The 72,089-nt window shown below is 43.8% G+C and overlaps 1 protein-coding gene and 2 pseudogenes across 2 annotated transcripts; all 3 read left to right on the top strand.

Annotated features, from left to right (window-relative positions):
- Positions 1-26,039: 26,039 nt before the first annotated feature.
- Positions 26,040-29,225, top strand: LOC142442092 (FH1/FH2 domain-containing protein 1 pseudogene; annotated as a pseudogene).
- LOC142438099 (small nucleolar RNA U3) lies at positions 26,284-26,475 on the top strand (annotated as a pseudogene).
- Positions 29,226-47,961: 18,736 nt separating the features above from the next.
- Positions 47,962-64,902, top strand: TRIM38 (tripartite motif containing 38). 2 transcript variants are annotated; one of them, XM_075533222.1, is made up of 7 exons: positions 47,962-48,114; positions 49,604-50,160; positions 53,969-54,064; positions 57,584-57,814; positions 58,949-58,971; positions 59,064-59,176; positions 64,238-64,902. In XM_075533222.1, exons 2-7 carry the CDS (start codon positions 49,753-49,755, stop codon positions 64,759-64,761), a joined length of 1,395 nt encoding a protein of 464 aa, XP_075389337.1. In that variant the 5' UTR covers positions 47,962-48,114; positions 49,604-49,752; the 3' UTR covers positions 64,762-64,902. The 2 variants fall into 2 exon arrangements, with proteins under 2 accessions (XP_075389337.1, XP_075389340.1); XM_075533225.1 differs by having other exon boundaries at positions 47,964-48,110.
- The last annotated feature ends 7,187 nt before the right edge of the window (positions 64,903-72,089 follow it).

The following is a 72,089-nucleotide window of genomic DNA, read 5'->3' as shown; positions in this document are numbered from 1 at the left end:
CCCTTGGAAGGTGAAGGCACACTGTGTCCAAGAGGCTGTTGAAATAGGCACTGGAAAGACCATATTAGACAAATCGATATTACTAAAATGTCTATTGACTACTGTTTGGATGGAAGCAGTAATTTTAATAATAGTGATTATCAGATAAGGAGATTACAGCATTAAGGTTTCAGTAACCTACCATGAGGTCTAATTATCTCTCCTAGGTTTGAGAACAGACAAAATTCTGCCATTAAAATGGGAATAATCATCTCTCTTGTTCCTTAAAAACCAACCCAGTTGCCACAGAGTCAGTTCTGACTCTTGGCGATACATGTATTGCAGAGTAGAATTTTGCTTCATAAGGTGTTTCTTCTGAGACACCTCTGGGTAGACTTGAACTACCAACCTTTCAGTTTAGAAGTAGATCACTTGTTTGTACCACCAGGAGTGATGTAAAGTTAATTAAGTGCTATCTAATAATCATTGATGGCCTTGTTTTAAATTATACATGCCCAGATTATTTTTAACTGGGGGTTCATGGGTCCCATTTTGATAAACCAATTTGCAAGTGCCACAATACTCAATTTAATATCAATTTGGGACTCATGTTGAAATATTCATATCCACTCTGGGGTATAGAATAATTGATGCTATGACTATAGGAAATTTAGGCAAGTGAATAATTGTGATCACTAAGAAGAGGCACATTTATGTATGGTTTATTTCAATTCCATCACAAGAGTTCATTGTAGTTGTTAATTTCCCTAATTTTTCACTTGGAAACAAATACAGAAATTCAACTAACATCCTAACCCTTTCCTAAACAGAGGTTTTCCTGTGACACAGAAATGAAAATGATCGTTGTGAAATATTCACACAGGACCATATGAAAGAGTGAACTCTGAACACTGTGTGATTGATACGGAATTAGAGGCAGTGGAATCGACCTTAGCCCAATTGAAAGCAATGTAATCTCAAAAGATATTTCTGGAGATTGCTTTCAAACCCTTTTGAGCTGCCCTCCTCTGCCTTCCTAACTTAACAGCTACAACAATACTAGCAAAGGCTTTCCATTGAAGAGTGCAATGTATAAAATCATAACCTCAAGCCACAAGCACACATCGGGAAACTACATTGAAAGTAAACTGAAAGGCAAGGACAGGTTTTTAAATTGTTTTAAGATGCAATGTAGCCTTATTGTGTAGATAAAATATCAAGATAGACTACATGGTTGGTACATAAGCAAATGAACAGATGTTTCCCCTGTTTTTCTTAGTATAGAACTCATCCTTTAGTTGCGTGGTCTTGGTATTGCTTCTGATCCCTGATATTTAGCCTATCTTGCATCATCTCTGTTAGCCAAGACTCCCAGTTTACTCAGAGTAAATGTTACATGTAGTTGAAAGAGCATAAACCTGAAGTTCAAAGGGTATCTGGGGACTGAGTTCTGCTCTGTCATTCACAAACTGAGTAAACCCCAGTGGTTTCATAAACTCCCAGATTTTAATTGTTTCATAGATCTGAGGGGCCGACCTCAAGTCCAATGAGGATAAGTACTTCACCATGTCTTTATGAGCACAATTAGCAAATGTATGAAAAATGCCCAATAAATTGTTAACTGCTATGTATTTTTAAATGTTGCTGTTAGTATTGTCAACCGCAGCAGTAAATGGTCACAGTATTGTCCCTTTGGAGCGCTCACATCCATAAGTAATAAGAAGTTTCAAACATGTAATTCTTGGTAGTGGCCACGGAGTTGATTCTGATTCATCATAACTCTATGTGCAACAGAATGGAACACTTCCCAGTCCTGTGCCACCTCCACAATCATTGCGATGTTTGAGCCCATTGTTGCAACTACTATGGCAATCCAACTAATTGAAGGTATTCTCCTTCTTATTTTTATTTTGCTGACCCTCTATTATATCAAGCATGAGTCCCTTCTCCAATTTTATTTAATATTATACTGGAGGTCCTAGCTAAGAACATAAGACCAAGAAAAGGACATCAGACATATTCGTCTGGGGAAGGAAGAAGTGAAACTATCGTTATGTGCAGATGATATGATTTTATACATGGAAAATTCCAAAAGCTCTACAAGGGGAGTACTGGAAGCAATAGAGGACTTTGCCAGAGTGGCAGGATTAAAGATCAACAAACAGAAGTCCATCAGACTGCTATACACATCGGATAAGACCACAGAAGAGGAGATCAAAAAGGTGATACCTTTCCTAGTAGCCAAGCACAAACTGAAATATCTAGGGATATACTGGACTAAAAGAATAAAATATCTTTATGAGGAAAACTACAGAACACTGTTACAAGAAACCAAGAGTGACCTCAACAAATGGAAGAATATCCCATGCTTGTGGATTGGAAGACTCAATATAGTAAAGGTGTCAGTTCTGCCCAAGGCACTCTATAAGTTTAATGCAATCCTGATACAATTAGCATCATCTTTCTTCAAAGAAATGGAAGAACTGATTACCAACTTCATCTGGAGAGGGAAGAAGCCCTGAATTAGCAGAGAATTTCTCAAGAAGATGGACACAGTGGGAGGTCCTGCTTTACCTGGCTTGAGCACATATTATACAACCACAGTGATCAAACACGCATGGTATTTGTATAATGACAAATACTCAGACCAATGGAAAAGAACTGAAAACCCAGAAATAAAATCATCAACATAAAGACAACTGATCTTTGATAAGGGCCCAAAATATATCAAATGGTAAGCAGATGCCCTCTTCAACAAGTGCTGCTGGAAAAAATGGATATCTACCTGCAGAAAAATGAAGCAAGACCCTTATCTCACTCCATGCACAAGAACACACTCAAAGTGGATAACAGACCTCGAGGTAAATCCCCAAACTATTAGAGCTATCAATGAGGGAATTGGGACCAACCTGAAAACTTTGGCGCAGGGAATTCATGGTCTATCAGAAAGAGGGAAGGACACAAATACAGATGAGTCACAAATTGACAGGTAAGATGTACTGAAGATAAAACACCTGTGTACATTGAAAGAATTCATCAAGGGAGTAATAAGAGAGCCCACAGACTGGGAAAACATCTTCAGCAATAACACAGAAGACAAAGGTCTTATTAGTAAAATCTACAATACTCTGCTAGCTTCCAAAAATAATTCCAAAAATGAATTGCCCACTGAGGAGATCGACAAAGGACCTGAACAGAAGTTTCACCAGGGCAGAAATCTGAAATGGCCAATAAACATATGAGAAAATGTTCTGGATCATTAGCCATAAAAGATATGCAAATCAAAACAACAATGAGATACCACCTAACACCTCAAAGAAATCCCAATTCAAAAAAATCAGAAAGCAACAAGTGTTGGAGGGGCTGTGGTGAGATAGGAATTCTCATCCACTGCTGGTGGACCTGTAGGTATGTACAGTCACTTTGGAAATAGATTTGGCGATATCTAAAACAGATGGAAACTGAACTACCATACGACCCAGTAATCCCCCTACTAGGCATGTACCCTGAAGAGACAAGAAAAAAAACAAGGCCAGACATCTGTGCTCCAATGTTCACCACAGTACAGTTCACAATTGCAAGGAGTTGGAAGCAACCCAAAGTTCCATCAACAGACAAATAGATTTAAAAGCTGAGTACAATGGAGTATTATGCATCGCTAAAAAGCAGTGAGGAATGCATGAAGCACATCGACTCATGGAAAGAACTGGAGGAAATGATGCTAAGCGAAGTAAGCCAAGCACAAAAGGACAAGTACATGAGTCTGCTGAGGTAAACTTTAAAAAAGAAAACTTCAAAAGGGTCATAGGAAAAAAGCTACTATATGCAAACATTTCTGGGATGAGGTCCAGACAATATGGCAGGGGCCACACCAAATCCAAGCATACATATGGTAGCCAACTATAAAGGAGGGAGAAAAAAGAAAAAGAAATGGGTAGCAGGGGAACAAGGTAATAACCCACCCAAGGCGATGCTATTGTTTAGATCTACACAGGGAAAGAGGGACCACACTTGAACCCGGTGCTCCAAGATCTGAATGCAACACATAGTCATAAAGCAGGGAACGTAGACAGGTCTGAGGGGCCGGCCTCAAGTCCAATTATGTGGACAGCCTTCCCTCCCCCCAGAAGAATTTACTTCAGAGGACAGCACTGAAGCTACAGCTCAGGGAGAGGGACATGTCTGATCAGAGCTCATGGGAGCAAATGAGGGAGGAAGAAGAGAGAGTGGAGCACATTCTGGCTCACCAAATCTTGAAGGTGATATCCCTGCTCAGGGCAGCCAATACACAGAGAGGACCATATGGCTGGTCCCACTATGAGACACAACATCCCTCACTGACCCATAGCCCCACAGAGGACAACACTGCAGATACAGTGTGGGAATTCCACCCGATCTGATCCCACCACACTGAGGCAAAACACTAAGGGTGTGCAACAGAATAGCAAGAGGAGCAGAGCAAGGAAGCTCCAAGGGAGGACCAAAAATAGACTTTGGGGCCAGGGTGTGACACCCCATCAGACTTGACCAGAAAACACTCCTAAAGGCCAACAAACACACCTTGAACTGCATGCAGGTTTTTCTCCCTTTTTTGGCATTTTGTTGTTGTTGCATTGTTTTGCTCTGTCTTGTTTTTGTGCATATTATTATCTCTGCAGATCTATCGAGATAACATAGGTGGGATAAGCAATCTGGAGGAGACAAGAACAGGACTAATAGTTCCTGGGGGAACATGGGAGAGGTGAAGGTAGGAGAAAGGAAGTGGTGTTAACAAACCTAGGGACAAGGGAACAAGTGATCCAAAATCGGTGGTGAGGAGGGTGTAAGAGGCCTGGTAAGGCATGATTAAGGGCAATGTAACTGAGAGGAATTACTGAAACCCAAATGAAGGCTGAGCATGTTAGTGTGTTAGTGGGACAAGAGAAAAGAACTATGAGGCAAAGGGCATTTATAGAAGTCTCAATACAGGTGTGTACATATGTAAATATATTTATATATGATGATGGGGAAATAGATATATGTGCATATATTTATAGGTTTAGTATTAGGGTAGCAGATGGACATTGGGCCTCCACGCAAGTATTCCCTCAATGCAAGAACACTTAGTTCGATTAAACTGCCATTCCATGATGCTCACCTTCCTGACATGATCGCTGAAGACAAAGTGGGTACATAAGCAAATGCAGTGAAGAAAGCTGATTGTGCCAGACTAACAAAAGATATAGAGTCTGGGGTCTTAAAGACCTGAAGATAAACAAGTAGCCATCTAGCTGATAAGCAACAAAGGCTACCTGGAAGAAGCACACCAGCCATGTGATCGTGAGGTGTCCATGGGATCAGGAATCAGGCATCAAAGAACAAAAAAACTCATATCATTGTGAATGAGGAGAAGTGAGGAGTGGGGACCAAAAGCCCATTTGTAGGCAACTGGACATCCCCTTACTGAAGGGTTGCAGGGAGGAGGCGAGCCAGTCAGAGCGCATTATAGCAATGATGAAACATACAACTTTCCTCTAGTTCCTAAATGCTTCCCACCGGCCCCCTACTATCATGATCCCAATTCTACCTTCCAAATCTGGCTAGACCAGAGGATGGACACTGGTACAGGTAATCAAGGACAGATGATCTCTTCAGGACCAGTGGTGAGAGTGGTGATACCGGGAGGGTGGAGGGAGGGTGGGGGGAAAAGGGGAAATCAATTATAAGGATCTACATACAACCCCCTTCCCTGGGGGGTGAACAACAGAAAAGCTGGTGAAGGGAGACATCAGACAGTGTAAGATATGACAAAATAATAACAATCTATAAGCTATCAAGGGTTCATGAGGGAGGGGTTGTGGGAAGGGAGGTAGAAATGAGGAGCTGATACCAAGGGCTCAAGTAGAAAGCACATGTTTTGAGAGTGATGATGGCAACAAATGTACATATGTGCTTGACCCAATGGATGGATTATGATAAGAGTTGTACGAGCCCCCAATAAAATGATTTAAAGAAAAACAAAAAAGAAAATTAGATACCGAAAAAGTGAAAAAAGAAGAGTGTTCTTGTAGACTGGGGTCCACAAGATGAGTAGAGAGGGGAAGCATCTTTCTACAGATTTCAGAGGACATGCGAAGAAATCATTCCTTCTTCATCAAGAAAATGAAAGCTCCTTTCCTCACCCGCCTGCCTTTCTGAAGGTCTGCCAGTTCGAAGACAAAACTGGTTATTCTAGTAAAATGCTTCTGTTGTTCTCTTTATGCATTTGTAAGCTTCATTACCAAGGAGAAAGGAAAAGAAACGTGTACTCAGTAGCAAGGGTGGGCAATCTCCGAAGGCAACTTATATAAATCATGAGGAGCATGGCCAGTCGTCACATGCCTTGGATGAATCCCTTGCTCCTCTGCTCCAAACAAAAGCGCTGAGCTGTGTCTTTCAGGCCAACAGGAGACCTGCGGTGCTTTGAAATCAGGGTTTTCTCCTGGGCCTTTGGGGAGATGGCATCTCCACTGAGCCTTTTCCCTTCTGGCTTCTGGTCACTAAAGTTAGTTGCTATGGAGTCAATTTCAACTCATGAAAACCCCGTGTGTGCAGAAAAGACGTGCTCCATAGGACTGTCAAGGCTGTGACTTTTAGCAAGCAAATCACCAGGCCTAGCTTCCTGTGAGTGTCTTTGGGTATCGCCAACTTTGGGGCTACTAGTTGAGAGTTTAGCTTTTTGGCCCACCTTATGCTAATTCACTGCCAATGAATCATTTCTGACTCATAGTCACCCTATTGGACAGAGCTAAACTTTTCTTTGCTGAGACTTTAAATCTTTAAGGAGTTAAAAGCCTCATCTTTCTCCCACAGGCCAGTTGGTGTGTTCAAACCATTGACCTTGTGGTTAGAAGCTCAATGCATAACCCGCTACACAACCAAAGCTTCGGTGACTTAAAAACAGGTAGCCAGCATCTCTCTGAGTGTCTGTGCCCAGCCACGCAACAAGTGTAGCAAACCAGACGATCTCCACAAATGTACTTGCCCTTAGTCTCCATCATATTTTCCTTTGCTTGACAAACAATTATTTCAGGTAAAATTCAGATTTCCCATTGAGATCTAAAAAGATGCATTCGGCCCACTCCCCGGGCCGACTCCTTGCGGACTCAGATGCAATATTCTGTTCTACAGCCAAAAGCCACCATCCGCGGCTAGGCGGAACAGTGTATACTCACAGAGAAGTGATCATCGCCTGCCGTCTCCGTTGCTACTAGTGGCCTCTCCAGCCTCGCTTGACGGTCTTGATTGAATTGGTTCCCTTGTTTAAAAAGTGTTCTTTTTGTTTTGGAATCAGAGACCATTCCTAGGTGGAGATCCTGAGGATGATGTTAATATTTGCGTTCTCCCTTTCCCTAAAACTGTCCCCTCTCTTTAATGGATCAGAGGCTAGATTAGTCATGTACCTCCAAGCCCCAAAGGAGAAAAGACTTCTTTCCCTTCACCATTAAAGCAAGATGGAAAGTCTGGACTTTAGGCTAACGTGAAGAGGGGACAGTCCCTTTTTCTTTTTCCCTGTCAAAAAGTTCCGCCCAGCGTCACAGGGGTAAATACTAAGCCATGTGGTGGTCAGAGAACTTGACCCTACTTTTTCAGAGAGAGAGGTGGGGCCGGGCTTTGTGCTTAATTTTTAACTTCATTGTCCAGTTCTCACTGGTTGAGTGAGACTGCTCTAGGATATGCCACTGTATTTTTCGGCTTTGAACTCTGCATACAGTCATTTCATCAACAAGTCTTTTTCCTGGAAGGAAGACCGCAGCAAGGTTCCTGGGATTGAATAGACGGGGTCAACTGCACTTTGACTTCTAGTTTTTTGTGATCCTGGATAAGTACTTCATCTTTTTAAAATTGGCTTCTACATTAGTAAAAAGCAAGGGGTATAAAGCTCAGGTCATGGGGTTGTTGAACAAATTAAATGAAATATATGCGCTGAGATGTTCCCATGTTGAGTTAGTTATATTTCCCCGAAGTATTTAATATCCAGAGACTTATAAATGTGAACCTTGGTTACTGTGCTATCTTCCGATGAGGCTGTCCTGCACCCTGACTTCGTGTTGCTCCTCTGTGGGCTTCCATAGTCAGTTTGACTCCTAACTTCTTGATTGATGTCTTATTTGTGACTCTTATCTCTGAACTGTGGTTGTTCCCTGCTTTTCCTACTTTGACTCTCAACTCTCATTAAATGAGGCAGAAGTCTACCTACCCTTCCTGATTTTATCTGCTCCCAACATCTTGAGGGGATGTCCCCGGTGCTGTACAGTCTCACCAACCTCCCCAAAAGAACCTACTGGCGTCAGCACCTTGGCCTTGCCTCATGGCCTCCATATCAGTTTTCTATTAATTCTGTGACAAATTATCAATAATTTAATGGTTTACAAAATGATTATCTTAACGTTCTAGAAGTCAACATTTGAAATGGGTGTCTCATTAAGCCAAAATCAGGATGTCAGCACAACCCAGCTCCTTCCGGAGGCTCTGATGAGAGAATCTTATTTGCCTTTCCTAGAGAGCACTTGCCTTGAATACTTTCCTTGCCTTGTATACTTTCCACTCATCCCTAAAATCAGGAGCAAGGTATCTTCAAATGTCTGTCTGTCACTCTGATCTTCTGGCCTCTGATACAAATTCTTGTAACTACAGGGGGCCCATCTGGGTGATCTAGGAATATTTCTGTATCTAGAAAAAGTCATTTTTCTTCTATGAGGTAAAAGATTGAACAGTTTCAGAGATAAGTGCATGGACTGATTGGAAGCCTCATTCCGTCTGTCACAGCCCTCTTTTGTACGGTAGGAGAGCAGTATGAAAATGAGAACAATGGATCCTTGTTTTCAGTATAAATTCTGACTATTGACTTATCACAAAAGTATCGTGTATCATCAGCCCATAAAATAATTACGATTGGGACATTTGGGAATGTTCCGATGACTCTGCCCAACAAAAAGCATAATATTATCGAATCTGAACAAAGACATGGAACTAGTTGTCAGCAGCCATGATAGAGAAAGGAGCCAATAGTCTACCCCCAAGAAATAGCAAATATAAATGCTGCCTGCAGTTGGTTGAAGAGTTGCTATAATGCTATCGAGTTCAGAGTCTGGTGGATAATATTACACACACAATCAAGATGAAGAGAAATGAGCACAGAGAATTCAAGTGTGACCAGAATGCTAGGAGAAAACAAATAAAGGCCAATGCCAAATCAGGGGTCAAAAGAACGACTTCCCAGAGGAGGTGGAACTGTGGTCAGCCTTCATGCGCAGCACGAGTTTCCAGGCACTACAAAATCACAGAGGTGGGAAATTAGAATTGTCCAGCACAACTAAGGACTGAAGTTCAAGGCAAGAAGGGAAGAATTTGGCGAACTGATTGGAAAAATGTTTTTTTTTTCTTTTAATCTAGCTGGAAATGGAAAGAGAAGTCTTAGTGTTCCCTGACAAGACTGTAAATTTGGGGAGAATTGTTTGAGCAAGATCAGTATGACTCAAAGGAACAAAATAATAAAATTCTGTTAAGAGACATCAAGTGAGATCTGGGTAAACAAATGAGAAATTTTAATATCACAAAACCATTGATGCTCCCAAATTAGTAAACACATTCAGTGAAAATCTAACTAAAAGATCAAGAAACCTGAAAAGACAAACAGTCAGCAGTCTAAGTGCCTATCAATGGGATATTGAGTCGACACCTTATGAGGCATTTTCGTCATTGAAAATTAAGCCTCAGAATGAGTAGTACCTATACCATTTGATGAGGTGTTTTGTATAACGTACTGTAATTTTAAATTAAGAAAGTAGAGTATATACAATGATATTTTATTCTTATAAGAAAGCCTACATGCATGTATATTTGTCTAGGTAGGATTGTATGTTAATGGATAAAAAATGAGTTGGTAAAATATAAACATATTTAAACACACAGTAAATACAAGACAAGATGACCACAAAAGAATAAACACGTCTACCCCATGCATCTAAAACCATGTGTGCTTGTATCTGTGCATATGATGTGGATGTTCATATGTAAATTATAGTGTGTGTGATTGTAAACAGATAAGGAGAATGAAGAGGAGAGGATCTAAAGTATTTCAGGCGAATCTGATATTCTTCCATGGGTTTTCCTAAGGTTTAAGTTTGATAAGAAAAGTGTTCCTGGATGGTGTCAGTGATTGATGTGCTCAAACCAAAAGGTTGGATGTCTACTCCTTCAAAACACCCTCCCTCCAGTGGGACCCTGGGCATCAGCCCCTCTCCCCACCCCTCCCTCTCCCACCCTCAAATAGAATATTTTTTTAAACATTTTATTAGGGGCTCATACAACTCTTATCACAGTCCATACATATACATACATCAATTGTATAAAGCACATCTGTACATTCTTTGCCCTAATCGTTTTCTTTTTTTATCTCCTTTTTTCTTTTTTTTACATTTTATTAGGGATTCATACAACTCTTATCACAATCCATACATATACATACATCAATTGTATAGAGCACATCCATATATTCCCTGCCCCAATCATTCTCAAAGCATTTGCTCTCCACTTAAGCCCTTTGCATCAGGTCCTCTTTTTTTTTTCCCCTCCCTACCCGCTCCCCCCTCCCTCATGTGCCCTTGGTAATTTATACATTGTTATTTTGTCATATCTTGCCCTGTCCGGAGTCTCCCTTCCCCCCTCCTCTGCCCTCCATCTCCCAGGGAGGAGGTCACATGTGGATCCTTGTAATCAGTTCCCCCTTTCCAACCCACTCACCCTACACTCTCCCAGCATCGCCCCTCACACCCTTGGTCCTGATGGTATCGTCCACCCTGGATTCCCTGTGCCTCCAGCCCCCATATGCACCAGTGTACAACCTCTGCCCTATCCAGCCCTGCAAGGTAGAATTCGGATCATGGTAGTTGGGGGGAGGAAGCATCCGGGATCCGGGGGAAAGCTGTGTTCTTCATCGGTACTACCTCGCACCCTACCTGACCCATCTCCTCTCCTAAACCCCTCTATGAGGGGATCTCCATTGGCCAACACTTGGGCCTTGGGTCCCCACTCTGCACTTCCCCCTTCATTCAATATGGTATATACACACACACACACACACACACACACATATATATATACATATAGCTATTTTTTAAAAGACTATTTTTAATTAAAAATATATATTTAAGAAGTCCTCTATTTCTGGCTCAAGGATAGGTTCTTTTAATAGAAAAAGGGAGGAGAAATCCCTATCATTTTTCTTTTCTCAATTCCCTTACATCTTATCCCTCGAGCAATCTCAAAGCACACACTCTAAGGTAAAAGAACATTTATCTCAAGTCAAGGAAAATAGAGTCTCAAAAGGAGAGTCAATGTCCACTGGCTCTGAGGAAAGGTGCAGTCACAGAATGAAGTAAACAAATTGTCATCTTTCAGGCCAGAGGTCCAAAAATAGAATCTCAAGTACCAAAGAGTTTGTGGAGAAAGAGGCTCAGGACGGCAACCTCATGAGATTATGTATGAACCCGGTGCTCAAGTCTAAGTGGAGCATGAATGGATGGACTTTAATAGCATGTCATTTAAAAAAAGTGTATGGTGCTAATTCAGACTCATACCCTTTTCCATTTTCATGGTTGTAATCTTTACCGAAGCAGGCTGCCATATTGTGTTAGGGTAGGGCTCTCTAAAGAAGCAAAGCCAGCGGTACGTGCATGTGTTTATCTAAAGATATAGACCAAGAAATGGCTTACACATTCTAAAGCTCTGCCTTGTGATTCACCAATTGGAGCCTGCTGATGACTCTAAACTGCATTTCTACTTACCACTGACACCTTAAGCACCATGGAATCAGCTTGGTCATATGGCCCAGGTGGCAGAGCATCTCAAAATGCGGCCTGAACCTGTTGCAGAGGCTTCTCTTGCTAACAGATCTTTGAGTCAGTTGCCATACAGGCTGGAGTCGCACACCTAAATGAGGGATACGTTGCCTCCGAAATCCAAAGAGTCCCACCAAGTGTTGTATGCCCTTTTCAAGTAAGTGTGCGTATGTGTGTGTGTCGCGGAGGGGCAGGAGAGTGGTTGGGAGGAAGAAGCCATAAGTTATCTCTATTTGTAGTGATCTTTTGACATGCCCCACACCACTGACCTTCTAGAAATTTCACTACTGGGGAAGGTGACTGAGTTTTTTCAGGTTGATTTCCTTCCCTCTAGCATGCAGATTTTTTACCAGCAGGTCTCACGTCATTGATACTTCTTCCTTACCAGGTCCAGTCAGCATTATGTCATCAATGATTTTGTGGAAGGGAAAGGCGATCCAGTTCCCTGCAGACTAAGTTTTGGCAAAGTCCTGGGGAGTTGACATAACCCTGAGGGAGCTGTATAAAATTGTACGGTTACCCTTGCCCTCTGAAGGCTTCTGGTGGATATTTGAAACCCAAATTGAGAAAAAGGCACTAGCCAGATCAATAACTACATCATCAGTGCTAGGAGAAGTAATAATTTGCTCAAGTAATGAACCCATATCTGGAACAGCAGCAGCAATTGGAGTTCCCACCTGGTTAAATCTACTGCACAAGCTCTCTTAACAGTATTGAAAAGCAAGGATGCTACTTGGAGGACTAAATGAAAAATCTGTATTTAGTGGGCACATGTCAATAAACCCAGATTGATCCAAGCTTAGAATTGCAGTGCCCTTTTTACTGGGTCATCATCTGGACTCCATCGTTGGGACTGGCTGTGACTTAAGTCTAGAAGCAAATAATAAATGAAGACAGTGTTTCCTGGGAACTTGCAGCAGTATCTTGTAAGGCATCTGCCTCTGACAGTGCTCTAGATGCAGCCCCAGATATCACATCAGCATGCATAGTTGGAATGATAATCTCGTGTGTGTGTGTGTTTGTGTGTGTGTGTGTGTGTGTGTGTGTGTGGTGTGTGTGTGTGTGGAGACAGGATAATAGCTTTGCTGAGAGTGAATTGATGACTTCAGACGGAAGGTTGGTGCTGGAGTGGTTCAATAGAATCTAGGGATTCAATGTCTCCTTCTTCTGTATTATCAGTTTATATATCCCCATCCCAAATTTCAGACTCACATTTCTTTCCAATCACGGCTCTCATTTTAATATCAGAAACCTTTCTAGTTTAGAATTAAGCTGGTACTGAGAATAAAGCTATTTGTGCGATAAGACTCGGTTTTATTTTAAGCAATATCAGTTCTGTTATGAAAAGAGATGAGGCTTTCTTTCATGGCACAAGAAACTCTGAGGTCTTTTATTCAGCATTTGAGGTGGGCTTCCAAAGTTCTGAGTTCATATCTCTTTCCTTTACCACTTGGTCTATTGTAAGCCGTACCAACCAACCAGCTTCCCTATACTTTTCGTTCTGATAAGATTATAAAAAGACATCAAACACACAATCACCCAGACCTTTGTTTCTCACCAATACTTCACCTATCAGTAGCGCTCTTTTGGGTATTGGCTTTGTCCCTTCATGCCATGGATTAACAAAGCCATCTTTACTAATAAAACCAAACAACTAACTGCCGAAGAGTTGATTCCAACTGATAGTGACCTTACAGGACAGAGGAGACTAGCCTCTGTAGTTTCCAAGACAACAACTCTTTGTAGGAGTAGAAAGCCTCATCTATCTTCAGTGGACTGGCTGGTGGTTTCAAACTGCTGACCTTGTGGTTAGCAGCCGAATGTGTAACCACTATACCACGAGGGCTCTTCTCTACTATTATTGACAGACTTATTCATACTTACAGAGACAGAAGCTGCATTCTCAGTGCCTTTGGGCTTACACGACTTGAGAACAAATTTAGAAAACTCATCCTTATGATTTTGTTTCTCGAGAACTACTCCTGGTACCAAATGTGCTCCGTTGGGTTCTTTAAAGAAGCAAAACCAGTGACACTTGTATGTGTATGTGTACAGAAAGAGTTACCAAAGAATGGTTTACACAGTTGTAGAAGTAGCTAAATTCAGTCCAGTTCAAGTTCACCGGTCAGATGTACACTAAAGGTTTCTCTGACTTGTAGCTGTAGATGCTGATGGACAGGAAGCAGGATGATAAACCAGGAAGGCCGCAAGCTGGTGGCTGCACAGGTAACTTAATCTGAGGTCAGTTGAATTAATCCAAGAACAGCATTTAGCAGATTGCTAGCTAAGCGCCACAACAGGAGACTGATGAACCAGATGCACGATACAGATCCAGTAGGACGTAAAGCAGCAAGAAGAAGCTCTGCTCTGCTCAGTCTCTCTCTCATACAAAAGGCCACACTCCCAAGGAGGTGTCATAAGGTTGCAGCCTGATTGATAGGTTGGGCTCCCCCCACCCCCTGCCATTCACCCAGGTATGTCTAGTTGACATAAATTTTAGCCATCACACATGTGTTTCTTCCACAGAATGACTGATGGGTTCAAACACCCAATCTTTCCATTCACAGCTTGGCACTTTCACCACTGCACCACCAAAGACACTTCAACAGCATATCATCTTAAAACTCTCTTACTGTTATTGAGCTGATTCTGACTGGTCTTGAAACTATAAGACATTGCAGAACTGCCCCTGAGGCTGTCGATCCTTAAGAAGGCTCCAGCAAAGGCACTTGAGGAAGGCCGCTACTGAAGGGCCCTGATAGAGGGGCTAGGAATGAAGAGCCACATAAGATCACAGTCAGTCCCAGTCTGTGGGCTCGAGGTTTTGTTTGCAATTCCCTTCAGAGATTGCAGTGCATTGGCTGTGCCCCAACTCTGGTGTGGGGAGGACAGGTTTCCCGAATGAAGTCCACCAGATAACACCTTTGTAACTGCTGGGACTCCTTACTGACTAATAATTAATATTAGATATAGGGAAATGACAAAATCTCACAAGAGGAAAGAGCAGAGATTCCGGTAATGAACTGAAACAGATGTTAGAATTAGTGTGACAAGACTTCATTATTTACCAATTCTGTCTTACAAATCTGACTAGACCAGAGGATGTACACTGGTACAGATGGGAACTGGAAACACAGGGAATCCAGGGTGGATGATCCCTTCAGGACCAGTGGTGAGAGTGGCCATACTGCGAGGGTAGAGGGAGGGTGGGTTGGAAAGGGGGAACCAATTACAAGGATCTACATATAACCTCCTCCCTGGGGGATGGACAACAGAAAAGTGGGTGAAGAGAGATGTCGGACAGGGCAAGATATGACAAAATAATCATTTATAAATTATCAAGGGTTCATGAGGGAGGGGAAAAATGAGGAACTGATGCCAGGGCCTTAGGTGGAGAGCAAATGTTTTGAGAATGAATATGCAAATGTGCTTTACACAATCAATGTATGTATGGCTTGTGATAAGAATTGTGTGAGCCCCTAATAAAATGATTTTAAAAATAAATAAATACCCCCCCCAAAAAAAGGCTTCATTATTTTAATAATAATTACTTTACCATTTGGTCAGAGAGTTCCAACATGTTTTTATTTTTATTTAAATTTAAAAGCCTGGTGGTGCCGTGGCTCAGTGCTCAGCTGCTAACTGAAAAGCCAGTAGTGCAAACCTGTTGATGTTAGGTGTCATTTGCCACTGAGTTTATTCGGACGCAAAACAGCACTGCCTGGGGCTGCACAATTGTTCTTATGCTTGAGCCCATTGTTGCAAACCTACCAAGAGCTTTATGGGAGAAAGATGTGGCATTCTGCTTTTATAAACATGTACGGTCTTGGATACCCTAAGGAGCAGTTCCATCCTGCCCTACAGGGTAGGGGATAAGTGGGGATTCATTTGCTGGGAAAGGGGGTGCTTGGTTTGCTCATTTTATGTTTTTTTTATAAAGATGCTCCATTAAACAGTGAAGAACACTTATGACATAAATGGAAAGCTGGAAAGTTTAGCAAAGAAACATAAGCTATGGAAACATAAACATCGGCTTTTAAAATGTTTGAAGTGAAAAGAGAAAAAATAAAAGCCAATCTCATTGGCTATCTCCATGGATAGGAGAGGAGTCATGGAACTTGAAGAACAAGCATTAGGGATTAGACAATTTCAACTACAGAGAGAAAAAGAAAATATTTCTAAAAATGGTCTCGTCTTCATGTAATATTTTATTGATGCCATTACATCATTGAGAATCTATGTGTGTAGACTTTTGAAATGCCTCCTTTTTTCAGACCTGCATAACACATCGTAGAGATGTATCTTAGTTTATTTAACCATGCAGTATTTCTGATTTGTGTCCAATGTTTTGTTAACATAAACAGATGCCGTTATATAACCTGTTTTTCACAGTGCTCTGATTATTTTCTTACTATATTTAATCCAAAGAACTGGCTCTGTTTTAACACGTATTATCAGGTTGCCTTCCCACAAAGTCAGTACTTCATATTTATATTTGTCAACTTTCCTTTCAACATAGCTCATGTCTTTGCTCTCCACTCCATGAAATTCTAGTCTCAATTTCTTCTCTTTCCTTTTCCCTAATTTATGCATCTTTCCAAATCTTACTTCCCTACGTCGTTTCTAGGTGAGACCCAACTCTATCCTTTTCAGAGCATAAGCTGTAAACTTCTCTTAGAAAATGATCAATTCATTGTAATCTCTAGAAGAATAGACTTTCTGAGATCATTTTTTTCCAACTAATGTCTGTGTGTGACTTGAAACCTCGGCCATCTGTTTGCTGGGTATATCTGCATCCTTAACTAAAACCTCTAGGAGATTTTGTGGCAACGTGCTTATGTGTTGGGCCAAAGGCCGAGAGGCCATTAACAGCAAGACCAGTCCTCGGGAGAAAGGTGAGGCTTTCAACTCCCCTGAAAAGTTCCAGTCTCACAGGCAGTTCCACCCTGCCTAGGGTCACCGTGCGTCCGAATTTACTTAATGGCAGTGAGTTTGGAGTTTGGGTAACTAAAACCTCAGGCTAGGTGCTAGAATGCTCATATACTTTCCAAGCCTTCAGCTGAACTTGTACTTACCACATGAAATTCTTGCCACATAAAAGCTGCAAAAGGACAAAGCCTCCAAGATTCACCTGTCAGGTCATGTAGAGAGACTCGCTCTTATCTTACATTAGGAACAAGTTCGCGAGGGCACAACCCACAACCAAAAAACTTACAGATAAGAAAAGGGATAGCCAAAGTTAAGGCATGGGAGTCCCTGAAGCATAGACACTGCAGGGCCCCAGTCTTCATTAGGGGCAGGCTTAAATACATTCCCTATGCGGACAGTTGACCGTTTGAAGGTTTACAAAGAAACATGAACACATCAGCCAAGTCAGTCACAGACCACAAGGAAGGGCATGGTTGGGAACATTCAACAACTGATAAGTTTGCAGACTGCTGCCTTCTGCAGCTTTAGCCAGGGAACAGGAAGCAAGTATCTGTTTATCTCAGGCAGAGAGACAGGCCAGCCATAGCTTCATCAGCTCCCATGGTTGAGCCATCAGTTTTCTCGCTCGGGCCATGAGCCATGGAAGGTGGTGGTCCTGTCCCATTTGCCAAAGTAACAAACAGTTTTTCCCCACAGCTGCACTCTACTAAGCTAGTCTTATTAAAACAATATTCTGATAATGAGAAAATTATCATTTGTTTTATTTCCAAAGGACTTTTAAAAAATCATTTTATTGAGGGCTTGTACAATTCTTATCACAATTCATACATTTGCTGCCATCATCATTCTCAAAACATTTACTTTCTACTTGAGTCCTTAATATCAGTTCCTCATATTCCCCCCTCTCTCCCCACTACCCCCTCCCTCATGAACCCTTCATGATGCATAAATTATTATTGTTTTGTCATATCTTACACTGTCCTACATCTCCCTTCACCCACCTTTCTGTTGCCCATCCCCCAGGGAGGAGGATATATATAGAACCTTGTAATCGGTTCTCCCTTTCTAACCAACCTCCCCATCACCCTCAAGGTATCACCACTCTCACCACTGAAGGGTCCTGAAGGGATCATCCTCCCTGGATTCCCTGTGTTTCCAGTTGCTATCTGTACCAATGTACATCCTCTGTTCTAGCCAGATTTGTAAGGTAGGATAGGGAATCATGATAGTGGGGAGACGAAGCATTTAAGAACTGGAGGAAAGTTGTACATTTTATCGTTGCTACCCTACACCCTGAAAGGCTCATCTCCTCCCTGCAACCCTTCAGTAAGGGCATGTCCAGTTGCCTACAGATAGACTTTGGGTCTCCACTCTGCACTCATCCTCATTTACAATGAAATGATGTTTTGTTCTTCGATGCCTGATACCTGATCCCTTCAACACCTAGAGGTTATACAGACTGGTGTGCTTCTTCCTGGGGGGTTTTGTTGCTTCTGAGCTAGATAGCCACTTGTTTATCTTCAAGCCTTTAAGACCCCAGATGCTATATCTTTTGATATCTGTGCACCATCAGCTTTCTTTGCCACATTTGCTTATGCACACATTTGCCTTCAGTGATCATATCAGAGGGAAGGTGGGCATCCATTGATATGATTTTTTGTCTTTGATGTCTGACCCCTGGTCCCTTCTATACCACGTGGTCAGACAGGATTGTGTGCTTCTTCCATGTGGGCTTTGATGCTTTTGAGCTAGGTGGCTGCTTGTTTATCTGCAAGCCTTTAAGACCCCAGATGCTATGTCTTTTGATATCTGGGCACTATCATCTTTCTTCACCACATTTGCTTATGCACACACTTTTCTTCAGTGATCATGTCGGGAAAGTGTGCATCATGGAATGCCAGTTTAATAGAACAACGTGTTCTTGCATTGAGTAAGTACTTGAGTGGAGGTCCAATGTCCATCTCCTGACTTAATACTAAACCTATACATATGCATGTAGATCTATTTCCCCACCATCCTATATAAATATATTTACATATGTACATGCCTGTATTTAGACCTCTATAAATACCCTTTGTCTCCTAGTTCTTTTCTCCATTTCCCCTTACTTTCCTCTTGTCCCACTATCATGCTCAGCCTTCATTTGGGTTTCAGTAATTTCCCTAGGTTACATTGCCCTTGCTGAATCGCTACCAGGCCTCCCATATCCTCCTCGCCACTAATTTTGGATCACTTGTTGTTCCCCTGTTCCTGGGTTGGTCAACACCACCCCCTTACTCCCGCCTCCCCCTCTCCCATGTCCCCCGGGAACCACTGGTCCCACCATTTTCTCCTCCAGACTGCTCATCCAGCCTATCCTATCTGGACAGATCTAGAGAGACAATAACATGCACTAAAAAACAAGGCAGGACAAAACGACAAATGAGAACACAATGACAACAAAAAATAAAACCAAAAGGATTTTTGATTGAGGTGGTCCAATTCCAGTGAAATTGGTGCATACTCTCTCAAGCAAAAGCAAGCCAAGAATTTGTATTTTTTAAAGGTCAAGAGGTCAAGGAAAAGACAAATAAATACATATGTGTATATACACTTATATATATTTAAACATACCATCATATTATGCAGAAAGCAAAATGAACAAAGCAAGCTTTATCTAGTTCAAAAGAGTTTGTTTAATGTCTAGACGAAAACATCTAAGGAAGCAGTCTAGTCAAAATATGTACACAAGCAACATTGTTTGTGCATTGGGGTCAAAGGAGATAGATATTTCAAATGGAGGTTATTAAGGTGAAATCGTTCTGGCTTCTGAACTCCAGCAAGTCTAGCGGGAAAAGTACAGATTAGACATTTTTAATGAGATGTAAGATATTTTCCAGGGTTTAAAGACACACTATCTTCAACAATCACCTCACCACTTCTGGAAGTTCACACAAGAGATTGACAGTGGCGGCAATCCAGAGTCATCAGTCCCCGTGGCGGGCGTCTAAGTTCTGGCTCTCTGTCTGGACACGTTTTCTGACTGTTAGTGAGGCAGAACTAGCCAAAGGGAAAAGTGGTCAAGAGGGCAGGAATTTGGTAAGAATTTCTTTTTTTTTTTTTTAATGAGGATAATGCCATTTATTAACTATCATGAGGACAGCTCTGTAGTACAAGGCAGGGGTCAACAATGATATGGAAATATGAATTTATAAAATATATTAAATATAATGTCTTATAATCTGTCAAGCAAAAACACTTGCCTTTCTAGATTTTTTAAAAATCGTTTTATTAGGGACTCATACACCTCCCATCACAATCCATACATACATCAATTGTGTAAAGCACATTTGTACATTCGTTGCCCTCATCATTCTCAAAACATTTGCTCTCCACCCAAGCCCCTGGCATCAGGTCCTCATTTCTTCCCACGCCCCCCTCCCCCATGAACCCCTGATAATTTATAAATTATTATTTTATCATATCTTGCTCTGTCCCACATTTCCCTTCCCCCACTTTTCTGTTGTATGTCCCCCAGGGAGGAGGTCACGTGCAGACCCTAAATAGGTTCCCCCTTTCCAACCCACCCTCCCTATACCCTCCAAGTATCATCATTCACACTACTGGTCCCGAGGGGATCATCCGCCCTGGCTTCCCTGTGTTTCCAGTTCCCACCTGCACCAGTGTACCTCCTCTGGTCTAGTCAGGCTTGCAAGGTAGGATTCAGATCATGACAGTGTGTGTGTGGGGCGGGTGGGGGGGTGGTAAGGAAACATTTAGGAACTAGAGGAAAGTTGTATTTTTTTTATCGTTGCTATGTCACATCCTGACTGTCTCGTCTCCTTCCCAAGACCCTTCTGTAAGGGGATGTTCAGTGGTCTACAAATGGGCTTTGGGTCTCCACTCCGCACTCCCCAGCTCATTCACTATGGTAAGATTTTTGTTCTGATGATGCCTGATACCTGATCCCTTGATACCTGACACCTGATCGCATAGGCTGGTGTGCTTCTTCCATTTGGGCTTTGTTGCTTCTGAGCTAGATGGCCACTTGTTTACCTTCAAGCCTTTAAGGCCCCAGACGCTATATCTTTTGATAGCCAGGTACCATCAGCTTTCTTCACCATATTTGCGTATGCACCCATTTGTCTTCAGCGATCGTATCAGGGAGGTGAGCACAAACTGATATGATTTTTTTGTTCTTTGATACCTGATAACTGATCCCTTCAGCACCTCGTGATCACACAGGCTGGTGTTCTTCTTCCATGTGGGCTTTATTGCTTCTGAGCCAGATGGTCACTTGTTTACCTTCACGTCTTTAAGACCCCAGGTGCTATCTCTTTTTAATAGCCGGGCACCATCAGCTTTCTTCACCACATTTAGTTGTTCACCCACTTTGTCTTCAGCGGTTGTGTCGGGAAGGTGAGCATCATAGAATGCCAAATTAATAAAGTATTCTTGCATTGAGGGAGTACTTGAGTGGAGGTCCAATGTCCCTCTGCTATCTTAATACTAACCTTATAAATATATGCATGTATCTATTTCCCCATCCTGATATATAAATATATTTACATATATACATGCCTTTATCTAGACCTCTATAAACGCCCTCTGCTCTATAAACGCCTCCCAGCTCTTTCCTCTATTTCCTTTGACTTCTCACCTGTCCCACTCTCATGCTCAGTCCCCACCAGGGTTTCAACAATTCCTCTTAGTTACATTTCCCTTGATCATGCCCAACCAGGCCTCTCACACCCTCCTCACCACCGATTTGGATCACTTGTTGTTCCCTTGTCCCTGGGTTTATTAACACCACTACTTTTCCCCCCACCTCCCCCTCTCCCATGTCCCCACGGAACTATCGGACCTGTTGTTTTCTCCTCCTATTGTTCATCCAGCCTATCTTATTTAGACAGACCTGAGGAGATAGTAACATGCACAAAACAAGACAGAGCACAACCAAGCAACAATATACAGCAAAACAACAACAAACCAAAAACAAAACAAGAAAGAAAAGCTGGTAGTTAGTTCAAGGATTGTTTGTTGGCCTTTAGGAGTGTTTTCCAGTCCAGTCTGTTGGGACACCATGCCCTGGCCCCAAAGTCCACCTTCAGCTTTCCCTGGGGACCTCGCCGCTCCATTCCCTTGCTGTTCTGTTGCACCGCCTTAATATTTTGCCTCGGTGTGGCGGTTCCGATCGGGTGCAATTTCTTCACTATGTCTCTGGTGTTGTCACCTGTAGGGCTATGGGTCAGTGAGGGACGCTGTGTCTCATAGTGGGTCAGCCATGTGGACCTCTCTGTGGACTGGCTGATCTAATTGGGAACACTGACCTCCTGGCCTGGTGGGCCAGGATGTGCTCCACTCTCTCCTCCTCCTCCTTCATCTGCTCCCGTGTGCTCCCATCAGATATGTCCCTCTTCCAGAGCTGTAGATTCAATGCCATCCTTTGAAATAAATTCTTCTGAGGGGAGGGGTAGATGTCCCCTTAGTAGTTGGGGTTGGGCCCGGCCCCCGAGACCTCTCCACTGGTTCCCTACTCCACGCCAGCATGATGCATTCACATTTTGTAGCATCAGGTTGGAGTCTGGTCCCTCTTTCCCTAGGGAGACACAAACAATACCCTCCCCTTGGGTGGGTTAGTGCCCTGTGCCACCTCTACCCTTTATTATTATTATTATTATTATTTTCCTTTCCCCACCTCCTTTTTCAGTTGTCTACCCTGTGTATCCCTGCATTTGGTCTGGTCCCTGCCATATTACCTGGTCCTCACCCCAGGAAATATTTGTATACCATAGCTTTTTCCCTATGCCCCATTTGCCTTTTTTTTTTTTTTAAAAAAAGCTTACCTCAGCAGCCTTTCAAGTCTTTCTATTTTTAAGTCAATGCTATCTTTAGGTCTGTTTTCTCTTTGTTGCCCTCTGGGTGAGGTTGTTCTATGTGGTGGTCTCTTATTTATGCTTGGTGAGTATTGTTCTTCTGCCCATACTGGGTTGGAGAAGGATCTTTTGTAGGGCTGGGTTTCTTCTAACATATTCTTTGAGTTTTTCCTTGTCTGGGAAGACTCTTACTTCTCCATCTATCTGGATCGATAGTTTGGCTGGGTAGAGTAAGGAATTTCTACAGAGAATTGGAGACATGTTTCTGCACCTACCTCTCCCACACAAAGGCAAATGAAGGGCATAAATCATAGCCATAAGAAAACAACGGGACCGAAAGTTCCGGGGGGACTTGGGGTGGGGGGTGGGGGGAATAAGGAAGTGGTATTAACAAACACAAGCACAAGGGAACAACATGGGACCCAAAATGGTAGAGAGGGGGGAGTGGCAGGCCTGGTGGGAAATGATCAAGAGTAAGGTTGCTTAGAGAAGAGGTATACTCTAGCCCAGGTGGGGACGGAGCATGGTAGTAGGGCAGGAGGAAAGTCAAGGGAGATGGAGGAATGAGTTAGGAGTCAAAGGGCATTTATGGAGCTCTAGACAAAGACATGTACATGCAAATATATATAGGAGGATGGGGAAATAGATCGATGTGTCTATATTTATAGGTTAAGTATTAAGGTGGCAGAAGGACCTTGGGCCTCTACTCAAAGACTCCCTCAATGCATGAATGCTTCTTTTATTAAATTGGAACTCTATGATGCTCACTCTCCCGACACAACTGCTGGAGCCAAAGTGGGTGAACAAGTAAATGTGGTGAAGAAAGCTGATGGTGCCCGGCTATCAAAAAAGATAGTGACTGGGGTCTTAAAGGCTTGAAGATAAACAAGCGGCCATCTAGCTCAGAAGCAAGAAAGTCCACATGGAAGAACACACCAGCCTGTGTGACGAGTGGTCCGGAAGGAATCAGTTATCAGGCATCAAAGAACAAAAAACCATATCATTTACTGCACACCTCCATGATAGGATCGCTGAAGACAAATGGGTGCATAAGCAAATGTGGTGAAGAAAGCTGATGGTGCCCGGCTATCAAAAGAGATAGTGTCTGGGGTCTTAAAGGCTTGAAGGTGAACAAGTGGCCATCTAGCTCAGAAGCAAAAAAAGCCCACATGGAAGAAGCACACCAGCCAGTGCGATCACGAGATGCCAAAGGGACCAGGTATAAGGCATCATGCCAAAAAAAAAGATATATGTGTGTATATGTATATATGTGTGTATGTGTATGTATGTATATATATATACACACATATATATATATACATATATATATACACATACCATATTGAATGAAGGGGGAAGTGCAGAGTGGAGACCCAAGGCCCAAGTGTCGGCCAATGGAGATCCCCTCATAGAGGGGTTTAGGAGAGCAGATGGGTTAATTAGGGTGTGAGGTAGTACTGATGAAGAACATAGCTTTCCCCTAGATCCTGGATGTTTCCTCCCCCCAACTACCACGATCCGAATTCTACCTTGCAGGGCTGGATAGGGCAGAGGTTGCACACTGGTACATATGAGGGCTGGAGGCACAGGGAATCCAGGGTGGATGCTACCTTCAGGACCAAGGGTGTGAGGGGCGATGCTGGGAGAGTGGAGGGTGAGTGGGTTGGAAAGGGGGAACTGATTACAAGGATCCACATGTGACCTCCTCCCTGGGGGAGGGACAGCGGAGAAGGCGGGGAAGGGAGACTCCGGATAGGGCAAGATATGACAAAATAACGATGTATAAATTACCAAGGGCACATGAGGGAGGGGGAAGCGGGGAGGGAGGGGAAAAAAAAAAGAGGACCTGATGCAAAGGGCTTAAGTTGAGAGCAAATGCTTTGAGAATGATTGGGGCGGGGAATGTATGGATGTGCTTTATACAATTGATGTATGTATATGTATGGATTGTGATAAGAGTTGTATGAGTCCCTAATAAAATGTAAAAAAAGAAAAGAGGAGAAAAAAAAGAAAATGATTAGGGCAAAGAATGTACAGATGTGCTTTATACAATTGATGTATGTGTATGTATGGACTGTGATAAGAGTTGTATGAGCCCCTAATAAATTGTTTTTTAAAAAAAAGACTCATTTCCTTAACTGTGGAGGCAACTAGAGACCGTGACAGGGATAGGTGGGGAAAGAATGGAGAGTCACACTACCCCGACAATGGCTGAATACATTCTTGGGTTTGGGGTCTGGAGATAAGGGCTTGAAATATGGGGTGCAGAGGTACAGGAATGTAATCCCTGAAAAGAGCAGGAGCACTACATAAAACTAGCCAATAGCAAATGACCTACCAGAAAATAGCCAATGGCAAGAGGTTAGCGGAATAAAAATTCCAGGTGTACATTCCATCTGGCCTATGGATTAGCTACGGGCCCTTTGGAGTTCTTTTCCAAAGAATCTTCTTCAATAAGCTCACTCATTCTGTTCAAACCTTTTATCTGACTCTCATCTGAATGTTGTCCCTCCCTTGAAATCTTTCTTGAGAGCAGGAAAGACTCAAAATCACCTCCCGGTGACATTTCCATTTAAAAAGATAATACCTATATTTGTAAACACATCTCAATTTTCTTGAACTCACACTAAATAAATTAGCCTCTTAACTGCTATATCCACATAGACATTGGGAAGCTGTTCTATAACTGTCCATTATGTGAATAAACAAATGCATTGAAAAATGACTGTTTGGATGTAATTAACATTGCAAGTGTGAATCAATTAAATTCATCCATATTATCCAAAAGAAATGTATATTTCTTCACTATTTACTGGTCAAAAGTATTTATGCTTTTCTAAAGGCCACCAAAGATGCAAGATTGCCACCTATTGGTACACATGTAAACCGAAAGCCACTCCCTCCGAAGCCATGTAAAATATACACGACAAAAACTAGAAAGCCAAATTCACTGCCATACAGCCAATTCTGGCGCATAATGACTGTACTTACCTTTCATAATGTGCTCTTCACGTCGATATGTAAAATGTGAAAGACGGATGGGAACAAATCTAAGGTATCACGTCATGGTATTCTCCTGGAACGCTGGAAAAGATTTCCTTCTAATAAATCATGCAAAATGCCATGCATTTTTAAATGCAAAAGAAAAGAGTGTAACTAGAAATGCTATTATGGATGGTAAATTATGGGAACCCCCATAACACAAATGCAACAGGGATTCCAATTATCACTACTCTTGTACCATAGTGTACAGACCAGTCAATATATCACATAAAGAAAGTACATGTTAATGTCAAATATTAAGGGACCGACACAAAAACCCATACCCTGGGGGGGAGGGGCACACATGACCCCTCTATGAAAGGACCGATCCCGGGTCTAGTCCTATTTTTCAGGTCCAGTCATAAACCTGGTCATGCTCTCCCCGTGGCTGGGTCTTGCCCAGGATTGGACAGGTGAGTAAGCAAGCAATGGGTCAGCAAAAAATCTTAGGTTTGCTGACTTTGGAGTTTAGAATCAGCCTAGGACTCTGATGCTCAAAGGCTTAAGATTTAAATTCTCCTGGCTGTTGAAATCACCCCTCCAGACATCCTGCTGCTCCCCAAATGCTTCCCACCTCTGGACCTCTTCGCTCACTCTGCCTTGCATTCTCTATCTCCTATTTCTCATCACTAGAGAAGTGTCACTGCTCATGTAGAGCTCGGAAAACCATGGTGAGGAGCCTGTGCAGCATTCTCTCCTGAGCGCGAAGCTGGTTATTGTGTGGCTTTGCTTCAACTACCATTTACCATTGATGATGGTTCTCCTCCGTCTTTGGAAAGAGTAAGAGGAGAAGATGCAACCAGAGTGGCTTGAGCCTTAAAAAAAGAAAGCATACCATAAATTAAAATGTGTAGGAGTCTAACAAGAGAGCTTCAATAAACATCACATATTCACTCACTCACTCACTCACTCACTCACTCACTCACTTACTCACTCACGCACTCACTCACTGACACCTAGTCCATTCTGAAGTTCAGAATCAACCCTATGGGACAGGTAGAACTATTCCAGTGGGTTGCTAAAACTAACTCTACAGAAGTAGAAACTCTGTCTTTCTCCCATGGAGGTACTAGTGGTTTCAAACTGCTGACCTGGAGGTTAGCAGCCCAACTTGTCACTACGTAGAAAAACTAAAAAGCCAATTCAACCATCACAATGGGAGATGTTACAACACCGTTTTAAGTAATTAATAGAATAACTCCATAAAATTTAAATAAATAGCATAAAATATAAATACCTAGACGATCTGAAGAACCCTACCAATCACCTTGACCTAACTGACATTTGTGTAACATGACACCCAACATTTGTCAGAAGTGGACATTCTGATACAGGCTAAGACATGAATGAACCTTAAGTGAAAGGAGACACACCAAAGACAAAGCACGTGACACAATCCCACGCATATGAAACATCTAGAACAGGCAGAGACAAGGAGACTAAATGTACTGGTGATTGCCAGAGACTGAGGGGAGGAGAGGCAAAGAGTTTTGGTGTGAAGGTGGCTCAGTTTTTGTTTGCTTTGTTGAAAAGTTCTGGAAACAGAAAGCAGTGATGGTTTTATAATATCATCAATATACACATAAAAACAATAAAATGCTAACTATTTTATATATATTATCACCACAATAAAGATATTAATGTAATCTATATTTGATCATAAAAAATAAGAAACATTTATGTAGATGATCTATAAAAATTATTAAAGAGAAAAAAACCTTCGAGTTAATTCTGGCTTATGTGATCCTATAGGACATGGTAAAATTGCCTCTGTGGGTTTCCCAGGCTATAAATCTTTGCAGAAATAGATAGCCTCATCTTTTTCCTACAGAATGGCTGGTGGTTTTCAACTGCTGATCTTGTAGCTAACAGTCCAATGTGTAACCCACTACTCCACCAGGGCACCAGATGATCTGTAGTCTATGTTATAAGACAAATGGTCTCAATAAAGGTGGGGGGGAGTGGGTATAAAAGAGAAGTCCCTTCTCTGCACCTGAGATTCTCCTCCAGCATGTACATAGCTCCTGGGAGTGGAACCTAATTCCTGGGGAGCGCGACAGTGACAGGAATGGGGAAGTAGCCTGTGCTGGCCCAGAGTGCAGCAGAGACTCAGACTGAGGCCATGCCCTATGAGGTCAATGGACACACAATACCTCCCCAGAGTCAGCCCTTATATGTACAATGCCTCCAAGTCCTGGTCCCCCATCCCTCTTCCCATCAGCCCTTCTCTGCCCCCACACCATTGTTACCCCAAGCTTTGAGCCAGAGTCCTTAGCTCTTCCAGCCCTGAGATTTCATCCACCTCAGAGCTCCCTCCCAGTACACCCAAGCTCAGCATTGAGGATCTGGGCTTTTCAGGCCTGTGGGGGTTGAAGACCAAAACATGCTGAACATGAGTCTGTGGAGGTCAGGGAGGGGCTCACACTTCTGCCACCACCTCTCTCTTGAGCACCACTTCCTCCAGCCGCATCTCCCCATCAACCATCTCCTGCCACCACCAACCCAGCTGCCCCTGCTCCCCTCTCAGCACCTGATAGCCCAGCTCTCCCCACCAAGAGGAAGGTGCCCAACTCTGGGCTTCATTGGAGCTTTCCTTGGTGGACACAGGGAGGCTGGAACACCTGTGCCAGTCCCATGCCAAGGATATGCTGTCCTCCAAGAGAGCCAGTGGGACCCTTGGATCATGACCACAGTGCTGGGCCCCAAGAGTATCAATGCCACCAACATCAAACTAACAACATTGCCAACTATACATGTCACCAAGGCTGGCCTGCTGAACTTTGATGAGTTTGCTGTCAGCCAGGATGACATTAAGAAAAATGTCTCTGGCCCTTGAGAAGCCACTGACCCTGGTACCTTCTGTGGATGAGGGACAGAAGATAGAGGAGGCCCAGTTGACCCAGCCTGACATACCCCTGGGCCCAGCCGAGAACTTCCTACCTACCCTCGTCTTCATGGGGGCGTGGGGGCCCACCTACAACACTGGGCCAACAAGCTGGGCCGTGAGAGCAGAGAGCGGGAAAGTGAAGGGGCTCTGTTTGACTTGAAAGTGACTGGTACAGAATGGCACCCTCTGCTACTTGTTGGCCACCCTGCTGGCTATGGAGGCTTTCAGAGCAGCTGTTTTGAGATGAGCTTCTGGGAGATGTCAGAGGTGAAGGACACGGTTCTGAAAGTCACTGCTATAACTTCTCAGCAATCTGGTGCGGCAGACCCGGCCACCTCCTACGACCTCTACTCAGAAATCCCCACCCTGATCTGCTGTGTCAAGATGAACCTGGGTCTGCAAGAGTGTCAATGCAGGGCAGCTGAGGGCATCTTGGAAGGCCTGGCCAAGCATAAGCTGGTCCCGGCTCTGTGAGCCTGTCTCAACAACTTCTTGGCCCAGAGTTGCATCAGCCAGTCTACAAGAGATCCCATGTCTTATGCTCTACCATGGCTCAGGTGGCCCAGGAGGTGTGAGTCACACCCTTGGGCCACAAGTTTGCCCTCCAGGAAGGGGCCTGCAAGTGTGGGTGCTGTAGGAGAAACACAAGCTGCCCACAAACTGCAAGTGTAACACAACTCAGGGATGGTCTCAGGGGTGACTGGGGAGACACTCAGCACCCCAGCCATCCCTGTGGCTGTGCGTCAGACCAAGGTAATGCCAACAGTCAAGCCAATATGAAGGGTCTACTGAGGGTCTACTGGCCAGCAGGCCTGAGGGTGCTACATAGCCATTTTAGCAGAGGAATGGTCCTACGCAGCTCCCCTGTGATGCCCACACTAGTACGGTCCTCCACGGCATCCCCAGAAAAACCACCAGGTTCTAGGTTAACCAATGACACTTCTGATGAGATCATGGACCTGCTGATGCAGTCAGTGACCAGCATAGCCCTCGTGCCTTGGCAGCTCCGGAAGTCTTTGCGATGGAGATGTTGAGCAGTCTTGGCGATGACCTGGGGCAGGCAGTAGGACTGAATAAGGCCCCAGGCTCTGCCTTCAGGAAACCTTTCTGAGCCTGGGTCTGAGCCTGAGGAGCAAGAGAAGACTGTGAGAGGAAGATCCTGAGCAGAGTTCTGTGGTTCATATCAAACATGAATGCCTCTCTGTATTCAGGCCTAAGCCTTGAGTATTTTCAGCTGTGGGCGTCCTTATCTGTACATATCTGTCTATATCTGTACATGTGTGATCTCCCTGAGCGATGTGGCAAAATAAAAATTTCTTAGCCAAAAAAGAAACACATTCCTGGGTGACTCGGATGGTTAATTGCTCTCAAACGCAAAACAAAATTCACTGCCATCGAGTCAATTCTGACTCATAGCAACCGTATAGGATGGAGGAAAACTGCCCCTGTGGGTTTCTGAGACTCTTAACTCCTTACAGGAGTAGAAAGCCTCGTGGTTCTCCTGCAGAGGGGCTGGTGTTTTCAAACTGCTGATCTTGTAGTTAGCAGCCCAACACTTAACCCACATTGATGCCAGTGTCCAACGACTAGCGAAAAGGTTGGCGATGTTTTAGAGCCAATCAGAGGCATCTCAGAAGACAGGCGTCCTTATCAGTTTCCAAAAGATCAAGATCTTGAAGACTCTCTGGAGCTGCTCTGCTCTGTCCACACAGGGTTGCCATGAGTTGGAATCAACTCGATGGCAACTAACAGCAACAGTATACCTGAAAGGAATGAAAAAGACACAACAACCAAATAAATGTGAGGACCTGGATGAGACTGTATCTTAGAATAAAGCAAACAGACAAATCAGCCACTTGAAGGGATGTGTTAGTCTTGGAAGACTAGAGAAACAAATCCATGGACACTCAAATATATACAAGAAAGAGGTTTATATACAAGAGGAATTGAACATTGAGAAAGCATCCCAACCCAGTCCAGTCCAAGCCCATAAGTCCAATACTAGCCCATGTGTCTGATACCAATCTATAAATTTCTCTTCAGCCTCACAAAACACATGCAATGACACTGAATACAGAATTATCACAGGCCAGTGGGTAGAAAGCCTTTGGATCCAGTGGCATTGTAAGCATCTCAGTGCTGGCAGGGGTCTCCACGTGGCTTCTCCAGCACATAGGGCTGCATCAGGGTAGGTCCATGTGGCTTCTTCTCAGAGATGTTTTGCAGGAAGGAAGCATTGTCAGTAGTGAGTCTCCAAGGGAATGAGTCATGAAAGAGAGTCTCTTCTACCTCCAAGAAGGAAAAATCCAGATTTCCCAGAATTCTCAAGAGAAAGCAAGCCATGCCCACAGAAAGGCCTCATTGGCTACGATCCAACTGACAGACTAGACTCTATCCCTTCCCTCTTAATCCTCTCAAGTCCCAAATTGACACCAGATTATGTAACTACCACAAGGGGCATTAAAAAAACTATATTGAAATATTTTAAAATATGGACTATATATGTCATCTACTGGCATCAAGTTGATGATAACTCATAGTGCCAGGGATGGTTAGAGTTTATGTCAACTAGACACACGTAGGGGTGCAGTCCAATTTATGAATCAGGCCACAGACTGATGATACTTCTTTGGGCATGGGGCCTTTGTATGAGAGAGATCCTCAGCAGAGCAGAGCTCTTTTTGCTTGTTTTCCACTGCTGGATATGGTCCTGCATCTGCTTTGTCGATCTCTGACTGCTGATCCCCAGAGCCATCAGCAGACTGCCAACCTTGGATTCCTCCAGCTGACCTCTGACCTCATACTGCTTTTCCTATCAGCCTGCGGCCCTCCTACTTCCTCTTCCTGCTTCCTGTTCGTCAGCTTCCACCACAGCTACATGAGTCAGGAGCCTGGCTTGAACTACAACTGAACTGGCTGACAGCTACAATTGTGCAAGACATTTCTTGATATATATCCCTTTCTATAGACATACACATAAACACATCAATGGTTTTGCTCCTCTGGAGAACCCAAACTAACACATTTGGTACCAAGAGGGGTCGTAGAGCAAGCAAATCACAAAGATGAGTTTTCTAAGTTGGTTCTGAAGTCTAATTAGGTGTAAAGGCCCTGAGAATTCTGCCTCTGTCTCTGTAAATAAGGATAAATCTGTCACTGTTAGTTAAAAGGACACTGTAACTCTATGGCATAAAGTGATAATAATGCTAAATTCCCAACTAGCACTGCTGATAGATGAAGCACTGGTGAGAAGTGAGGCTCTGGGTGGTGCCGTGTTTGAAACTTGGTCCTGTGTTTGAAACTTGCTACACTTTTGTCAAAATGAGAAGAAATCATGAGACACCTTGCATTGGATAAATCTACTACACAAAACATCTTTAAAGTGTTCACAAGCAAAGATGTCACCCAGGACTAAGGTGTGCTTGACCCAAGCCATGGTATTTTCAATCCGCATGCCAAATTAGACATTGAATAAGGAAGACTGGAGAAGAATCAATGCATTTGAAATAAGGTGCTGGCAAAGAGTATCAAAAGTACTATGGACTGCCAGAGCAAACTAATCTGTCTTGGAAGAAATACCGCCAGAGTATTCCTTAGAGTTAAGGACGGGGAGACTTTGACTTGTGTACTTTGGACATTTTGTCAGAGAGCAGTACCGGGAGAAGGATCTCATGTTTGGTAACATAGCCACGGGGCAGTGCAAGCAAGGAAGACCTTCAACTAGATGAATTGACACCGTGGCTGCACTGATGGGCTCAAACAGAAGAATAATTGAGAGGATGCTGTGAGGATGGTCTGTGTTGCCCAGTGACCACGGCCAGGCTCGGAAATCAGGTGGATTCGAAAGATTCTAAGTTTCCTTTCATATGCATGGGAAAGGAGAATGGAGTGGGGTTGGCAGGTAGGGCTTCCTCCAACACCTGGCTCCCCGTCTCTTTGTTCTCACAGGATATATGTATATGAAACCGGTTTTTTGTTTGTTTGTTTGTTTGCTTGTTTTTGTTTTGTTTTCAGACAGACACAAAGCTTAGATTGACAGGCAGAAACTGAGAAAACAACGTTTTATTGTAACAAAGGCCGTATGTTTCATAGCTTGCATTACTAGAGACACTAAATACGCAGGAGAAAGGCCAGGTATGCAGGGGCTGGCTCTGACTGAGTGGGGGCTTGGAAAAACCTGGGGAAGATCGCTCACACAGAGATAAAAATTGAGCCACTGGCTTAGCTAGCATCCTGGAGAACAGGGGTCTGGACGGAATCACAGGATGCTCTGTGAGAATCAGTTAAAGAGCTTCCACTTTGGGACACAGCCATGGATGATTTCTAGTTATGACTCAAAAAACTATATGATTCTCCTAACTATGATCCTTCCAAATTATGTATATTTCCATCATAAATAGGGATTGACTCGTCAAGTCCCCTTATCAAGAATGACACAGTATCGGGCAGTTCCATTCTGTTAAGTGGGGTCACTATGAGTCAGAAGTGGCTCGATGGCACCTAACAATATGTGTTTATGTCACTTACCTTTTAAAAAAGGAATACTGTTTCAATGCAAGCCTATCAAAATCCCCTGGGTGACAGTGGGGAAAATGCCTAAGGCAATCTTCATGCTGTTGAAGAACAATCATTTTCAGATATTTCACAAACTGGGATTAGGGGCTCGCTGTTTCTCTTCTATAAATGTTCTGGTTCTTCAGGGGTGTCTGTACTGTCTGTGGGGTCTGCTGCCTCGGGACATGATGAGTCACTGCAAAATGGCAGAAGGCATTGGGAATTCTCAGGAATGCTCCTGGTGTAGTCCACACAAGGTCAGTAGTTTGAAATGACCAGCTGCTCCACAGGGAAAAGATGAGGCTTTCTCCTCTTCCCTATAAGGTCACTATGAGTCAGGGAGTCCGAATTGACTCAAAAGCAAAGAGGTTTTTGTTTTTGAGGGCTGGAAAGAGAGCAACGCCACACTAAATTGTTGGGCCAGCAAAACTGGATGGAATGCCACTAAACTTCCCCCATGTTCCTTCTGCAGGTCTGGGGCCTGTGTTCAAGTTCAGCACCTGCTCAGTCAGGCCAGGGGTCCTGAGTTGGCCTTGGGCTGCTCACAAGTTCCAAGTGTAACTCTTACCAGTTCTCTTGGACCACTGTTGCTGTTTCCGATGCCATCAAGTCCATTCCAACTCACAATGGCCTCATAGGGCTGAGAAGATGCCCGCTGGGGCTTTCAAGGCTATAATCATTACAGAAATAGATTGCCAATTCTTTTCTTCCTTAATGCCACTGCTGGGCTTGAACCACTGATCTTTCTGTTAGTAGCCACATGCTTAAGTATTGTGCTACCAGGACGCCTCCTTGGGCCACTACATATATTTATTTCTTAAGCAAGTATTTATTGTGCTTATATCATAAACACTGCCTACATCTCAAGCTATAATTGTGGCAAGGTCCTAAGGTTTAAAGGGATGGTCATCTATTTCCCCCCATCCCTTTAAACAGGGATTGAAGGGCTCCAAGCTGAGACCACTTACTACAAGGCTATTATGGCTAGTTCCCCTGTCTTTGAAAAATAAGAGGCCTGCAGAAGGGCACTGTAAAGATATGCGAGACAGCCGCAAGGCAGAGAAGACTGGGTGGCCAATGCATGTGGGGGATAGGCCAGCCCCCCCACTAACTAATTGTGGGTTCGACAGGTGCACTTGTGCGGTTAAGATATTTGAAGATTATAGTAAAGTCATGGAGAGCATGAGAGATGGAAGAGAGATTGAAATAATGGAGTCAGACACATTTCATAGTAGCATGCTCACCTCAGCCATGCTCGGTGATCCACGTGGAGATGGGAGATCAGAGGGCAGGAAAGAGCGGGAGGAGAAGGAGGACAAGGGGAAAGAGAACAGGGGAGCTAGGACCTAGGATCAGGGAAAAGAAAGGGGGAGTGGAGAGAGGAGTTCTTTATTGCTAACCAAGGCTTATATATCTTTGGGGAGCATGCAAGCCCACTAATTACAGGTAAAGACATACGTCACAGGAAGAGGTTGCACTATAGGTTATACAGCAATGAGGGGGCACAATCTAGGGATATACACACAATAGGAAGGGGCGGGATTAGGGGTACACATGTGACTAGATGGGTGGATCCTAGATTCAGGATGGCAGCCTAACTTTCAAGGAGCAGGTTTAATCTGTTCTCTGGCTCTCCATGGAAACCATTATCAGTAGGGTGTGAACCACCTACTATGGACCAGACTGATGGCCACAAGCCTTTAGGGAGAAGTAGCCCATTGTCCTTAACAGCAGGGAGTGGGCCCTTCTTGTGGTAGGACTAAATAGTAGTCTGGCAACTGACTGCCTTCTGGGAGGATGTCTCTAAGCATATGCTGATATGCTGGCAAATAGTTTCTAATGTTTAGCATATCTTGGGGTAGACAAGGGGGGGCGGGGAGTCTTTTTATATCCCACAAATGCAGAAGTAGCTTGAGATGCAGACAGTTCCTTTTTTTTTTTTTTGTCTTTCACATCCTGTTTTCTTTTCCACCACACCTTTCAATACAATTTTAAAATCACAGGGAACCTAAAAATAGAAAAAAGAAATAACATTGGTCAGGGAGGCATATGGGTCTCAAGGGGGTTAAGGGTAAAAATAAAACCTTCTCAAGGCAGATTTTAAGAAGTGAGAGTTCTCAGTTCTTCCTGCTTTCAGATACTCTGCATGATGACTTCTTTCATTTCCTACTGCCTCCTGTCCCTTCTGGGAGCAGCCGAGTACAAAAGGGTGGGCTCCCCAGTTCACCAGGAAAAGACCTTTGTGTTTCTAAAGCTGGAGTCTCCTAGAGATAAAGGTATCAAGCAGTCACCTCACAGTAGGAATAGACTTAGTTTAAGCACAAGGGAATGAGAGTGGCCTACTGGGCTTTGAAAGTATTCTTTTTCAACAGAAATCGAAACCCAAGCCCAGTCCCAACGCAGCAGGGGGTTGAAGGCATTCCAAAGGCCCAGCTTCAAACTGTGCCTCATCCACCACCACGTTGACAATAATAGCCATGGCCACTAAGAACATTCCAACTCATCAAGACCCTGCAGGACTGAGTAGAACTGTATCAGTCTAGGTACTTTAGAGAAACAAATCCACCGAAACTCATATGTGTAAGAAAGAGTTTTATATAAAGGTTAACTGTGCATCAGGAAAACATCCCAACCCAGTGCTGCTCAAGCCCACAAGTCCAATATTCACCCATTAACCCATATGTCCAACACCAGTCCACCAAGTCCTCCTCCATCTCACAAAGCAAACGCAATGATGCCGACTGCAGGAGGAAAGCCGAGTCAGTGAATGTGTAAGCACCTCAGCGCTGGCTGAGGGGTCTCCATCCACATGGGTGCTCCAGCACCCAGGGCTGCATCGGGGTAGGTTCATGTGGCTTCTCCTCAGGATGTCTTGCAGGAAGTGAGCCTTGCCAGCTGAAGCAGGGAACTGCTAAGACAGCTGCACCCTAGTGCGACCACCACAAAGCTTATCTTTTTCTCCCTTGGAGAGGCATTTGGGTTTTAACTGCTGACTTTGTAGTCAAACATGTAACCCCCAGCGCTGCCAGAACTCCTCCCAGCCTTAAGGAGGGGGTGAAAACCTTTGCTTTGGAGGGGGCCGTGCTGACCTCAAACTTCTCAGTCAAGGTTATAACAGCCAGAAGATCACTTTTTCCACTCCAGACCAGGAAGTAGAGAGAATTTCCAAATCTGAGCAAGAGACAATGCTCACATGTTTGTCAAGTAGAAGGTAAGTCAAGTTTAATGTAGTTTAGAGAAATAAAGAAGTTGTAAGGTCAAAGGCATGGTCCTCACTGAAGGTGTCCGATGGGATCATTAGTCAATCCCTTAGTCAAGGGTTTTTCAAACTTCAGGTTTATACGTTACTGGGCTTAGAAATCAATTTCTGTGGGTTGCAACCAGAATAAAAAATAAATAATGAAAGAAAATGTGAGCATCCAGGGAAGATATTTAGTCAAATAGACAGCTCTCTTGAGTTGACTCTGACTCATTCCAACAAGACTGAATGAAACAAGGCCTAGTCCTGTGTTCTCCTTATGACCTCTGGTGTATTCCAGTGCACAGTTACACTTACTGTGCCAATCCATCTCCCTGAGAATCTCCCTTAACCAATCAGGCTTTTGACTTCACCAAACGTGCCGTCCTCCATTGACAGATTACTCTCCATGATGTGTCCAAAGAAAGCAAGTTGAGCAATGTCCGCTGGCCTCCAAAGAGGCTTCACTGGCTGAGTTCCTAAAAAGGGTTGCTCGGCATTTCTTTCTAGTCTTTCTTAATCTGGAAGTTCTGCTGGCATTTGAATTTGAAAACTGCTATGCCTTCTCTTTTGAGATTACTTGAGACCAGCTCTCTACAACACACAGGGCCAAGAGGGACACAATCTGAAATTGACATAGATAGATTAAAAGATCAAAGGCAAGACAAAGTTGGGGATAGGGGACCATGGAGTGAACACACTCAAACGCACAGAGATTTATTAGAGGTAGGTTTATATACATTCCTTGTCATGTACCCAACCTCCAACTACCTCATTTGCCTCATCCAATCAGCTTGAGTCCCAGACTTGGTTGAGAGCCTTCCTCAAGTTTCCCTAGCCACCTAAGTCTGTCACTCTGGGAGCCTTCTTGCTGATGCAGTCCTGATGTGCTCCTTTGTTTGGCCAACCAATACAGTGTCTTCTTTTGCTTTCAACTAGTCTGCACCTGTGTTAGCCACGCCAAGCAAGACCACAACTTTGCCACTAAGGGTCCTTGGTAAGTGTAACACATGTATATTTTTATTCCACTTGAGTATGTTCTTCCTAAACTTGTATACAATTACCGATCAATAATAATTATTTTTATTGATGCTTTAGACCATCAGAAAGTTAAAATTGTGTGTAACCAAATCATATTGTGATTCCGACAAAATGCACTCCAATATTAATTATGTTTTGTACTATGTCTGCATGAAGATAATTTCCAAGATCTTTGTAACCTTCTGTACAATAGAACAAAACACTGCTGTTCTCCCAACAATTCTCCCAATTGTTATGTTTAAGCCCAATGTTGTAGCTGAGAGGTCAACACTGAGACACAGAACAGAGACAGGATTGAGACAAAGAATGTGAGGTTAAGAGCGGCTTTATTAGGGCAGGGAAAAAGCTCCCGGGAGGAAAGGGAGAGCAGAGAGAGGGACAGGAGCATCTTGAGCTCCTGGGCGTTTTGAGATCCAAGGAGCTAGGTTGGGGAAATCATGCCAGTCAGTGGAGCAGAGGGATATTTGTAGGATTTGGGTCAGGGAAATATGCAAATGAGGTGAAGAAAGCTGCTGGTGCTTGTGCCAATAAGGAGAAGGGAGGCTTCCTGGTGCTGCAGCTGCAGAGTCTGAGGACTTCACAGAACAGCTTCTTGCAATGTGGGAGAAGAGGCTGCACAGTCCAGCTCTGGCCTTGGGAGGCGGGGGAAGGGATCCTGTGTGGATCCAGCCTGGAGAGATAAGCTCCTTCGAATGCTGGAGACAGGGACTGCAAAATCCAGCAGATCACCAGTCTTTCCGAGAGGCTGGGGAAGGGGCTGCATGAGCCATACCCGGCCCAAACAGTAGCCACTGTGCCAATTCATCTTCTTAAGGATCTTTTTCGATGACCCTGTACCAAGCATGATGTCCTTCTCCAAGAACTGGTCTCTCCTGATAACATTGTCAAATGTACACGAGACGAATTCCTACCATCATCACTCCTAACGAGCAGTCCTCCAAGAAAAATGTTCTTTTTCTTCTGGGAGCCAGTCCACGGTCATGTCAATATTCTTCACCAATATTCAACACCAACACCGTAATTCAGCGGCACCAGTGATCCCACCATCCTCCTTATTCATTGTGCCACTTTCCCATGACTACAGTGCCACACCTGGGGTCATCTGCATGGGAACCCTCAAAACGAGGCACTAGACTTGCCCAATACACCTTGATACCTTGTTTTCTGCTTCCACGGGTGTTGTGTGTTGCTACAAGTCAAATGAAATCCTTTACAATGTGAATCTGTTCTTCGTTTATCATGATGTTGTCTACCGATCCGAGTGTGAAGATGCTTATTTCCCTGCACTTGGAGTTGTTATCAAAACGGAAAGTTTCAGTCTTTGGTCTTCATCTGTAAGCCCTGAAATCCTCTTCCATCTCAGCAAGCAAGGTTGTGTCATCTGCATATGGCGCGTTGTTAATGAGCCTTGACTGATGCCACATTCTTCCTATGGCCCAGCTTCTCTGGCGATTCACTCAGCATCCAATTTGAATAAGCACCGTGAAAGACGCGACCGTGACACACACCTTTTCTGATTTTTAATCCATGCAGTAAACCCCCATTCTGTTTAACAACTGCCGTTGGCTCTATACACAGATTCTGTTACCAAACGAAGGACGGCCCCAGTTGGGGGGTCCTCCCAGATTCAAAGGGTTTTTGCCTATCTCAGTATGAAGATACACCCAGCCCTTAGGCTATAAAAGGCATGCCTGGGCAGATTCACTTATTGCTGGGAAGAAAGACCCTACCCCTCCAAGAAAGGGAAGGAGCACGTGTGTATGAAACAGTTGAAAACCATCTTTCTCGGATGGAACCAATAGCCTCCTGCTGCTGTCGAGCCAATCTCCCTTCCCTTCACCCTTCAATGCTTGTGTAGCTGGAGATCATCTGACCCATTCATGCGGCCTGTAAGTCTCACTTGGCTTTCTAGGGCTTTGATTATGCTGTTTGTTTGGCATTCTCTCTCTCTCCCTCTCCTGTTTTTAAAAAATCCTTTTATTGGGGGCTCGTACAGTTCTTATCACAATCCATACATACCTCCATTGTGTCAAGCACACTTGTACATTTGCTGCCATCATCATTCTCAAAACATTTGCCTTCTACTTGAGCCCTTAATATTGGCTGCTCATTTCCCCCTCCCTCCCCACTCCCCCTCCCTCCTGAACCCTTCATCATTCATAAATTGTTGTTATTTTGTCATATGTTATACTGTCTGACATCTCCCCCTGCCCTCTTCTCTGCTGTCCATCCCCCAGGGAAGAGGCTATATGTAGATTCTTGTAGTCAGTTCCCCCTTTCTACCTCACATTCCCTCTACCCTCCAGGTATCACCACTCTCACCACTGGTCCTGAAGGAGTCATCCATCCTGGATTCCCTGTGTTTCCAGTTGCTATCTGTACCAATGTACATCCTCTGGTCTAGCCAGATTTGTAAGGTAGAATTAGGATCATGATAGTGGGGTGGAGGAAGCATTGAGGAAAGTTGCACCCTGACTGGCTTATCTCATCCCCAAAACCCTTTAGTAAGGGGGTGTCCGGTTGGCTACCGATGGGTGTTGGGTCCCCACTCTGCACTCACCCACATTTACAATGATATGATTTTTTGTTCTTTGATGCTTGACACCTGATCCCTTCGACAGCTCTCTCCCTCTCCTTTTTGTCACTCGGCAATATGAGTGTGAATGCAGCTTCTGCCCAGAGCCACGCAGAAGCTTCTGATTCTAGAGCTTCTTCCTCAATCACACCAGGGTTTTGGAAGCTAAACAAAATTCCACATCCTCACAAATGTTATCTGCTGAGGCACCCTACTCAGAGACTGCCATGTCTCCTCTCCCTTGCTCCATGGACATGCCTCGGCAGGACAGCCCAGACGCTTCCACAAATCCCTCAGCACAACGGCCCGATTCTGAAGAGCAGCCCGGTGAAGAAGGAAAACCAACAGAGTCAGGGAAACCAACAGAAGATCTGAACCGTGTTCTCTCCGACCTCGCTGTGCACACACAAAGACTGATTTCAGACACATAAGGACCTCAGCCTCCAGCACATGCAAACACTTTCTGAAGTCATGAATCTCAACTACCAACAGGTTCCAGAACCAGAGAATGAAATGTAGGAGGCAGCAGAAAACCACCCACTGGCCGAAAAATAAGCATGGTGTGACTGAGACGGTCTCTGCACCTACGGCCCACCTGGACCTCTGTGCATCCTACCACCAAGGATGCCGTCTTCTGGAAATCTTCCAATGTGGACCAATCAGAGCTGGAAAAGCCAGGCCTGGAACAACCAGAGATGGAACAGTCAGGCTTGGGGCCACCAGACCTGGAACAGCAGTCAGGAGTGGAATAAAGCTTGGAATCAGCAACAGTCAGGCCTGCAACAACCCATTCTAGAACTGGAGAGAGGAATTCTGGTGTCCCAGTTCCAACAACTTCTATCTGGGATCTGGAAACGGTACAAACTTTAGATTCTTTTTAAAATGAGTCCATGAGCATGCAATCTGAAGATTGTAATGAAGATAGACATAGAACTCCGTGACTATCTGGGCAGTGACTGAATGACTCCTTTTAAAAAATGAATCATTTTATTGGGAGCTCTTATAGATATCATCATATTCCATAGTTCAATCATACCAAGCAGTATTGTACAATTGCTACCACAGTTTCAAAATATTTTCTTTCTTCTTGGACTCTTTGATACCAGCTCCACGTTATCCCCTTCTTCTCCCACTCTACACCCTAGAAGCCCCCTTTTTCCCTACAATAGGTTGTTGTTGTTTTATTGTAGAGTATTTTTGTTTGGGCCATATCTTACACAATCCAATATATCCATTCACATACAATTGTGTTGTTCAATTCCACTGAGTGGGGTTATACAGTCACCCATGTTTCCTTTTTATTGTAGGACTTCTTGTTTTAGAACTCTTACCCAATAGCCTGGTTTTCCTTGTTCCTAGCATTTGGAAGTCAGGTCCTATCCTTTGTGGTTGCTCTTTAACCAAAGATTTAATAGTAGCCTCCTGACAGTTTACCTTGGTTTCTCTGGACAGCATGATAGAAGATGTCTGAGGTAGTTAGTGTATTGTGCCAATCTGGCCGATAAACACATGTGGGGTTAATTGAAGGGCGGAGGGATAAATGGCTCAGTGAGCCTCGCCTTTTGAGTTTTCATGTCTCTTGCTTTCTGATGGTCGGACCAGGGTGCAGCTGCCTTAGCCAGTTCCCTGCTTCAGCTGGCAAGGCTCACTTCCTGCAAGACATCCCTGAGGAGAAGCCACATGGACCTACCCCGATGCAGCCCTGGGTACTGAAGAAGCTGTGTGGAGACCCCTGCCAGCACTGAGATGCTTACACATTCACTGACTGGGTTTTCCTCCTGAAGTTGGCATCATTATGTCTGCTTTGTGAGATGGAGGAGGACTTTATGGATTGGTGTTGGACATATGGGTTAATGGGTTAATGTTGGACTTGTGGGCTTGGGCAGCACTGGGTTGGGATGTTTTCTTGATGTGCACTTACCCTTTATATAAAACTCTCTCTTATACATGAGTTTCTGTGGATTTGTTTCTCTAAAGTGCCCAGACTAACACAAGGTCCCTGCCTATAAGTAACTATATATGTAATACTACGTTGAATAGCTTTAGGAACTAGCCTTAAGAATAGGAACTAAAAGTACAAAGATGAGTGGTGTAGGATGATTTGTAATGTATAGGATTAGGAATTTTCTTACTAAACAACTTAGGTGTGGGGAAAGGTTAAACCATAAGGAGCTTCATTGATTTCCTGCACCCCTTGCTGTGTTTTAACTGTAAACCCCAGCTTGTTTCTTATTTGTATTGTTATTTTGTATTTTGCTGAATTATGGTCATAGCAATACCAATATGACTGACTGACTGACTTTCAAATACTGTTGCAGACAAAAGACTATCCATTTTGCCTTTAAAAAGTTGAAAACATGAATTAAACATATTCATAAACTATCTGGGGGAGTCGTGCATGACTCATAAGTGTAAGTCTTGGCAAGGCTGTGGCCTCAGACCCTTCCCTTGTGAGGTGGGTCTAGGTAACATAACATGATGCCCTCCTGGTGAATTGGAATTCCCTCATATCCAGTCAGAACGGGTTTATTATGAGTTCCGTGGTTGCAGCACAAAGTCATGTCTCTCACAGTCACTTAAAGTCATCAAGTCGGGCCAGCTGCCTCAGACAGACAGTTTCTCTGGAGTGTTTATCAGCTACTTGCTTCTGAAAGAAACAGCTAGGGAATGTATCTGTCACCTACACGGGGAAGTGCAATTACAGAATAGAGTGAAAGTTGTTTTTGAACTAATTTATCTGTGCAGATTGTACTTCAGCTTAAACCACTGGTCTTACTATCTCTTCCCTGTCTTAATGAGCAATTTGTCTTTGGAGACGCACTTCAGCTTATACATGGCAGACGTCCTAATCCCAATTTACTCACTGTCCCTAGTCTGTCTCCATCCCGCATCATGTGCACAATTCAGTGTTCCGGAAATCCCATTCTCCCCAATGGTATACGTACTTTGTTAGGATCCAGAGTCAAAAGCCAAAATCGTTTGTTGTTAGCCGCACGGTCAGTTCCAACATACAATGACCCGCCCTGTGGACAACAGAACTAAACACCACCTGGGCCTGCCTCATCCTCACAATTGTTGTCAAGGGCCTTCCTCTTCTTAACTGACAACACCCCCCACCACCACCACTTTACCCAGAAAGATGTTTTTGAGTTCACTTAAAACCTTAAACTGATTCATTGAGTTCATCAGTAGATATAAATGGGATATCTAGGGTATTTCTAAGTAAGATACGGTCCTGGAACATTGAACACAGGGGAAAATTTTAAGTTTATATTCTTGGTTTGTTTCCCTCATTTTCTGTGCTACAGCAAAGCTATATATCTCTGGCTCATATTAATGAAGTGCTTGTTTTGGCTACTTCATGAAGCTACCTAAGGGATACATACATGCACCTGTCTGCAGCTGTGTACATTCAATAGTTTTGCTAACCTGCTAAAATACATGACTGAATGTTCAATAATCCACTACTTGTTTATTCCATGACATGAAATTTATGCCAGTTAAAAATTATTGTTAGAAAAAAATAACTACATATTAGACATTTTTTAACAAAAAGCAGTACTTTTGCTTAAAAGCCATGATGCGTATATTTGGGGTTTTTTGCTTGTTTAGGTCTCCATTTTTTTCCCAAACTTATGAGCATCCCAAAGAGCTTTACTTTATTACTTTTGACTACTTATAATTACTGGAAATTAAAATTGAGAAAAATTTAAACGCTTATTTATTTTTTCATTTGAAGAGAGCTATGATGAACATGTTGCATATCCTCTTAGCAATGTATTTAAATGAGTTCCAACCTTGTGGATACTGGGAAATTTGTCTGCTTGCTCTAGAAAACAAAAATGACAACTCATAAAAAAAAGATGAAAGAGATTATTTTATTTTCTCAGTTTATAATCTCAATACCATCAGGTTGATCCCAACTCTTAGCAACCCTATAGGACAGGGTTTCCGAGACCCTAACGCTTTATAGGAGTATAGAGGCTCATCTTTCTCCTGAGGAGCACCCAGTAGTGGTTTTGAACTGCTGATCTGGAGGTTAACAGCCCAACACTAACTTATTATACCACCAGGGCTCCATATCTTCTGGCCTAGGAGTTTTCCACTGGGAATGCATATCAGACTTTATCTTAGGAGTTTTATTAAAATGCAAATATTTAAAACTGACTCCAAACTTACAGAAATTTCTTCATATATTCTTGGCATTTATTACTATCTGTTTGGTATATTCAATGCATATGAAGGGGTACAGTAGAGCTTTCTTAGTATGCATTTCTCCCACTAGACAAGCATCAAGCAATTCACTCTGAGTAAGGGCATCCAGTGGCATCACCTGGGAAAGTTCTCTCTGGTCACAGGGAATTTTTTCGTGAAAGCAGTTTCACTTGAAGCTCATTTTTTTGTGATGACCGACTTAAGAGGACAGCATATGGCTGTGAAATTTTGTTTCCTGCTTGGGGAAAAATGCCACAGAAACTGTTGTGATGTTGAACGCAGCTTACAAGGACAGCACTATGGAAAAAACTCAAGTGTGTGAGTGGTTTTCTCATTTCAAAAAAGTGAAATGTTGATTGATGACAAACCTCATCCTAGATATCTGCAGACTTATAGTGCATTTGGAGTTTGTTCCCCCAGGTCAGATCAAACTTACTATTTAGATGTTCTGAAAAGATTGTGTAACAATGTGTGACCAAAAAAGCTTGATTTGTTGCAGATGGGGGACTGGCTTTGCCATGACAACCCACCTGTTCATGCAGCCATCTCAGTGTGCCAGGTATTGGCAAAAACAAGCATGCCTCTCTTGCCCCATGCACCTTACTCACCAGACCTCCCTCTGTGTGACTTCTTTTTGTTTCTGCAAATGAAGAACGACATGAAAGGACAGCAATTTGAAGATGTAGAAGAGGTGAAGAAATAAGAGGGAGGTGCTATCAGCCATCCAAACAGATGAGTTTGAAAAATGTTTCCAAAAATGGAATCACAAATTTGACATTTATATTAAGTGTAATGGAGAGTACTTTGAAGCTGATGAGGTTGTTTTGTAAAATAATTAAATACATAGCTTTGAAAAAAAATCTGTTCGGGGGTGGGGGGTGGTGGTGGGGATACCCTCGTATTATGTAGGTCTGTCTCGGAATTTTATGTGCTGTTTCTCAAACATAACAGCAATTGTGAGGCAGGTGCAGGAGCAGGTGGTGTTTGGTCTGTTGTACATCGAGTCGCTGTTAGTTGGAACCAGCCTGACAGCACCTAACAAGAACATATCTCAATATAGTCTCTCTGTAACCATGATTTTTCACAGTGTTTACAAGTCATGGAACACTTACTATTTACTCTCTTTGAACACATTACATAATTGCTATGCTTGTAAACATTTTGTCTTCAAGAATTTGGGGATGGTCTCTATTCACAGACATCATGTCGCAGGCATCACCAAGTTTTCATGTCAGTTGCATTATTCTTTTGTTCAATCTTTATCAGATTGTTTCATTTTTGAAAATAGTCAGGGATAAGTTAGCCACAGATGGTTTGGGCTTGTTGTTTTCTTTTACTTCCATTCAATCAGTGACTGTTCAGAACTCATACTTTCAACAAAGAAGAACTGTGTCAGACCTAGAATGGAAAGACTGTAGCGGGGACTTCAAACAGTTGACACTTCACACATTAGATTCCTGTGAACCGGCTTCTAGTGTTCTTTCAAAACACCTTAGAGAGTATAATAATAGGGATTTTCACAACTCTTTTTTTAACGATCTATTGTGTATTTTTTAAAGTTGTATTGTCTTATAATTCACAAATCATACAATTCAACAGTTTAATCATATTAAAAAGGGTGTACAATCATCATCACAATCAATTTTAGAACATTTTCTTCATTCTTATACTCATCGTTATTAGCTCCCCATTTGTCCCCAAACTCCCCTCCATACTCCCAAGAAACCGTTAATCCTGTTACTATCTCTATAAATTACCCCTCCTGGATTTCATATACAGAAAAACATTTTTTTAAAAACTAAAAACAATAACATAGAAAAGCAGAGAAAGGCCACAATCAAAAAGAAAGCAGAAAATATTTGAGAATAGAAGGAATTTGCAATGGGAGTTTGTTCCCCCAGGTCAGACTGTTAATCAAACTTCCTGTTTAGAGGCTCTGAAAAAATTGTGTAACAGTGTGTGACCAAAGAGGCCTGATTTGTTTCAATGGGTCAAAAGGGAGCTCAAGTGATAGGTGTTAAATTTTAACCTCTGGTTCTTAAGCACCCTCTCATTAGTAACAGGTGCCCCTTTTTTCCCTCTGCTCCCTGAGGACAAACCAGATGTACATCTCTTACAGCTCAATTTATCAGAGCAAATCTGTCTGTAAGGAGCACTGATAGCACAGTGGGTTAAGTGGTGGACTGCAAACTGAAAGATTGGTGGTTTGAACCAACCAGCTGCTCTATGTGAAAAGGAAGAGAGATTGTCTGCTCCCTTGTAGATTTTTTTTAAAATTACAGTTAATGAATGAATTTTATTCACAATAAACTAATATTCTTAATATCAACAGTATTATCATATTGTAGCATCTCTCACCTGCAGTTGACATCCTTGAAGGTTTCCAGACTCAGAAACCCATCTCCATCTTACAGGTTCAGTATGAGTTGGAATCACCACCAGTCCTCGTGTTAGCATCCCGCACTTAACCACTTACGCCACCCAGGACTCCCAAAAGCCCCAGCCAAACCCAAAGCTACGCCACTGCCTATAAGTCAATCCTATCCCACAGTAACCCTATCCCAAGTCAAATCATATCACTGCCATTGTGGGGGCGTTGGCTCTATGACCCTTATAGGACAGGGGAGCACCTCCCTGTGAGTTTCAAGACTGTAATTCTTTGCGGGAGTGGAAAGCCCCGTCTTTCTCCTGGTAGTACTTTTAAAAACTGTAGGGTTTCCGAAGCTATAATGGTTACAAAAACACATTGCCACACCTTCCTCTCACACGGTGGTTGGTGGGTTCAACCGCTTGGTAGCAGTTGAGTACTTTAACCACCGCTCCACCAAAGCTCCTTAAAGGCACTGGCGACTAGCGGGAAGTTTCAGGTTGCCTTTCATGATGTCCTCCGAGGCTGCACTGCATCTTCCTTTTCCATTCTAGAAAGCTGAACTTTAAAGAATAGTAATTTTTTAATATTATATGCCACCTATGTTAAAAAAAACAAACAAAAAGAAAGAAAATGTTTTGAAACCGACTGTGGTAGCAATTGTACAATACTGTTTTATGTGATTGATGGAATGTATGATAGATGTAAGAGCTCCCAATAAAATATTTTTTTTAAAGAATAGTAATTAGACTGGGGAAAAAATTGTCATGTCTCGAGGGGTGCAGTGGGTCTGCGATTGTGTGAGAAGCTTGTGAAAAGCTGAATTCCTGGCAGAATGTGCAGGGACTGGGGTGAGAGAGTCTCAAAGTGGACTTTCGTTTTTTCGAAGCCGCATTTCCCGCCCGCCTCCCCACCGCCCCATGTCTGGAACGCTGCACCTCTGGGAATTCTGCGGATGCGGGCGCTGATTCAACCATTCTGGAATAGTGTGCTCCTTCGGGCCCGGGGCCCGGTCGCCCGCGCTGCAAATCCAGGAGCACGGGCGAAGAAAGACACGAGGAAAGTTGTTCACTTTCCGAAGCCACTCCGGAGTGACTGCGAACTGCCCCGAGTGGGAGCTTCCCCTCTGGCTGCCGTGGGCGGCTTCGGGTGCCAAAAGGAACCCGAGAAGTCGGGCCTGGCCCGTCGGCCCGGCTAGCGGGGCCCCGGGCCCACCCTGGGGCAGGCTGGGAGGAGGGGTGGAGCGCCAGGCTCTCTGCCAGCGAGCGCTGCCCGCTCCGCGCGGCGCCGCCCCGTTCCGCGCCCCCGGAGAGCGTCGAGGCCCCGCCCCCTGGAGTGTCGAGGCCCCGCCCCTGGGAGCGTCGAGGCCCCGCCCCCAGCAGTTTCCGCTTCGGCGCCGCGCGCGCGCCGCCCCTCCCCACGCCCCCGCCCCGAGCCCCGAGCCCCGAGCGATCCGGAAGTGCGGCTCGGCTCCGAGCGCCACGACTCGGGCCGACGGCGCCGCGAGGGGCGCGCGAGGACTGAGGGAAGGTCCCGGCCCCGGGGCCCGTTCTTGAGGGAGTTGATGTAGGTAGGTGAGAGGCGCGGGCAAGGGGAGCCATTCCCGCGTCCTGCGCCCACTCCCGCTGGGAAAAAGTCTGGAGCTGGGCCGCTTCCTGTCCCCTGGGCTTCTCTTTCCGCAGGGCCGGGCACCCGGGGGTGGGGGATTTCCTCGGATAGAAAGACCCTGCTGAGGACTCCAAGCAGCTCCCTGAGGAAAACGCCTGTCCCCGTCCGGTGCTTTTCAATCCAGTGCTGTCAGGTGGAGGGCAAGGTTTCTTCCAATGTGCCCTGCGCGTCCAGACCCCCGCCCCCACCCCAAGGGTAGCAAGAGGGGACCAGGACTCCTCTCCTAAAACCGCTCCCGGAGGGACTGAGCGGACAGACTCCTTGCATGCTTCCGGCAGCTGTGATTTAGGGGCTCCAGCATTAGAATTCTACCCGAATGGCTCCCATCTGACTTGTCTGCCCACTTCCCCTACATCCTGGAGTTGGGGGAACGCCCTGTGTTCCAGCGCCTTGGACTCCTCCCTCATGACGTCCAGCCCTTGCCCTCTGTGCCTCTTTCTGGGGTTTTTTTTAACACGTCTTGTTTTTATTTTATTTATTTTTAATCATTTTATTGGCGGCTCCTACAACTCTGTGCCTCTTTGTAAACTCTCCCTCCCAAAGTTCTTGGAAAGGAACCCTGGCAGTTCAGTAGTTCGCAGTTGGCTGCAGACGGAAAAGTTCGCAGTTAGAACTCACCCGGGGAAAAAACGGGTGGCATCTGCCTCCCTAAACAACGCAGGACCTTGGAAACCCTGTGGAACTTGTCAACTGTACATTGACTCCAAGGACAATGAGCTAGGGTTCTGTTTGGGGGGCAGGTGGTGTATACTAGGAGGAAGTCGCTTTGTCCCTTGGAGCACCATGTGGTTTCGAACTGCTGACCTGGTTTGCAGTCTAACTAGTAAACCACCTTGCCAGCAGGCCTCCTAGGAGGCAGGGAGGACCCAAAAGAAAAAGGACAAACTACTTCCACTTGCCTTGGTTATTTTTATAGTCTCCTGTTTGGGTCTCTACTGAATTTTTTAAAATCTAGTGGGATAATTTTTCCCTGGGAAGTGGAGTCAAAATTGTCTCAGTGGAAACTTCACAGACTACCCAGTTACTTGAGAGCTGCTACCATGCAAAAGGAGAAGATGATGGTGATATATATTTTTTCCTGATCATTAGAATGTGGAAGCTTCACACTCCCTCATTGGTTTTCTTGGGCAGCTTCTGTCAGGAAGCCTACCTTTCTCCCTTGAGACTGTGGTTGACAATGATGGAACTTTCTAGATCTGGACTGCTGTGTGGCCATGAGCCTCATGTGGCTCTGGAGAAATCAAAATGTGGTTACTGAGACAGAGAAACTGAATTTTAAGTTTATTTCATTTTAGTTGATGTTAACAGCCACATGCCACGGGCTGTCATACTAGATGACACAATTAGATGTGTATGTATCTTTTAAATTCCGATGCATTTCTTTCCTCTAGGGAGAGAATACTAGGACCTGTGGAGGCTAGTGGCAGCCAGCGCATCATAGAGACTCCGGTGAGGTGTATGAGGTATTTCCCTCTCTGGGAAGTGCTAGCTGCTTCATCTCTGCCTCAAGATCTACTGTTGGAGCTTTGTCATAGAAATCATGGCTTCACCCATTCCCACCAAAAAGCTAAAGGATGAAGCCACCTGTGCCATCTGCCTCAGCCTGATGACTAACCCAGTGAGCATCAGCTGTGGACACAGTTATTGCCAAAAATGCATAATGGATTTCCTTCAGAACCCAAACTTTATAGTAGCAGGGAAAGAGAAGTTCTGTCCTCAGTGCCGGGCCCCCTTTGAAGAGCAGAGCCTTCGGCCCAACAAGCAGCTGGGAAATCTCATTCAGGCCATCAAGGAGATGAGCCACGAAATAGTATGTGAGGAACATGGAGAACAACTCCAGCTGTTCTGTGAGGATGAGGGCCAGCTCATCTGCTGGCGCTGTGAGCGGGCACCACAGCACAAAGGGCACACCACGTCCCTTGTTGAAGACGTGTGCTACGGGTATAAGGTGAGTGGGAAAGGAGGGCCGAGTGGCTCATCAAGGGCCTGGTCTCATGCCTCCTCTCTAAAACCTGAGCTGGTTTAGTGTGAAACCTGGAGATACGATTTTGAAATATAGCTGCTCTTGTGTCACTAGTTATGATAGGTCTTTACTAGGTCCAGTCCAGACTATCTGTCTGACCTTCAAGGATGGTTAGACACTCTTGTCTCTTTCCTTTCTGGATACTATGACCTTCTCCCCATTCTAGAACATTGTACTCAAACCCATAACTGCATGTGATATTGCTTTGGGTTGGGTAATAATTCAAAAATTCACGTGTGATAGGGTCTCAAATTACAGGGATGAAACACCACCTTTTAGATCTCCTCTATTCTACAACAGAAGATTGAAACAACCAAAAATTTGCTGTCCGGTTGATTCCAACTAATGGTGCCCCCAGATGTGGCAGAGTGGACCTGGTCTCGTCATTGTAATATTTATGAAAACAACACCGGCCTTCCCTCCACAGGGATGCTGGTGGGTGGGTTTGAACCACTAATCTTTCGGTAAGTTGTGGAATGTAAACCATTTATGACCCCCAAGACCTCTGGGGAAGAAAAGCCAGCAAACTGCCTGGAATCCTCTGTTTTGAATGACAGGGGACTGGTAAAGCAATGTTTCCCTAAGTGAAAGATAGTGCTCTGGGGCATGCTCTTGAAGTAGGGGGTCTGCAGAAGCAAATACCTACACTTTATCCTGAATTATATGAGGGGGTATCCCCCCCAAAAAAAAAGACAGAAAAGAAGCTCAGTTGGACATAACTTTCGTAGTACGCATTTTCCAGCAAATCAGCTTGAGTTAGTGCACCCAGTGGCGTTGCTCAGGAAGGTTCTCTCTGGTCAGAGTGAATTTTTTCATAAAAACAGTTTGGCTTGAAACTTTTTTTTTATGATGGACAATTTAAGAGAACAGCATGGCTGTGAAAATTTGTTTCTAGGAAAAATTGCTCAGAAATTTTTTTGATCTTCAGCACAGCATACAAGGATAGCACTATGGAATTAACTCAAGTGGTTTTCTCATTTTTTAAAAGGTGAAATGTTGATTGATGGCAAACCTTGTTCTTGGCGTCCGTCAACTTCCTGAACAGACGAAAATATCGGCTTGTAGTGCATTTGGAGTTTGTTCCCCCAGGTCAGACTGTTAATCAAGCTTCCTAGTTAGAGGTTCTGAAAAGATTGTGCAACAGTGCAATAAGAAAAGGCCTCATTTGTGGCAGATGGGGGATTGGGTTTGCCACCATGACAATGACCTGCTCACACAGCCATCTCAGTGCTCCAGGTTTTGTCAAAAACAGCATGCCTCTTGCGCCACATACCTTACTCACCTGATTTTGCACAGTGTGACTTCTTTTTGTTTCTGTAAATGAAGAGGGACATGAGAGGACAGTGATTTGATGAATTAGAAGCTGTGTAGAAAACAAGGCAGATTCTGTCAGCCATCCAGATGAGTTTGAAAAATGTTTCCAAGAATGGAATTGCAGATTTGATAAATGTACTAGTGTAGTGGAGAGTACTTTAAAGGTGATATGGTTGTTTTGTAAAAGAATTTTATAGCTAAAAAAAAAAAGAATTTTATAGCTTTGAAAAAAATCTTGGGGTGTTTTTTGGTGGGGGTATCCCCTCATAAGCTATAGCACAAACATTTTAAATGATCAGGGAGATGCTAACTATATATATTTTCTTTCCTTTTTTTTTCTGAAAAGAGGATGGTAGACCAAATAAGTTTGAAAACCCATAGGTAAAGGGTAGTAGGAGCTATTGGTATCAGGGAAGACTTCCTGAAAGAAGTGGCTCTTGAGGGACTCACAAGTTAATCACACATAGAAGGATGGAGCAAAGAGATGGCATTTCAGGCAAAGGAGATCACCTGTGCAAATGGATGTCCGTGAGAGCTTTCCAGATGCATGATGACCAGGACAGCAGTTGTGGATAGAGGAAAGGCAAATGACTTAGCAAAGAATACTGGGGCCTGGAGCCTTGCTATCAGTCTAGAGTCCCACCTAGCCCAACATGGTACAGCTCTCTAGGAGATGTTCATTTTGGACACGGGTCAGGCTGACATTAAAAAAAACAAGCACTAATTACTAACTGAAAAAATTGTTCAGTTGGTGGGGGAGATGCATTGGCACAATGAAATGAGCCTCATCTCTCTGGGCATCAGTCTGTATTACAAAAATGGAATGCGGAAGATTCCATAATCTAAATAGAGCTTAAAGAAGTTTCTTTCATAATGGTTACTAAAGAATTTTTAGATGCCTACATGAATTATGCCACTTCCAGTAATATCTTAAAATATATAAAAATAAAGGGCAGGGGGCATCACCAAAATATGTTTAGGTTCTTGTTTTTACCATATTGTTATCAAGTACTTGCAATCCATTTATAAAAACTATTCCTAGCATTGAACCTACAAGCACAATTACAAAGAAGAAGAAAACGGTCAAATATAGTTTGTTTTTATAAAGTTAATGAAGCAGAAATTCCAGGCATAGGGCCCAGTAATCTATGTTTGCTTAGGCATTTCATGGCATTCTGATATACACTAACATTCAAGAACCATCTATTTTGTCACTACCTGAATATTGTTGAAATCCTGCAAGTTAGGTGCTGGTATATCTCTCTAACCATAGCTACTATAATGCCAACAACAGAAAAATAATTGTCCATTCTAACCCACTCAGAGGAACCCCAGAAAGACGGTAGCCTTGAAAGCTCCAGGGGCACTGTTCTCCTCTGGCACATGGGTCTCCGCGAGTCAGAATCCACTCGAAGGCAACAACAACAATAGCATTTAACATACAGACTGCGTAACCTTGAGGTGATGAAGCTCCAAAAATGAAAGATTATTCTTGCACGGACAAAACCTAAAGACTGCCAAAGAGTAAAATTCCACTTCTCCAGTAAGGGAAGAGAAGGACATTTCAAGGAAGATTCAAGAAGGAAAGCAAAGGACTTGAAGATGAACAGTTGTAGATGAACCCGGGGACGGTGAGGTTGCGGGTTTTCACCCTTGACCTTGGGAAAATCAAGGAACAAGGAGAATGGTCCCGTGACCTCATTTCTTCTCTTCCCTGCCAGAAGGTATTGTCCCCAGGGTGGGCCTCCTGGTTCCCCACTGCAGGAGGCTGAGATGGGCTTATATTAAAGGTCTTGATTCTTCATAAGGACATGTCAGTACTGATCCCATCAGCGCACAATAACTCAATCTTCTTGGAGCAACTAATAGCTGTAATGTGAATATACACATTTTAATTACTCCCCCCCCCCAACATACTCTCATACATAGCAAGAAAAGGAGCAGCTCAGATTAATGGTTATAAACACAGAAGCAGACTTTCTTAAGCCTCAGTTTCTACTGCAATCGAAAATGTTAAGGATTCTGCCCATTGCTGAGGGGCCTGAATAGGTTATTCCAGAAAGAGCCCTTAGCATTCTCCCTATAAAACAATACCAGTGGGTGCCATTAGCTGCTAACTCATGGTCACCTGTTGTGTGTGCATATCAGAACTGCTTCGGTGAGTTTTTGAGGCTGGGCACTTTGCAGGAGCAGATCAGTAGGCCTGTCTTGAGGCAATTCTGGGTCTGAGCCACCAGCCTTTTGTCTAGCTATCTAGTACGTAACCATCTGTGCCATCCAAGGACTCGTCCGACCCTAAGACTCGAGAAGCAGTTTTTGTTACTCTAACCTTTCATGAAGGGCTTAGGAGCTCACATGGGAAGACACCCATGCACTGTCGGCAATGTGATTGACTTGACTCACCCTATTTGTCCTTCAGAAAAAGCTCCTGGAAGCTGTGACATACTTGAGCAAACTCAACAATGAATGTGTAAATATGAAAGTTTTGACAACAGAGCAAATAAGTGAATGGAAGGTAAGCATCTGAGTTTATTGATCTCACAGCTGTTTTCTAGTTCAGAGCTCAGACCCGGGGGAAGTTGAGGCTAAGAACATGCTGGTTTATTCTCACTAAACCAACAACTGACACTCAAGGAAGAAACCATTATTTGTTTTTGTCAGGTGTGTGGGATATAAAAAAGGTCTCTCCCCAGCTTGTCTCCTCCACATATCTGTCAGACCTAGGACACTGCTTGCAACTAATGCTAAGTGATTGTCAAGTTATCTCCCTGAAGGCACAGCCATCCAGAGCTATCAGACTACTCTCTGGTCCACCATAGGTGAGGCTCACACCCTACTGTTCCAGACAGTGGATTGCTTTTCCTGGAGGACTCAGAAAAGATCAAGTCTCCGCTCAAGGACAATCAAGGCTAAAGTGCCATCATGAATCTAGGATCTGCCCATCTTGTCACATGAGTACCCTTGATGCCTCTTCGTATGGCCCCCTAGATCACCCCTAGATCACCCCTAGATCACTCCTAGGCTGTATTGCTTATGGTGCTACTCCTTCCTGTGACGTAGGTGGTTACCTGTAATCAGGAGGCTTACACATCCCCAAAGATAACTAAGCCTTCATTAATTTAAATCGCTCTCTCCTCCGGGTTCCCCTCCTTCCTTCTCTTCCACTGGCTGTCTCTCCTGCCCTCTCCTCCCTCCTGTACCTCCACGTGGACCACCAAGAGGGGCTAAGGTGAGCATGCTACCATGAAATTGTCTGACTCCATTTGACTCCCTTCTATCTTCTATGACTTTACTATAACCTTTACATATTAGAACCATAAAGTTGCACCTACAAACCTGTGATAGTTGTCGGCAGCTGGCCTCCCCTTACACAGGTGGCCTCTACTTGTCTACATCCATGAGAATTTACTTCCCTTCAACTTTTCAACAGTAGGCTAGAATTTCTGATACCTTTGTCAGCAGAAGAAGAATCTCTGTATCTACTTAGAACCAGCCTTGGTTAATTTGAAGTTTAAGTACTTATGTGAAGGTCCCAACCTAATGAGTTTGGCACAGTTGCCACAGTGGAGGGTTTGGCTTTTGACCTTACCATGTAAAATAACCAGATGGAATAGAAAACCCCACACTTACGATCGTTCAAAAACAGACTCATTCCAGCAGCATATGACGCTGGTGTAGAAGGAGGCCCATAAGTGCTGCAAAAACCTACATCCCAGTAACTGCAAGACTCTAGAGCCTCAGAGGATACGCCCATGGCTAGCTAGTCCCATGCTCAAAGAAACTTTCCTTCTTGGAAAGAAGCTTTTCCTTAGACAATGCATCAGCGTGCAGTCAGATCCCACAGGCCTCCTTTACTTCTTCCGAGGTCCTTTTCCAATCTCTGCCCCGATCCTTTTTGTGTATTGAGTTTTAAGGGTAAGTTCTCAAAGGAAACTTATTTCTAGGCTCTTCGGGAATGGACAGAGACTTACCTGTAACCAAAATACTCATATATGGAAATCCCCTCAACTCAAGAGTAAAAGCTACATCTGTCTTCTAACAAAAGACCTTCCTCTTCATCCTAAATCAGTGGTCCTTCTACCAAATCACAAGGCACTGAAAGACCACATGAATTGAGGAAACACTAATAGAAATTATAACTCTTGTCTTCCATAAAATATATCATTAGCTTTCTGGCCATCTTATATAGGGATGATTAAATTGTTAATTTGACCCTGAATTGATAGATGAATAATTCTCAGTTAACATATAATAAAATTATGCCAATCTTGGACCCCCCTCCTGCTGAGAGAATTACAGACTTTTCTATCAGTCTGGTTACCTGCGATGTCAGTCCTGTTGATATTACGAAGCTTTGCTTCAAGGAATTCCCTTAGACTGCAGGATACCTGCTATTGTTGTTGGCAGGTGCCTGTCGACTTACTTCTTGCATCTGCCTTTTCCATTCGTTCATTTTGCCTGTTCTTTGTTGCCTCCTGAGCTTTTTCCTTGTTAGGTGTGGTTGAGGTGGTTCCAACTCAGAGGGACTCGAGTTTCAGCAGAAAGAAGCTCTGCTTGGTCCTGCCCCTTCCTCACAGTTGTTCTTTTCTTTGAGCCCATTGCTGGAGCTGCTGTGTTACTCCATCTTCGATCTTTCCTCCATTTACCGTGATGTTACCTATGAGTCTAGTTATGAAGATCCAGTTCTCTTTGCATTGAGTTGCCCTTCACACCGAAGGCTGCTATGGTTGACTTGTATCAGACAGCACTCCAAGTCTGCTTCGCTTTCATCAAGCATGGCTATGTCTTCTGTGTATCACATGTGGTTAATAAGCCTTCCTCCATTCTTGGCACCCCATTCTTTTTAATGTAATCCAGCTTCTCTGATTATTTGCTTCGCAGAACGCATACAACCATGACACACACCTTTCTTGGTTCTAATCCCTGAAGTATTCCCTTGTTCTGTTTTCAGAACTGCCTCTTGATTCCCTGTACGATTCTGCATGGACCCAATGCAGTATTCTGAGATTTCCATTCTTCTCGAGGCTACCCATAGTTCGCTATTATCCACACAGTTGAATGCCTTGGCATAGTCAATAAAACCCAAGCAAATCCCATTGTGGTATTCTCTGCCAAGATCCACCTGACATTAGCAGTGATATCCGTTGTGCAGGCTTCTCCTCGAAATCCAACCTGAACCTCTGGCAGCTTCCTGTCAATGTACCGCTGCAGCCAGTGCTGGATGATGTTCTGTAGAATTTCAATTGCATGTGATAGTAATGATATTTTCTTGATAATTTCCATATTCTGTTGGGTTACCTTTCTTTGTAATTGGTACAAATATGGATCTTTTCCAGTCATTTGGCCAAGTAGCCAGCTTCCACATTTCTTGGATAGATGAGTGAGTACGTCGTCAGCCTGTTGAAACATTTCCATTGGTATTCCATCAGTTCTTGGAGCCTTGTTTTGGCTGGTACTTCCAGTACAGCTTGAACTATTTTCTTGAATACCATTGGCACATGCTCCTATGCGACCTCTTGATCCTCTGCTATCCATAAGGTTTTCCATGGCTACTTCCTCCAAAGTGGACAGCCTATTCCTTCTTAGTAGTCTCTTCTTAGAATGGAAGCTCGACTGAACTGTGTTTACTTTGGGTGACCCTTCTGGTATTTGAAATACGGTGGCCTGGCTTCTAGCCTGATGGAATACACAGCAGCCACAGCATGACAAACTGACGGACAAGTGATGGCAAGATACCTTCTTAGATTTCTAATAAAAATGGACTTTTCTCCTCCCACTGATAACATGTCAAAATATGGGCTTACTTCAATGGTAAAATCAGCCAGTACCCTGGTCCCCACCCTTCTCTTGTATCTTGGCTGGAGGAGAGGGAAATAAATAAAATGATGATGGGTCATCAAGGACAGTGTGCCTGACTCTTTGCCTCTCAGGAATGACTGTACAGCAGAAAACCTGGAACGTCCTTTTGGCTCAAGTGTCTCATGGAGAAAATAGCGCCACAATAACAGAGCGATTTTTTCCCCCTTGTCTTTAGGGGAAGATAGATGTTCAGAGAAAAAGAATAAAATCTGACTTTAAGAGTCTCCACAGTTTCTTGCGTGAGGAAGAGAAGCTTTATCTGTGGAGGCTGAAAAAAGAAGAAGAGCAAACAATAAGGAGACTGAAGTACAATAACGAAATACTAGAGGAGAAGCAAAGTGAACTTCAGTGCGCTATCCTGGAGCTGGAGCTGAAATGTCAGAGCTCACCCCAGATATTGCTAAAGGTGAGGCCATGGAGCGGGAAAGAGAAAGCACAGTACTCAGCGTGTGAGCATGGTAAGGAAGTGTGGGAAGATTGGTAAAGCTCGCCAAGCGCCATTCCACAGTAGCACACTCGGGAACTTGAGGTAATGTTCCTCCTAGCCATCCGTGTCTTTAGGATGGCCTCCACTCGTCTCTAGGGGAGCCTGGGCTTAATTAGAAAAATCCACCTGATATGTGTGGACAGCTTGGTGAGCCAACAGAACCTCAGAACAAGTGGCACCTCCATTTACCCCCAGGCCTTTGTGCAGAGACTCCTGATACTGAGACACTTTCCTGAAATGAGGGAGGACCTTCTCCCTTTTCTGCTTGGAGAGCCCTGGCTCCTGAGATATTACGAGGTCTCATTACAACTGCAGGCAGCACCTGGCGGGGGAGGGAGGAGGGGTTGGCAATTTGCAGTTCTCAGGACATATTCGCCTCTTTCAGTATGTACCTGTGATTCTGATGTAAAGTTGAAAAATGTTAAAGGATATTATTCAGTGATTTTATTTCTTTAATTGAGTAATTTTTTAATTATTGTGAGGGACAAGTTTGGATCTTCCATCTCCAAAGTGTTCAGACCCCTGGTCTAGCCCAGGGAGGTGAATGTCTTAGGTGATTCCCTCTGGTTCCCAGCAGCAGAGCACTATAGTGTTGAGAGAGTAGCTAGAGCAGCACCACGTGTGACACTTGCTTCCATCACCTTACTGACCAACGTCACCACACCTAGTCATAAAAGATCTACTGTATGTGCTCATTCAGCAGGAGAGTGGAGCCCTGAAGGCCACGCTCATTGAAGGAGCAGCTTGGGCAAAGCAGGCCCCTTTCTCCAAGCAGCCCACGGGCTAGGGTGATTATAAACCTTACAGCTTCCCCCAGGCTTTAAACAGGAAATGGAGACTCAGAGGTTCATACATATCTTGTCCTGCAGAGCCTCCAAGGGTGCTGAGATGGAAGGAGAATCTTGTGGCCTCAAGCAATCCTTCAGACTGGGGTTTCTCTCTCGATCTCTCTTTTTTGGGAAGAGGGTTTAGAGTGAACTGCCCACCCCCACCCCCCTGCCAAGTCCTGTTAAATAGTTCTCACATTCACTTTTTGTGTCTGTTCCTCTATAGGATGTGAAGAACACATTGAACAGGTAAGCCCGGCATGGAGTAGGGGCGAGGCAGGCCATGTAGAGTTGAGTGGAAGGTACCGCTAATGAAGTCTTTGGCCCTCTGCTTGGTCTAGGAGTTGGGCTGTGAAACTAGAAAGGCCAGAAGCTGTCTCTTTGGATCTTAGCACAACATGCAACATTCCTGAGCTTTACTTTGATGTGAAGAGAAAGCTAAGAAGCTATCAAGGTAAACCCACTTAACCCACTAGGTCATCTCAAATGTCCCTAAGTGCTATGTGGATGGAAGAGACCTTGAGCAGGAAGCAGGTTCATCGCCTGTCCCCCAGAGGCTGTTTTTGGTTATTAGTAGCACTATGACACCCCCCAGGAGGCATAGCTGACAGGTTATCTAAGCAGTCCCTTCAAGTCCCTGCTCTCCCATTATCTGTATGTATGACCCCAGGCAAATATGTATCTCAGTTCCCAATCTGAAAACATGGCAGTATTAAATACCCTTACTTCACTGGAGGAGGCTGTGCTGTGGGTTAGACATTAGGCCCTTAACTGAAAGGTTAGCAGTAAAACCCACCAGCTGGTCTGAGGGAGGTAGATGAGACTGTCTGCTCCCATAAAGATTTATAGTCTCAGACCTCAAGGAGTAGTTCTGTGCCCCATAAGATCACGAGGAGTCAGAATCATAGGTTTTATTTTTTATAAGTGCTTACGGAAACATCCCAGGGTCCACATCTGACCTGTGGCTACACTATGGAGAAGACTCCAGCTCCTTATCAGCCCTAGGCCAGTTGCCATCAAGTAGAGATCATACGTGCCTCCGCCTTCCATCCTGCTTGACCCTGTTCTGACAACTCTTCCTCCTGTGACACTGTGTTTCCCTGATGGGTTCAACAGTTCTTTACAATGGCCTCACAGGAATCAGAAAAACATCACTTGGAGGGTTTATTAGGGAAGTTCACAAGCCAGCATCAGTAAACACTAAAGATACAGCCATTGGCCCACAGCAGCACCTCTCTTCAGCCAGCAGCCAAGTGTCTCTCTCTGGTCCTCAGCCTCTCAGCCCTGTGGTGGTCTCTTGGCCTCTGCCCCTGTGGGCCAGGAAGCCGGACCACTTCTCCACCTCCCAGTCTTATTTATTGTCTCTGTGCTACACCTCTGTTCTGCCTCATGGTCTCCTTGCCTCTGCTGCTTCAGACAGAGATCTGAAATGTGCTCTACTAGTGACTCTTCCTCCTTGATTTACCTCTCTTTCTGCTTCTGAGATGGCTCATCCTTATAGACAGGGGAGTTGCAACTAAAACTGACCAGTGCCTTCTATGAGTGTTACACGCACTCAGTGTGTCCGGTGCCACCCAGTCAGAGCTATGGATGGGAGAATGTTATTAAGAAATTTCACTACACCACAATACTTCATTGGGCTGTCCTGAAGATTACATGCAAGTAATGGCTAGTATCCATCATTTTATTTCAGCTATCCCTCAGCAATGCAGAGAGATGAGTATTATGGCCTGTGGCCCAACAAGTTTTAAGAACTTGGCCCAGATAACAGATATAATGAATGTTAGAACCATCACTGGAACCACATTTTTTTTAATAAATCATTTTATTGGGGCTCATACAACTCTTATCACAATCCATACATACATCAATTGAGTAAAGCACCCTTATATATTTGTTGTCCTCATCATTCTCAAAATTTACCTTCCACTTGGGTTCCTGGAATCAGCACATTTTCCTTTTTTTCCCTCCTGCTCTCCCCTCCCTCATGAACCTTTAATAATTTATAAATTATTATTTTATCTTATCTTACACTGCCTGGCATCTCCCTTCACCCACTTTCCTGTTGTCCATCCCCCAGAGAGGAGGTTACATGTAGAACCCCGAGATCAGTTCCCCGTTTCTACACCCTCTTCCCTCCCGGTGTCTACACTCTTACCATTGGACTTGAGGGGTTCTTCCGTCCTAGATTCCCTGTGTTTCCAGATCCCATCTGTACTGCTGTGCATCCTCTGGTCTAACCAGTTTGCAAGGTAGAATTGGGATCATGATAGTTGGGGAGGAAGCGTTTAAGAACTAGAGGAAGATTGTGAGTTTCATTATTGCTACACTGAACCCTGAGTGACTCATCTCCTCCCCACTACCCCTCTACAAGGGATGTTCAGTTGTCTACAGATGGGCATTGGGTCCCCATCATGCACTCACCTCATTCACGATGATAGGATTTTTTCCCCCTGTCTTTGTTGCTTGAAACCTGGTCCCCTCGGCCCTTCATGATCACTCATGTTGGTGTGCTGCTTCCATGTGGGCTTTGTTGCTTCTGAGCTAGATGGCCGTTTGTTTACTTTCAAGCCTCTTAAGACCCCAGACGCTTTGTCTCTCAATAGCCAGGCACCATCAGTCTTCTTCACCACGCTTACTTATGCACACATTCATATTCAGCGTTTATATGGGAAAGGTGATCACACAATGATTGTTTTTGTTCTTTGGTGTCTGCTACCTGATCCCTTCAACACCTCGTGTTCACTTAGGCTTGTGTGCTTCTCTCTGTGGGCTTTGTTGCTTCTGAGCTAGATGGCCCCTTGCTTGTCTGCAAGCCTTTAAGACCCCAGACGCTATATCTTTTTGATAGCCAGGCCTCATCAGCTTTCTTCACCACGTGTGCTTATGCAGACATCTGTCTTCAGTGATCATGTTGGGAAGGTGGATATCATGGAATGACTGTTTAGCTGAGCAAGGTGCTATTGTATTGAGGGAGTGTGCTTAAGGAGGCCCAATGTCCACCTGCTACCCTACTACTGAACCTATAAATATACGCACATAGGTCTATTTCCCCCATGATCATAAATATATTTACATATGTACATGTCTGTATTTAGACTTCTATGTATGCCCTTTGCTTCCTACTCCTTTCCTCTATTTCCTTATGCTTTCCTCCTGTCCCACTACTATGTGGAACCACATTTTACCAACCTTAAAATCAGGGCTTCACTATTTGGGGCTCTGAATTGGTGCTTGCTGTGCTTCCACCAGGATCCCTGTTGGTATAGTGAGTTATGCATTGAGCTCCTACTCCTGGAAAGATTTGAATTCTCAGAAGCCCACAGAGGCAGTTCTGCTCTGTTCTGCTCTGTCGCCATGTGTCAGAATCAATTTGATGGCAGTGAGTTTGGCTTTTTGAGTTTATCCATCCATAATCCCTTATCTACAATTATAAAATTAGAAAACCCCTAGAAGCTGAACATATATACTTACTTGATTGTAAAAATCTTACCTAAACCGACATGATTTGGTGGAAACCATATGTGTCACACTAAGCATTGGGCTGCTAACCTCAAGGCCAGCAGTTTGAAACCACCAGCCACCCCAAGGGAGAATGACAAGGCTGTCTTCTGTCAAGAGTCACAGTTTCAGAAACTCACCGGGGCAGTTCTACTCTGTCCCCTAGGTTTGCTATGAGTCAGCATCAGTTCGATGGCAATGAGCTGGGCTTTGGTTTTATGGATCACACAAGCCAGTCCTTTTGTGCATGAGGTCCAGGGCCAAACAACAAAACACCTGGAAAAAGGTGCTTGTTTTCTGCTTCTTCATGTCTGGGCTTTTTATATTGTATTTGGGCATGCTTTTCATTCAATTGTCCATGTTTTCTATTTGCTTTGTCTACTTGATCTGTCAGTTATAGAGAAGAAACTATTTACAGATTTCCTGACAGTGATGGTTATTACATTGTTTTCCGAAATGTCACACTGAGAAGTGTGCATGTTATATAGCGTTTGCAAACTGCACAACCCCCTTACGCGTGAGATATTCGTGTGTGCTGGGAGTGTGCTAACAGGAAGTTCAGCAGTGAAAACCACCAGCTGCTCCAGTCTCAGAAACCGTCAGGGGCAGTTCTAGTCCGCCCCAGAGGGTCACTCTGAGTCGGCATCAGCTCACTGGTAGTGAGGATGTTTGGGTTGTATGAGGCAGTTTAAAAAAAGTTCATGGGCAGATTTCATTAGCTCTTCGTTGCACTGTTCTATGCCCCCACCCCCAGAGTATGGGCACATTACTTAGGGGAGGATTTTATCTGTGTGCTATTTCTTTTGGTCATTCTGTAATTGTCGGATTGTATATTTAGAGCCTACATTATTAGGGGTTGCATGTTTAGAATTGTGATCCCTTCCTACAGAACTTTACATTTTATCTGTATAATGTGACCCTCTTCATGGTTGGTAATGATATCATCTAATTGCCAGTCTAATGCAGCTATATACGTCCATTATTCATTCTTTAACTTCCAACCTTCTATATCTTTTTGTTATGTGTGTCACTTGTAGACAACACATAGATGGGAGTTTAGAAATCCAATGGACATTTTTCCCTTTAAATAGCATTACCAACCAATCGGCACTTTAATTTTTTACCTTGGGTTTCTCTGACTCATTTAAATGAAATAAATTAAAACCCTAAATTTTAAATATGTTGCTTCTTGGTGTATTATCTTACAGTAATCCTTATTGAACCGTATCCTAAGCAAGAAACAAAAGCTTCCACTTAAGGTCCTGGAACCAGATGCTTGTCTGAGATCTAGGTAAAACCATGTGGTTAGCTGAGTCACTGCCCTCCTCTGATCTTCAGTGTTGGTGGTTACAAGTAGCCATAAGGAAGGACTCATTTCTCCGCCAGTGTTCTATGATGTCTGGCAGACGCACAGGGGAAGAAAGGGCACCGGAGAAGAGAGTAACCACATCTGTTCTATGCAGTAGGGTCCTCCGGCTCTCTAAATGACTCAGGGAGTGATGATGATAACAACATGGCATTACGGTTACTGCCACTTACTGGCCACTTGCCAGCTTCAGGACGCCCTGGTGGCACAGTGATAAAGGTACTCAGCTACTGCTCCCCCCACAATCAGTCGTTGGAAGCCACCAGCCTCTGCATAGGAGAAAGATGTAGCAGTCTACTTGTGTCAAGATCCACAGCCTTGGAAACCTCATGATACCATCCTGCTCTGTCCTGTACGTTGGCTGTGAGTTAGAATTGACTCAGTTGCAGTGGATTGAGTTGGGTTGAGCTGGGTTTGGGGTACAATGTGCCAAGAATTTTGTAAGTACCAAACATGTCAGCTTATTCATTCTTCTCCACCCGACTGTAACAGGCGTGACACTTTATACTTAACAAAACTGATGCCCAGAGAGTTAAATGACTTTCCTCAGCTCACACAGCTAGTAAAACAGTGCTTGCATTTGGACACTGGTTGATTTTATTGAAAAGTCTGCTCTCCACACCAAACATGCATTATCTTTCTTTGCAGTCAATGTGACTCTGGATCCAGATACAGCTCATCCTAAATTAATTATATCTGAGGATCGAAGACAAGTGACTCTTGGATGCTGCCAGGAGAATCTCAGCTCTTCTCCCAGGAGATTTAGTGCCTTCCGCTGTGTCCTGGGCTGTGAGGGCTTCAGCTCAGGAAGACATTTCTTTGAAGTGTATGTGGGTGAAGGAACTGGGTGGGACATCGGCGTGTGCAGAGAAAATGTTCAGAGAGACCAGCACATGAACCAGATGCCTGAATCTGGATTCTGGACCATCAAGCTGTGCAAAGAGAAAGGCTATATAGCACTTAGCTCTCCTCCCGTTCACCTTCATCTGAGTGAACAGCCCCTGGTGGTAGGTGTTTTTCTGGACTATGAGATGGGATATATAGCCTTTTATAACATGACCACTGGCTCCCAGATCTTCACCTTCCCAAAGGCCTCATTTTCTAATACACTGCAACCCTATTTCCAAGTTTATCCATACTCTCCTTTGTTCCTACCTTCCTCAGATGAGTAAGGAGAGACATAAAGTCACGTGCTTTATTTAGCTAGCACAGAGAACATAATGTAAGTCCCACGGGGACAGAGAATTGGGCTGTTCTCTTCACTGCTTTCCCCCTCCCCTACTGCACTTAATAAATATGTTGCATTGAATGAATGACTACAGACTGGAAAAAATGGTCACAGATGGTCAGCAAGGTCATAGCAATGTCCACATGTCCTCTCCATGCCTCTCCAATGGGGTCAAGTCTTTGGTTTCCAAGAGTCCTTGAATGAGGAGCCCCGGTGGCATAGTGTGTTATGTGTTCAGTTGTTAACAGCAAGGTCAGTAGTTCAAAACAACCAGCTGCTCCAAGGGAGAGGGAATGAGGCAGTATATGTGCAAAAATTTACAGCTGTGGAAACCCACATGTGGCAGTTCTATAAGATCACTATGCATGCTTATTTACTCAGTGCCATTGAGTTTCATTTGGTTTGGGGTGATGAGTAGGGGGAAATATCAACAATTGGCCCAGAGACCAAGAGCCCTGTGCTCTTACTTCACTTGATGTAATTCGAACTGAGATGCTGACGATTTAGGAAAGCTGCAATTATCTCTGCCCACTGCATAAAAGAGCAAGAAAATCAAAATAGTAGTTAATCCTCCAATCAGTGACATGCTGATTAACCATATTTGAGCTGTAGTCCTAGATGATGAAGTAAACCCAGACAGTTCTGCCCTGGCAACCACCAAGTAAAGCAGGGGAGGGAAAATTCAAAGTTAGCTTACAATTAGATGCTTCAAATAGGAAGGGGATTAAGAATTAAAAAAAAAAAACTGATGGGAAATCCCGTTCTCTCAAAGAATTCTCTATTTTACAGACTCAGAACTATTTAAAAAACTTAATGCGTACTCATGCTGAAATGATGGTGGACAGTCTTTGTTGTTATTCAGCTATTGTGAGATTAAATGAGACAGCCCTTTCACAATGAACATGGTCCAAGAGGGGTGCTATCTGCAGTTGAGAAAGATAGATTAAGAGATAAAAACTGAGAGACAGAGTGGGGGGTAAGGGACCATGGAGTCCAGACATTCAAGGGGCCAGAGCTTTTTAGAGGCAGGTTTATATACACTCCTTGTCACGTAGCCTGCATCATGTGACAGATGTCCACACAAAGGGATTGTTAACAATTATCTGAACGTATACAAAGAAACTAATACATGAGCCAGTTCGTCCACAGAAAGGAGGGGAAGATAAAGTCAGGAACACAGAGTACCAGATAAATGCTGTGCTTCGGCAGCATTCCCAGGGAACAGGAGGGGAAATGTCTACTTTATCTTGGGTGAGAGACCATCCAGTGCATTTTAAGCTCCCATGGTTGAACTGCCAGCATTTTCCCACGGGGCCTTGCCTGAGCTGTGGAAGGTGTGGGCCCTGTCCAACTTGTCCAAGAAGTGAGTAGCTATGATTCAATAGGCCTTACCTCTCCAGAGAGTATGAAAACTACATTCCAGGGCAGGCCAATGGCAGGACAAAACTGAGGTTAACCTGCATGGACATTACCAGTGACAAGAAACAGCCACAACATTGCTAAATTTCTTCTTAATTTATAGTTGATATAAAAAGCGAGGTTTGCTGGCCACTGATGTAAACATTTGTATAAGATTTTTTTCTCAAAGGAAAAGACAGATAATCCATTAATTTTTAAGATTCCTCAGATGATAGACGATAGGATCCAGTGCAACAAGGAAAACAAACATCTGCATATTTCCCCCAATAACTCTCTGGACCAAAGGGAAACAAAGCAGAAAGGTTTGATATGGTTGTCAAAGACTTCGTTTGGCATCCATTTCTGTCCAGAGGAAGAAGGAACAGGGCAACTAGTCATCAACATTCCCCAGTCTATGGTGTCCTAGCTGGAGCGACACAGCTGGAGATAGAAAGCTAACCCTGTCCTCTCTGTTAAGATCCAGCACACACATAGGACTCTGGGGCCTACAACCCACTGGATAATTGACACCCCTTTAGGGGGTGACGATATACTATGTAGATCAATAAACTAATCTCGCCCTGAGACTCCTGCAGGCTTGATGGCACCCCTAACATTGGCAGGTCCCAGAGCACTGAGCTTAGGGGAAATTCTGTTTCTTTCACACACTTCGATGGCAGAACAAGAAAGAACGATTAGCATCAACTAAAGAGTTTTTATAAAGTAAACATTTGGGCACTGTAAGAAAGGATATAATAAAAATTAAATTGGAACTTGCTTGGGATATAAGCCTGCTAAAGTCAATCTAGGAAAGGTAGGACACTGCAGCTACCCCTTGTACATTGACCAGAGGAGGGCAGGGCCCATGTCCATGTCACTCACTGCCCTGGGGTGTGGCCTCTTGTGATCTCATGGACTAGGGCATCACAGGACCCCCAGTCCAGGCCCCAGTCACTTGGTTTGGCCAATGGGATATGATCTGGTTCTGATTCACAGGTGAATCTTATCGGTATCTTCTCCCATTTTCTTAACAGGCCTGTGTTAGTCCAGGTTGACTAGAGAAAAGAATCTAGGGAGACATATGTATAAGAAAACTTTATATCAAAGAGTAATTGTATATTAAGAAAACAGCCCAGTCCATATCAAGTCCATAAATCAGATATTAGCTCATATGTCCAATACCAGTCTATAAATTCCTCATCAGACTCATGTAATATATGCAATGATGCCAAATGCAGGAAGGTCACAGGCCAGTGGCTGGAGAGTCTTGAGCATACAGTGGCAGTGGAAGCATCAGCGCTGGTGCAGATTTCCATGTGGCTCCTCCAGCTCCAGGGCTCTGGCTCCATCAGTAGCTCCATGTGACTTGTCAAAAGGAAGGTGTAGCAGAGAGTGTGGGTCTGGCCTCCAGTGAGTTATTTATCCCCATAGCGCCTCCAAATGAGGTAATCAAGCAGCGACCTGATTGACAGGCTAAATTCCACCCTTTCACTCTTAATAGCTTCGAGTTGACACCAGATTATGCAACTACCACAAGGCCCATTCAGGGAAAGATCATTTCGTGGGAGTGACATGAGCCACGTTAAATATTTCACTGCCCATGCACCACCCCACACATGTCGACAATGGCTGTGGGATATTATGTGGGGTGTTCAAGAAAATCCCTTTTTCCCCAGTCAACATATTCAAGACCTTAACAATCTTGCTTTCCCTGAGAGAGTTTTCCTAGGAGCTCTTCTCTTATTCCACAGCCTTGGGGTTGAGAGGTAAGGTATACCTGGGTAATTCCCTAGTGTTATTTCCACAATTAAACTTTCCCACCCTCAGGGGAAAAAAAAGCTGTCAATTTGTAGCCTCACTTTTCAGCCATGTCACCCGGTGACTCAGTCACTGGAATCAAACAACTTGATCCCTTGCCCAATTCTGTATAGACTACCATAGATGTGGGATGGGGAAAAAGTTTTGTCTTAACCAACAGGAGGGTTTTATTTTTTACTTCAGTGGTTTGACGACAGAGAAAAGTCATAAAGAAGCTTAAAGTCTTGCTGCTGTTCAATGTGTAAGCTGTCAATGTTTCAGACGAGCCATTGCCTCGGACTTAGGGAACCATCCAAATCATACTTCATAAACATTAAAAGGAGGTTAAGCCTAGTGTCTCATGGGTGATAATAAGAGCAAAACCATGGGTATAGTGCATGGAAAGCTGTGCTTTCAGAGCATTCAGTCTTACAAATCTAGACAACACAGAGTCCTGATTACTTACTGGCCCTAGGAAAGTAATATCTTGCAGTTCCGGAGGTGGGGCAAGTTGTCTATGAGGCTTTGTTTAGACACTTCCATATAACAAATACAATTTTGAACAAACTTGAAGAGAACATTTTATTCATTTAGCTAGTCTTGAAAGTTACAGCGAAAGTATGGGCTACTCTCCAAAACATACCAAAAAAACCAAACTTATGGCTTAGTCAGTTAACAAATTCTGATTAAACCAATGCAGTAAAGTGATGAATGTTCATGAATGTCCATTATTTTGGAACATATTTTATGAAGTCGGCTCTAAATGAAGAAATGCCTAATTCCAGAAATACATTAGCAGTGCAATTAACGGAACAGCCAAAAGGTTCGGGAATTCCTTCTAGCAAAACAGATCAGTAACTTTCAACTACGTGACATTCAAATGGCTATTATGAACACATAGCTAACAAAAACATTGGCTGAAGTGGTTTTTTTTAAGAAGTTGTGTTAGTCTGGGTACTTTAGAGAAACAAATCCACAGAAACTCATGTATGAGAGAGTTTTATATAAAGGTTAAGTGCACATCAAGAAAACATCCCTACCCAGTGCTGCCCAGGCCTGCAAATCCAACATTAACCCATATGTCCAACACCAATCCACAAAGTCCTCCTCCATCTCACAAAGCACACACGTTGACGCCGACTGCAGGAGGAAAGCCGAGTCAGTGAACATGTAAGCATCTCAGCGCTGGCAGGGGTCTCCACACAGCTACTCCAGCACCCAGGGCTGCATCGGGGTAGGTCCATGCAGCTTCTCCTTGGGAATGTCTTGCAGGAAGTGAGCCTTGCAAGCTGAAACAGGGAACTGGCTACGGCAACTGCACCCTGGTCCGACCACAAAGCAAGAGACCAGAGAACTAGAAAGGTGAGGCTCACAGCCATTTATCTCTCCGCCTTTCAATTAACCCCACATGTGTTTATCGGCCAGGTTGGCACAATAAAGATTAACTATCTCAGAAGTGAAATATCTGTCACAAACCGGAAAGTACACGCACAGATTTATAAAGAACAGAAGAAATTAAAGTAGAAAATTAAATACAAGGGAAGTTCCAAAAGTTCGTGGAAAATAAATCCATGTTCGTTTTGTTCCATTCTCCCAAGAACTTTTTAAGCTCCCTCGTGTAGTAGTCACCTTTTTGTTTTGAATATTTTATTAGAGATCCTATTTAATAATTTAGCCCTTGCAAATAGCGGGCATGATGCTTATTAAAGACCCCCAGTTCCAGCCATTTCTAATTCAATGGTCAACCTGACATTAGCCTGAGGCCCCCCTCTGCTGGACAAATCTGGGAATACACTGAAACATATCCCCCATAATTCCCGTTATTTTTCCCACACTCCACCTTCTTGGGAGACCGGCACTCTGACATTACAGCATCATCCTATTATGCCCACTTGTGTTAAAAAGGTGTCCGTTTATGGCCTCTAGGAAGGATTCACTTTAGCTACAAACTCACCCTGAACTTCACATAGAAACATTTTTAATGTCCAGCCCAGAGTATAGGTTAGGTGCCCTGGGTGATTGGTCCGGGGAGCTGCAGGACACGTGACAACTGTGGCCTGGAGGAAAGGATGCCTCCATGCAGAAACACGGACTGGAACTCGGTGAGAGAATGGGAATCAAGGAATCAACACGTATTCAACGTGCACATCCCTCCATCCGATGATCCCAGCAATGTATGTTTCACACTCTTGGGCTCAGCACGGCATAAATTGTCGGATCTTCAAAAACTTGCCAATTTGAGCCCGGAGAATCAATATCTTAGTATAGTTTTCATTGGAAATTCTCTTACAATTTGCAAGATCGAGTCCGGTTGTCGGTTCATCTTTTTCTGTGAACTTTTTCATTTCTTCTACCCATTTTTCCTCCTTAAAGTTTGGTCATGTTTCTCAGTATTTTTAAAACTGTCCTTCTTCTTGTTGTTAGGTGCCGTCAAGTCAGTTTGGATTCAAACAATTGAGTGAAATTCCGGCCGGGCCCGCTCCATTCTCACAGTTACTCTTAGGTTGGAGCCCTTGTTGGAGCCACTGTGTGGGACTTCTCTACTTGGTGGTACCTGGTGGTTATTAAAGAACATAAAACGATTGGTCATTTATTCTTATCTACTTTTGCATGTTTTGGTAATATCTTCATAAATTTTACATAAGCTTTAAAATACTTGATTGATTATATATATATATAATGGTGTAAAAAATACTAGTAATCTACCCTCTTCCTTGCTTGCTTCCAACATCCCCACCACCCCCCATGCTTTTTTTCTTTTTAACTTAGGCCACATACACCACAATAAAATCTATAGCATCCAAGGTGAGAGGTGGGTTCAGATTTGGGGTGTTATCCACAAGGTCAGCAGTTTGAAACAGCCATCCAGTCTGTGATAAAAAGATGAGGGATCCTATTCCTGTAAAGAGTTACAGGTTCAGAGACCCACAGGGGCAGTTCTACCTTGTCCTATAAGGTCACTATGAGTTTGGATTGGCTTGATGAGAGTGGATATGGTTTTATGTGTGATAATCGTATATTTTGCGTAGCAAGGCTCATTATTTGTAGACTATATTTTCTTTGCCCTAGAGTGCTCAGCTCCTAACTAAAAGAAGGTGCCTCAGAAGAAAGGCCTGGTAATCTACTTTGGAACAATCCGCCATTGAAGGTCCCACCCTGACACTCATGGGGTCACCATGAGTCAGGGTCAACTAAAAGTAACTGGGCCCTCTTGTTTTCTTTTCTCTATCCCTTCTTAGTGAGACCCCACTCATCTCCAATCAGTCCTGGAAGTCACTTAAACTCCTGTGCTTTCCTTGGCTTCCTTCTTTTATTCCATCTCACAAAGGCCACAGGAATCAATCAATCAATAAACAGAATCATTATGTTACCGATGCCATATGCATATCTTAGGAAGAGCCCTGAGACAATGAGGTTACTTTCAAATCTCTCTGCAATTGAATATTAATATGAGCTTTAATACAATTCTGTAGTCAGCACATCTATTTCAATGCTAAAACCTTAGAGTTGGAACTGATTGCAGAGGGTATCCAGGGTACGTACATAATGCTCTGTCAACTTGAAGATATGAAAGGATAGGGTTGGAGTCTAGCCTGTCAATCAGATCACAGTCTGATGGTACCTCCTGATGGGCGTGGTCTTCTCATAAGGAGGTTCCTGGAAACATCCTCTCTTTCTCCGCCTTCACCTGTTAAAGAGCCATGCTGGGAGCTGCCAGAACCCTGTGGTGCCACCACTGCCACTGGATCCACAAGATTTTGCACCCCACTACCTGGTGACATCCCTGTATTCTGCATTGTTGCATGTGGCTGCATGAGTCTGAAGAGGGACTTATAGACTTTTAGCAGACTTGTGGATTAGCAATGGGCTTATGGACTTGATCTGGACTGGGCTGAGATGTTTGTTTGATATATAATTCTAAATATATAGCTCTCTCTAACACACATATATATATGAGATTCTATAGTCAACTTGGCCTAACACAGCTTCTTAACACTGATGTTCAGACTTTCTTGATTATGATCTTCAATAGGAAATGCATTTTTCTTCATGCCCCAGGACCAGCCTACCTCTGAC

Source organism: Tenrec ecaudatus, chromosome 1, assembly GCF_050624435.1.
Source record: "Tenrec ecaudatus isolate mTenEca1 chromosome 1, mTenEca1.hap1, whole genome shotgun sequence".
Taxonomy (NCBI): domain Eukaryota; kingdom Metazoa; phylum Chordata; class Mammalia; order Afrosoricida; family Tenrecidae; genus Tenrec; species Tenrec ecaudatus.
Note: the sequence above shows the minus strand (reverse complement) of the source record. Positions and strands in the feature narration are given on the sequence as shown.

Coding starts and splice junctions, on each gene's coding strand:
- TRIM38 (XM_075533222.1), top strand. CDS start 49,753: ATGGCTTCACCCATTCCCACCAAAAAGCTAAAGGATGAAGCCACCTGT. Junction 50,161..53,968: donor ACGTGTGCTACGGGTATAAG/GTGAGTGGGAAA, acceptor TTTGTCCTTCAG/AAAAAGCTCCTGGAAGCTGT. Junction 54,065..57,583: donor AGCAAATAAGTGAATGGAAG/GTAAGCATCTGA, acceptor CCTTGTCTTTAG/GGGAAGATAGATGTTCAGAG.